Source organism: Mesoplodon bidens (genome assembly GCF_964165515.1).
Source record: "Mesoplodon bidens genome assembly, chromosome: 11".
Taxonomy (NCBI): Eukaryota; Metazoa; Chordata; class Mammalia; order Artiodactyla; family Ziphiidae; genus Mesoplodon; species Mesoplodon bidens.
The window spans coordinates 66945896-67016225 of NC_138167.1; the positions used below are offsets into that span (position 1 = coordinate 66945896).

At 51.9% G+C, this 70330-nt stretch overlaps 2 protein-coding genes across 2 annotated transcripts in view; both read left to right on the forward strand.

Moving 5' to 3' along the window:
* Window positions 1-23184: 23184 nt before the first annotated feature.
* Window positions 23185-33294, forward strand: CBX6 (chromobox 6). Its single transcript, XM_081248908.1, has 5 exons — window positions 23185-23334; window positions 23515-23558; window positions 23714-23779; window positions 23922-23988; window positions 28458-33294. The coding sequence occupies exons 1-5, from the start codon at window positions 23266-23268 to the stop codon at window positions 29457-29459; spliced, it is 1248 nt and encodes a 415-aa protein (XP_081105034.1). The 5' UTR covers window positions 23185-23265; the 3' UTR covers window positions 29460-33294.
* Window positions 33295-49284: 15990 nt separating this feature from the next.
* Window positions 49285-70330, forward strand: part of NPTXR (neuronal pentraxin receptor) — a 22165-nt gene continuing 1119 nt past the window's right edge. The window contains exons 1-5 of the mRNA XM_081248913.1: window positions 49285-50201; window positions 62871-63096; window positions 63895-64142; window positions 66740-66919; window positions 67231-70330. The exon at window positions 67231-70330 is cut by the window's right edge and continues 1119 nt beyond it. Coding sequence (XP_081105039.1) covers window positions 49629-50201; window positions 62871-63096; window positions 63895-64142; window positions 66740-66919; window positions 67231-67455 — 1452 coding nt within the window. The 5' untranslated portion in view covers window positions 49285-49628 and the 3' untranslated portion in view covers window positions 67456-70330. The remainder of the gene's footprint in view (window positions 50202-62870; window positions 63097-63894; window positions 64143-66739; window positions 66920-67230) is intronic.

Sequence of the window (70330 nt, forward strand, 5' to 3'; positions counted from 1 at the left end):
AATCCTTGAAATCTCAGTGGCTTAAATCAGTGAAGTATTATACAGATGGCCAAGAGGCACATGAAAAGATGTTCAACATCACTAATTATTAGAGAAATGCAAATCAAAACTACAATGAGGTATCACCTCACACCAGGCAGAATGGCCATCATCAAAAAATCTAGAAACAATAAATGCTGGAGAGGGTGTGGAGAAAAGGGAACCCTTTTGCTCTGTTGGTGGGAATGTAAATTGATACAGCCACTGCGGAGAACAGTATGGAGGTTCCTTAAAAAACTAAAAATAGAACTACCATATGACCCAGCAATCCCACTACTGGGCATATACCCTGAGAAAACCATAATTCAAAAGGACACATGTACCCCAATGTTCTTTGCAGCACTACTTACAATAGCCAGGACATGGAAACAACTTAAATGTCCAATGATAGATGAATGGATAAAGAAGATGTGGCACATATATACAATGGAATATTACTCAGCCACAAAAAGGAACGAAATTGGGTCATTTGTAGAGATGTGGGTGGACCTAGAGTCTGTCATACAGGGTGAAGTAAGTCAGAAGGAGAAAAACAAATATCATATATTAACGCATACATGTGGAATCTAGAAAAATGGTACAGATGAACCTATTTGTAGAGCAGGAATAGAGAGGTAGACGTAGAGAACGGACATGTGGACGTGGGGGGAAGGGGAGGGTGGGACGAACTGGGAGATTAGGTTTGACATAAATACTCTACCATGTGTAAAACCGATAGCTAGTGGGAACCTGCTGTATAGCACAGGGAGATCAGCTCGGTGCTCTGTGATGACCTAGATGGGGGGAGGAGGGAGGTCCAAGAGGGAGGGGATATAGGCATACATATAGCTGATTCACTTCACTGAACAGCAGAAACTAACACAACATTGTAAACCCATTTTACTTCAATTAAAAAAAAAAGATTAGGGCTTCCCTGGTGGCGTAGCGGTTGAGAGTCCGCCTGCCGGTGCAGGGGACACGGGTTCGTGCCCCGGTCCGGGAGGATCCCACATGCCGTGGAGCGGTTGGGCCCGTGAGCCATGGCCGTTGAGCCTGCGCGTCCAGAGCCTGTGCTCCGCAACGGGAGAGGCCACAACAGTGAGAGGCCCGCATACAGCAAAAAAAAAAAAAAAAAAAAAAAAAAAAAAAGATTAAAAAAATCAGTGTAGGCTTTTTCTTTCTTCTGTTCACCATGCATGGTAGGGGGTAGGGAACACTCTATCCCACCATCCTTGCCAGCCTCCTGGATGCAGGCAGATGCCACCGCGCCTCCACCTGATCACTTAGGAACCTGGCAGGGACACTGCACATTACTCTCCCGAACTTAAAGCTTCTGCCAGGAAATTATGTGTCACTTTTGCTAACATCTCACTGGCCAAAGCAAATTACATGCTCACACCTAATCTCAAAGGTGTCGGAAAGTGAAACTTCACCAAGGGCTGGAAGAAGGATAATGGGAATGTTCTAAAGTAGCCCTGATGGCCATCACATTATCGTATCACTGTGCTTAGCCAATATTTTTAAAAATTTTATTTTATTGAAGTATAGTTGATTTACAATGTTGTATTAATTTCTGCTGTACAGCAAAGTGATTCAGTTATACATTCTTTTGCATATTCTTTTCTGTTATGGTTTACCACAGGATATTGAATATAGTTCCCTGTGCTATACAGTAGGACCTTGTGTTTTATCCATTCTATATATAATAGTTTGCTTCTGCTAATCCCAAACTCCTAATCCATCCCTCCCCCAGCCCCCTTACCCCTTGGCAACCACAAGTCTGTTCCCTATGTCTGTGAGTCTGTTTGTGTTTTGTAGATAAGTTCATTTGTGCCATATTTTAGATTGCACATATAAGTGACATCATATGGTATTTGTCTTTCTCTTTCTGACTTACTTCACTTAGTATGATAATCTCTAGGTCCATCCATGTAGCTGCAAATGGCATTATTTCATTCTTTTTTATGGCTGAGTAGTATTCCATTGTATATATGTACCACATCTTTAACCATTCATCTGTCGATGGACATTTAGGTTGTTTCCATGTCTTGGCTATTGTGAACAGTGCTGCTATGAACATAGGGGTGCACGTATCTTTTTGACTTATAGTTTTGTCTGGATATATGCCCTGGAGTGGGATTTCTGGATCATATGGCAACTCTATTTTTAGCTTTTTGAGGAATCTTCATACTGTTTTCCAGAGTGGCTGCACCAATTTACATTCCCACCAACACTGCAGGAGGGCTCCCTTTTCTCCACACACCCTTCAGCATTTGTTATTTGTAGACTTTTCAATGATGGCCATTCTGACCAGTGTGAGCTGGTACCTCTTTGTAGTTTTGATTTGCATTTCTCTAATAGCTTAGCTAACTTCTTTGTGAAAGTCTGAGCCAATAAATAAGCCCAGGAAAGGGAAAGAGGTATGATAATTCGAAAGAGGCTACATTTGTCAACACTATTTCTAGATTATTTTTCTATCGTAGCTCCCCTTAAAAGGACAGAGGCCACAGCCTGGCAGAAGTTGGCATCAGTGTCCCAGCTCAGCCCAGCATAGGCACAGAGCATGCACCTGCCTGGAGTGTTCCTTACACACCTTACCTACCAGCCACCTCCCGGCCAATGAAAAAGCAAAATGTTTCTAGAGAAAGGTGAGAACTGAGGGAAAGAGACTTCAGACAAAGTATTAATGGTCTCTCGATCCTGATATATTTGTTCAAAGGCTTGCCTGCTCTCACTCATCTGCTTCCACCCCCACCCATCTCTCTCACTCTCTCACACACACCAAAAAAATGCCATTGTGAAGCTTCAGAACATCAGGAACAAAAATAAAATCTTAAAAGCTACCAGTTAGAAGAGATATATTGCCTAGAAAGGAAAGAGAATCAGACTGGCAGAGGGCTTCTCACTTGCAAGTTGTTTATATTTGCTATTTTTGAATTTCTATGGTTACTGTTATGTTGCATTTTATCTCCATTTCCCAAAAATGGATCAATGCCTTGAAAGAGGTTCTTCAAAATGTAAAGTAATGATGAAATGGCAGCATAAATCATCAGAAGAACACAGTAAGCATAATGAATAAATAGTTCTCCAGTGTATCTATGAAATATTAAACTGCGTATTCTAAGACAAACAAATTCTGGGGCAATGATTTTTACACATGTAGCCATAAATGAAAATTGTGAGTATAAGTTCAATGAAAAAATATATATATATATATATATATATATATATATATATATATTTTTTTTTTTTTTTGCGGTACGCGGGCCTCTCACTGTTGTGGCCTCTCGCGTTGCGGAGCACAGGCTCCGGACGCGCAGGCTCAGCGGCCATGGCTCACGGGCCCAGCCGCTCCGCAGCATGTGGGATCCTCCTGGACCCGGGGCACGAAACCGTGTCCCCTGCATCGGCAGGCGGACTCTCAACCACTGTGCCACCAGGGAAGCCCCAATGAAAACTATTTGAAAATTTCATTTACTGGACAAGCAGTCCATTGCTCCTAGTCCTCAACGTTACCATTAACATTAAAACTTTGGTAAACAATAGTCTGAAGCCATAAAAAGGGCTCCATTATCTTCCCCCAAAGCAACCAATCCAGTTTTTCCAGAACAAACACAAAATAATGCTTTCTAATGTAAGATTAATTATCCTTGTTACTAAAAGTGCAGAGGAGACCAAAGCCACCGAGGGATCGCTCTAAGCTGCTGCCCTCCTTTAAAAATGCACATAAAATGCACATAAAAATCAGTCACAAAATTACCAAGAAGGCTATAAACCAGCTGCAAAAACAATGATAAAGACTATTCTTGGAGAGAGAGCCAAAGGGACTATTGACAAAATTCTTTTATCAGATTACATTGTTAGACATTGCGTAACATTAAGAATACACAACGTAGAAGAGGAATTAGTGCGTACACATGCCAGTGGATACTTTGCTTTTCAGCAGGCCAAAACTGCTCACGTGTGGGGTATGAAGCAAGCCCTTGGCATATATGGGGTTCAAACATGAAGGAAAAAATGCTGCCTGGCTTGTCATTTTGTTTGTCGTGCCAAAGTATGATAAGAGGTTTCTCAGTTATAGATTATTTACTTTGTGAGTCATGTGCTAGAAATGGCACTTTGGGATCGGTGCCAGAGTTGAAGCAGCCATGGCTGCCATAAGCAAGGACACTGCTCTGTGAATAAAAGAGGTTGCTCTTTTACACGCTGCTTTATTCACAGAAAAGCATTTATGGTCAACAAAATGCAGCTGGACCTTGATTCAGGGTTACAGGAAGTAAAAAACAAAACAAAAACAGATATCATCTAACCCCAGTGAAGTTAAATGCACATCTATTCTGCATACTGTGAGAGAAAAAAACAGTATACAGGTCAGTATGCTTTTAGTCAGGGCCGACAGAAACCCAATTCCAAGTGGATTAAACAGTAAGTGGAACTAATTAGATCGTTTGTGATGTCAGGGCTCTGGCTCCATTTCACTGCAGGTGCCTTGGCTCTGTCCTCCTCCTTGTATTGGCTTCTTTTCAGGCTAGCTTCCCTTGTGGTAGAAAATGGTTACAACAGAACCAGTCCCCACACGTTCAACCCACAGAGTCCAGACGAACAGAGTAGCTGTGTCCCCGAATTCCCAGAAAAAGTCCTGAGATTCACAGTGATTGGACGGGCTCAGGTCACATGTCCACTTCTAAACCAATCACAGTGTGGCTGGGGGGTGGAAACCACTGATTGATCCACCCCTGGCCTAAAGACAAAAAGCCCGCAAAGCACAGCGGGAAGGGCAGGAAGGCGATCTTACCGATATGCAATTATTCTTAACGTTTAAAATACTGTTTTATCTTGTAATTTAAAATCATTGATGAAACTCTGCTTTTATTATTATTTTTTAATACTACAAATTGGTGATGTGTGGTGTGAAACCTTTGAGGAACTGTGCTTTAAAAAGATGCTTCGCGATTCCCTGGTGGCGCAGTGGTTGAGAGTCCGCCTGCCGATGCAGGGGACGCGGGTTCGTGCCCCGGTCCGGGAGGATCCCACATGCCGCCGACCGGCTGGGCCCGTAAGCTATGGCCGCTGAGCCTGCGCGTCCGGAGCCTGTGCTCCGCAACGGGAGAGGCCGCAGCAGTGAGAGGCCCGCGTACCGCAAAAAAAAAAAGGATGCTTCAAGGATCTAATACCTAACAATATCCCTTGCAAATCCATGTTCTCCTAAGTGGCAAATGCTTAAACAATTATTACAAATTCATACCCCCTAATAAAACTCTCCTTCACCCGTTCCCCTCATTGGGAATGGAGTCAGCAAGTGGCAGGGAGAGAGCTGGAAGCGGCAGGCCTGACTTTCCACTATGCTGTTATTCCGCATTCTGGGCTGACCTGGCACCAGCCCTACAGTGTCAGTGTTCCCTGCAGGCTGTCCTCCCCAAGTCAGCGCCTCTGTCCGCCTCGTCCTTTTCTGTTTCTGCTTCTCCTTGTGCAGTTCCTTCATTCCATCCCTCATCAGTCTGGTGTCTCTCTCTGCACAAGGACTGCCATGCCTGTCCCAAAATGGCCCACACAGCCCCAGGGCTCTCTGACCTTCCAGGTCCAGCAGCCAAAGCTCACCTAGGAGAACCACTGCCTCTTAAGTCTAAGTCTCCAGAAGGGAAAATCTGATTGGTTCTGCTTACATCAGGTGTCCACACCTGGTCCTATTGGCCATGCAAGCCTGCGGTTCTCACCAATGTGGGGGAGGAGGGAAGATCACAGCAAAGGGGACACTGGCTCCATAAGTACTTGAAAGCTTGTCTATAGATCCTTTGGAAGACAACCTCACATCCTCCTCTAAGGGTACTTTTCGCAGACAGTTCATAGGGCAGCACAGTCCATGCTTAGTGGAATAGCAGCGCTGGTGGAGGGCAGCACTCAAGTGGACCAAGTGTAATCAAGGTAAGCTCCCTGTAGGCTAGAAAAAAACTCCATTCTCTGGTGACATGAGGAGAGAGCTGGCCTGACACGGATCCAGAGTCGGCTGCACCTTTGGATCTGATTGAAGTCTGGGTGACTGCCAAGATGATTCATCCAGGAGCTGGAGAAAACCACCTGGCTGTAGCTTAGACCAAGCCTCATACCACATCACCTAATCCATATCTTGTTCCCCTGCCAGATCTGTTGTGTCTTTATTGGCTCTCCTAATGACTTCTGTCATTGGAAGTTACTCATTACTTTTGCTGTCCAAAGCTGGAACATGCATGAGGCATTGAGATAGGGGAAAACCCTGGGCCCTGCTGAGGGTTGAGCCCATACTCTCCCCCAGCCCTAGACCTAAGCTCCTGACCCCAAACCCCGATCGGCAATAGTCGCCATCACAAAACCAGCTCTCTAACCTTTCAACATGATCTCCAGACATCAAACAAGATGCCTGTACAGACTGCAAGCCCATTTTTCCCTTGTGGAATTTATGTCTCTCTCCTTGCAAAAGAAGAAAGTAGCCAGTGATGATGGGAAACACATGGCCTTTGGAGTCAGCAACACCTAGGTTTGAGCCCTAGACTCACCCACATAGGAGCAATGGGATCTCATTCAGGAGGCTTGCCTCTATGAGTCTGATTCTTGACTGGGAAATTCGTGATAAATCTCTCATGAGGATTAAACTAAAGAACCTAATATCAAATGGCTGAAATAGTTGAATCTCAAATGTTAGCCCCTTTGCCCTCCTTCAGGGCAGGGATGAAAGCAAAACTTATTCTAAGTATCTAGTTCACATTCTTTCTCTTACACCCATCTTATCAATTCCACCAACACCTGCCATATACACTGGCAAGGCAATAAGGGAATCCAGCATGAAACCTGAACTCCAGGAATTCACAGTCCCATGTCTCTATCCTCATCTATAAATTTACCATCAGTGGGAAATGGTGGGGTCATGTGCTTCCCAACTTCCCAGATGTCTTGGTAACTGTAAAACTTGTGAATGACAGTCACAATAGTCCCAGTCTCTTCTCTCTGGAAATGTCTCAGCAGCAGCATTCTCCAAAGGGCTCAGTGTGTTTTTTTCCCTTCTCTCTATCTCTTACATCCTTGCTCACTTGATTCCTAGTCCCTGGGAGGGGTTGAACAGGAGTCACCACTGCCCCAGTGGAAGTGGAATAACAGCGCAATAAAGACCAGCAGCTGTGGTTCAGGACCACGAACAGCGCCAGATGGGTGCCTCCTGGTCCAGACAGGTGAGTCCTGTGAGCCCAGGGCCTCACTGTATACAACAGCCATTCTGACGGCAGAGCCTCCCTGCCTCTCATAGGTGTGGCTCCAGCTGCTGGAGTAACTGGATGGACACCAGCACTCGTGCTGTGACTTATGACAACCCTCCTCTCAGGGCTGAAAGATGGCTCTGAAAACCAAAACTACCCGGGAACGCTTTCCATTTGGACCCATGTATGAGAAAGGGGAGCTCCAATTGTCAGCTTCTAGGGTAAGCAGATATAAAAGGATGGGACACCTGTGGATTTTCCTGAGAGCAATTCCTAAGCCAAGTCACATTGCTTTTCTGCTTTAAGCCTCCTATTCAAGTTAGTCAATGACTTTCAGGTACAGGAGTTCATGGAGGAGTGCCCCAGCAAGGGACACCCAGAGCCAAACACAAAGCGGGGCTGAGCCTTTTCTGCTGGCCTGTCTGTTGCACCTGGAAGGTGAGATTTCCCTCCCCGAGAGTTCGCTTTTAGAGCAATGCCCCTCATAGCAAAACTCCTGGACTGACATTCCTTCCTCCTCCTCCTACCCCCTCACTGAAGGCCTTGACAAACACGAAGTCTTGGCCACTCTGTTGACTCTCTCCCTGTCCTCCTTTCCTTCTGTCTCCAGCCTCAGGTCTCACCTCCCTGTCTTCGCCTCCAAAATCTGCTTCACCATCCTGGTTTCTTAAACTCTGGTCCCTGAGGCTATAGCCATATGGAATCATCTTTGGATCTTCCTCTCCTCTGTTATATATGCTAGTGACGACATTTATCCTTTCTTCAGAAAAGTCTCTAAATCAACCATTCATCCAAAATCTGTGTAGGCTGAAGAATAGGGTTTTTAATTGTTTTACAGACTGCTCATTGAAGTCGATGAGGTGATCACACACATTCAGCCAATTCCCCCCTGGAGACCCCTCTAAGATGACAGTAAAGAATAAGAAGGGAATAAACCCATACTTAAGAAGAGAATGAAAGAGAGATCCTAGGGAAGAAAATAATCTGAAAGACTGAAAATAGATGGAAAAGAAAAAACTGATGATGCTTAGAGTATGCACAGAGGGAAATGCAACCAAGAAATGAGCTGATGTGCCCCCAAGGACTGCTCACAAAATGGAGGGGAGGGCCCAGCCTCACTGTTTGAAATCTTGGATCTTGGGTGGATTGTCCCCTGCTTGTGAAAAGAAGGTCTGGAAGCTGGTGGGGGGGTACAGGTAGGGAGATAGAAACCTTGTGACCAGGGGCTGTGCTAACTTCCCACTACTCTGTCATTGGATCAGTCATTGCCCAAAGTAATACCAGAACAGTAACCACCCCTGAGCTACTGGTGTGAAATGGGATCAAGGTTGGGGCCTCAAAGACCCAGCAATTGAAAGATGCTCACAGGGAGGACTATCTAGAGGGAGAGAGGGGAAAAAAGAGAAACAGAGGGGCTTTCCTGGTGGCGCAGTGGTTGAGAGTCCGCCTGCCAATGCAGGGGACACGGGTTCGTGCCCTGGTCTGGGAAGATCCCACATGCCGCGGAGCGGCTGGGCCCATGAGCCACGGCCGCTGATCCTGCGTGTCCGGACCTGTGCTCCACAATGAGAGAGGCCACAACAGTGAGAGGCCCGCGTACCGCAAAAAAAAAAAAAAAAAAAAAAAAAAAAGGAAGCCAACAAAATCAACACATGAAGTCACTACAGATTAAGTAATCACAGAACAATATGACAATGGCTTTAAAGAAGTAAATATATGGAGAAGAGTCAAACACCTGGATTCCTGCACGGACTCAAGACTGGGAGACACTGCAGAGAAGTTTCCTCTGGGATTTTCGGGAGGTGAGATTACTGACAGACACTACCCTTGAACTGGCACTCATGGTGTACAACTTCTCTGCCTTTCACCACTTGCCAAACACCTAGCTTTGAGAATATTCCAACAGGCTTCCCAAGGAGGGTAACTGAGGCACCCCTGCCACCAGAGGAAGGAAGATCAAGTTGGACAATTAGAACACAAGCCTAGTGTGGTAGGCTGAATAATGCAGCCCCAAAAGATGTCCATGTCCTAATCTCAGAACCTATGAACATGGTACCTTACATAGCAAAAGGGACTTTGCAGATATTATTAAGCTAAGGATTTTAAGATAGGAGAGTAGCCTGGATTATCCAGGTGGGCCCAATAAAATCACGAGTCCTTATAAGAGGGAGGCAAAAGGTCAGAGTCAGAAAAAGGAGATGTGGCAACAGCACCAGAGGTTAGAATGATGTGCTTTGAAGATGGAGGAAGTGGCTGTGAGCCAAGGAATGCAGGTGGCCTTGAGAAGCTGGAAAAAGCAAAGAAGCAGATTCTCCCCTCAGAGCCTCCAGAAGGAACCAGCCTGGCTCACACCTTGATTTTGGCCCAGTGAAACTGATTTTGGACTTCTGATCTCCAGAACTGGTAAGATAACAAACTCATGTTGTTTTAATACACTGAATTTTTGGTAATTAGTTACCGTAACAATAGGGAACTAATATACCTAATGAAATAGAATCCAAGTGGATCTCATTTTTTAAATTACACACACACAGGATTTCTTGGAGCATAAAACATGGTTTTCAACTAAAAAAAGTTCAACAGGTAAATTGAAGATTACTGATACCCAGTTAGCAACCCTGAAGGTGACATACAGGAAATATCTCAAAAACACGGAGAAGATCATCCCCACCCCACCCCCAAATGTAATTTATGAGGGAAAGCAGAACAAAACCAGTAGATCTAATGGACAAATAATAGCTGTTCCAGATGGAGACGAATGCAAACAGATGGTGAAGAAGTCATAATTAAATACTAGAAGAAATTTTTCCTGAGCTGGGGAAAATACGCCTACCAACTGATTTAAAGGCTCACTGAATTCTGTCTGGATTGATGAGAAAGTCACACATGAGGACACATCCTGGTAAAATGCACGCTCTTAGAAGACAAAGAGAAAATCTTCCAGGCTACCAAGCAGAAAGAACAACTTGAAAGGATGGAGTTCTAACTTACAGGATGCAGTTTATTCTTTGGGTTAGAAACTGATATATGCTGCTTTCTCTCTCATTGCCAGAATATATGAGTCTAAGAATTAAGGGATAGAAATAGGAGTGGGTCCTCTCACTATTACACCTAATAACCTGCTTGCAGAACTTTTGCTTCCTTACCCCACAACTCTGAGCTCTGTGGGTTTGAAGGTTGCGGTTCCCAAGAGCTGTAGCCGCTACCAGCCATTTTGGGTCTCCCTGCCACTAAACCGAGACAGGAATTACTGCCCGGGGTGATTGATCTTGGCTACGAGGGGAAACTGGTTTGCTACTCTACTGTGGAGGCAGGGAGAGTGATATCTGAAACCTAGAGGATGTTCTGGGATGCCCCTTAGTACTTCATGTCCAATCATAAAAATTAATGGAAAACTACAGCAGTCAAAATGTCACGGGCTTCCCCGGTGGCGCAGTGGTTGAGAGTCCGCCTACCGATGCAGGGGACACGGGTTCGTGCCTTAGTCCGAGAAGATCCCACATGCCGCGGAGCGGCTGGGCCCGTGAGCCATGGCCGCTGAGCCTGCGCGTCCGGAGCCTGTGCTCCGCAACGGGAGAGGCCACAACAGTGAGAGGCCCGCGTACAGCAAAAAAAAAATAAATAAATAATAATAATAATAATAATAATAATAATAATAATAATGGGCAGAGGACCTGAATAGACACTTTTCCAAGATAACTTTTTTTTTTTTTTTTTTTTTTTTTTTTGCTGTACGCGGGCCTCTCACTGCTGTGGCCTCTCCCGTTGCGGAGCACAGGCTCCGGACACGCAGGCTCCGCGGCCATGGCTCGCGGGCCCAGCCGCTCCGCGGCATGTGGGATCTTCCGGGATAGGGGCACGAACCCGTGTCCCCTGCATCGGCAGGCGGACTGTCAACCACTGCGCCACCAGGGAAGCCCCCAAGATAACTTTTTACTCATACACTGCTGTACTATCAATTATATCTCAATAAAACGGGACAAAAAAATAATGCAAGTGAGAAAAAATAAATAAATGGTGACTTTTATGTTATGTGAATTTTATAGCAATTTATAAAAGGCAAGGATTTGGCAGATTTGATATAAAAACAAAATCTAAGTTGCAAAGTAAACAGATAAAAAATATATACTGGGAAAATACCCAAAGAAAGCAGGTGTACATATTTTAATATTCAGAGGGGGAAAAAAAGGGATTTCAGGGCAAAAATAAATAAAATAACTAATGACACAGTGAGTCACTTTATCTTTGATGCAAGTGATGCAAGTTTCATCAGGAAGATAGAAAAATTCTAACCTTCATTGCCAACGTAGCTTCAAAATATATAAAGAAAAAATTAACAAAACTACAAACAGAAATTGACAAATCACTGTCAGAGTGAATCATTTTTACACACTTTTCTCCATCCAATCACGCACTCATTCATTCAACAAATATTTTTTGAGTGCCTACCGTATGCCAGGCACAATTCTCAGCAAGTCCTATATACAGAGAGTGATCAGATCATCTGTAAATAATGGCAGCTTTGTTTCTCCTGTTCCAATTTTATGTTCTTTATTCATTTTTCCTGGCTCTACCATACTTCAATGTTGAATAAAAATGGTGAAAGTAGGCATCTTTGCCTTGTTCCTGATCTTGACATTTTATCACTTACTAACATGTTCAATTAATGTTTTTTTTAAAAAACATCTTTTATTAAGAGAATTTCTATTCCTAGTTTGCTTGGAATTTTTAAAGATCATAAATGGAGGTTGAATTTTATCAAACATGTTTTCTGCATTTATTGAGATGATCATATGGTTTTTATCCTGTTATCTGTTAATGTGATGAATCACATTGCTTGATTTTCTAATGCATTGCTGGGACAAATCCAACTTGGCCCTGATGCATTATCTTTCATATGTATTGTTGGATTCGATTTGCTGACATTTTGTTTAGGAATAAGATTGGCCTATATTTCCTTTCTCCAACAGTCTTTGGTTTGGATACCAAGATTAAGCCAATTTCATAAAAAAATAAGTTAGGGAGTATTGGTATTTTTTCTGTTCTCTGGAAGAGTTTGTATTAGATTGAAATGACTAAGTCTTTAAATGTTTGGTGAAACTCCTGATTTCTTTGAAAAGTTCAGTTCTGATATTCTTTAATATAAAGATTTTTGGTAACTAATTCAATTTTTTCTTTATTTTTTTAAAGCTTTTTTTGATGTGGACCATTTTTTTAAAGTCTTTATTGAATTTCTTACAGTATTGCTTCTATTTTATGTTTTGGCTTTTTGGCCACGAGGCATGTGGGATCTTAACTCCCCAACCAGTAACTGAACCCGCACCCCCTGCATTGGAAGGCGAAGTCTTAATCACTGGACCACCAGGGAAGTCCCTCAATTTTTTAAGAGGTTACAACATTGTTCACATTTTAAATTCCTTCTGGAGCCAAATTTTATTACTTGTAAGTGTAGAAAATTGTGCACACTCGATTTAAATTTTCAAAATTTGATTTGATTTAAATTTTCAAGATTACTGGCCAAAAAGTGCTCCTAATATTCTTTTAACATATTTAAAATTTATTCTTCGTCTGAAGTCATGTTTCCTTTCAGTTCCTCTCAATAGTTTATGGGTGCCACCTCTCTTTCCTGTTTAGACTGGCCAGAGGTTTGCCCGTTTTCTTAGTCTGTTCAAAGAACCAGAATTTGGCGTCATTAGTCACATCTACCTTATGGATGTTCTTTGTTTCATTTATTTCTATTCTTACCTTTTACATTTCCTTCTTCCTACTTTCTTTGAGTTTATTCAGCTGTTCCCTTGCTAACTTCTTGTGTTGAATGTTTGGCTTGTTGATTTTCAGCCTTTTTATCTCATAGAAGCCCCCCATACGTTCTGATGTGTGGAGTTTTCATTATCATCCATTTCTAAGCATACTCAAAAATTTATTATGCTTTCTTTTTAGTCATGAATTATTTAAAGAGGGTTTTTTTATTTCTATACGTTTTTGTTACTAACTACTTCTTGAATTACATGGTGGTCAGAAAATGTTATTTGTTCAAGCCAACTTTTTGACATTAACCAAACATTGCTTTCTGATGAGCTAAATGGTCAATTCGCATAAATATTCCAGGTGTGCTTGAAAAGAATGTCACGTCTCCAGTTACTTGGTGAAATGTTCTAGAAATTCCCATGAAGTGACACTTGTAATTCCATAATTCTCATCTTCTTATCCTCATAGATTTTGGGGAGTGGAGGGCTGCTTGCTCCATCTGAGTTACTGAGTGAGGTAGATTAGACACGGGGGAAGAAGAAGACAAAAGGACCATCTGAATTCACGTCATGACAAGGAACCAAACAGACAAATCCAGAAGGTAGAACATTCTACAGGACAATAGCTTAGTTCCTTCAATTCACATTAGAAAAATAGGAACTGTTGTAAATTTTAAAAGGTTTACAATGTAAACAGGTTGGGCCCTGGATCTTAATTTAGAAAAATAGCTATAAAGGATAATTGCTTTGGGGCTGTCTGAAGCCTGGGGCCCCCCTTGCCCAGGTCCAAGGGCATCCAAGTGTCCTGCCTTTCCAGATGGCTGGTGCTTTGGTTGTGCAAGAGGAAGGCCGACATTATCATCAACCTATTCCAACGATGATAAAAGGTCCAGTTCCTATGATAACAAAATATGGTCCCTAGCACCCGGAACAGTGCCTGGAAAATGATAAGAACTTGAAAATACTGTTTTGAGTGATTTACCAGTGGATTTTAGAAACCGACTGTGTGACTGGTCTTGCTGGGAAGGCTCCCTCGAAAGTGTCTTGACTGCAGTGATGGCTTCACAGGTTTATGCATATGTCAAAACTCACTGATTGTACACTTTAAATATATATGTTTATTATAGGTAAATTATATCTCAATATAGCTGTTTTTAAAAAAGAATAAATGAGTATTGTTTTAAACCACTGAGTTTTGGGGTGTTTTGTTCGATTGCAAAAGCTTACTGATACATCCCCATTGTTTATGTTTTGCTAAAACATTTCCGCACTATCTCTTCAGACTGAGAAGCAAGGGCCATTTCCCAAAATGTAAAGATCAGTTTATCAGGGCTAACTCAGAATGGATACGTCTGAATAGCAGACATCAGACCCATGGGACGTGTGTGTCTAAGTGTGGAGTCCTGACTCAGTAGTCAAAGTCCTGAGAGAGAGCAGAATTCTTTTAATTGTTATGAGAGTTAAGTGGTCCTGCCAGGATTTTTTTAAAACAGCAAGGTCCCAGGTAAGCATGGGCTCTGAATCCTGAATCATCTTTTAACTGCCCATGTGACCCTGGACAAATGACCTAATCTCTTTGTGCTTCAGTTTCTTTATCTGTAAAATGGGAAAATTAATAGCACCTACCTCAAGAATTGATAGAATTAGTATGTGAAAAGCACATAGAACTATTCCTGGCACAGAGTAGGCCTCTAGTAAATGTTAGCTACTAATATCATCAGCTACTAATATCATCAAATGCAAAGGACTTTAGGTATTTTTATATATTTTAAGAGGCAAAATGATACAAAATCCAATCAATGATGTAGAAACGAAGGTCAGAGTTACAGATTTCCATGAGCACAGGGAAGAATTAGGTAATGATATGATTCAAACCCAAGGATATGGACCAAGGGCTCTGAGATGACCCCACATGGGAGATCTTGAGATAAGCATCTATATATAGATCTCTGAATGGCCCATGAGGATCACAGGCAAGAATCCTGGCCTATAGGTCTTGGATCATTATGTGACTTCAAACCGCTGAGTAGGTAGCCTCAAAAATTGCTTCAAATGACTAAATGGCTTCCCTAGTGAGTAAGTACTTTTTACCCCCAGGAAGATTTAAATTAGGTACAGAAATGTAAAAAGAACAAAAACTGGAGTGTTCATATTTTTATGTGAAGGCGGTTTTGCTATTTTCTATCCTTACAATGTTAAAGAGAACTTGGCTTATTAGATTGCCTTGTGATTCTAATTTAAAATATGTAATCGAGTAATTGATCAGCACTTAGGATTTTACTTTTTCATACACAGAACTGGGACAGCTCATCGAACTACAAAGTCACCATAGTTTTAAGCTAAATGTGTTAGGCTTATAAGAATGTGTTAGGCTTAATTACTTGAGAAGGTTTGTCAGTCTATTATACTTAGGAAGTTAAGCAAATATATGTGCTGGAAAATGCAGTATGAAATGTTTAAAGGAGTTGAAGTTTGGAAATGAGACCAAAATTAATCAAAGCCTTCTTAAAAGGGATTGCTAAACTTTGCTAGATCTATAATTAAAATAATAAGTAATGTAAGCTGAAATTAAGAGCTTAAGGATGAACTAGGGTTTTTCCTTTTATGCATAACTTTAATAAATTGAATATTAATTTTTAAAAACCGAAACAACCCCCTGAATAATCTTTTCTGCACACAAAAACCGCTTTTAAGGATATCCAAAGAATTCACAGTAATGTGTGAGTTACCTGAGACAGTCTCATCACCTCTTCTTTCTGTTCGTGCGGGGTCTAGAATAGGACAAATCCCAGCAGGCCCCTGAGCTGATCACCGGGCCCTCTTAAAGTCACTCAGGAACTGGGCATGGGTCACAACTCTGCCTGCTATAAACAGCCATCACCAGTTACGGGTCCCACAGGACTTGGAGGACAGAAGCGTCCCCAGCCCTCCTGCAACTAAGGTTGTGGCCCACGGTGTCCCCCAGAGAGATGTCCCATTTCTCTTTGAGAGACGGTGGTCTGAAGACCTAACCCAGAGTCTGAGGCCGAGGTGCCCCAGGCCTCCTGCTCCTTCCAGGGCTCAGAACAGGAAGATCAGGATGCAAATTCTCTTTGGCAAAGTCCTCATGGGCACCCCCTCCAGGTGAAGGCCTGTGCCCGACAGCAGGACTGCCCAGGTGGAAGAGTCCACCTTACAAATCGGGGTCATATAAACAATACTGGCATACTCTCTGACAGCCTTGGAGGAACGGTGATGAACTTGGCTGGTGACAAAGGTCGGGGGCAGCCTCCCGCAGCCGGGGGCCTCTACCAGAGTGACTGCTTATAAACTTCATAATCAGGGCGACACATTCTTTTGTCCTCTGGCTGCAGCCTACCTGCTCACCTGAGAACTCACACCCCTGGGAAACCCCTCCCAGTAAAGGCTGAGACCCACTCCCCTCCCACTGGATCTGGGCTGCGAAGCTGGACACAGCAGCTTTCTCTGCGGGGTGTGCAATTCCCAGGCAGAACTCAATAAATCCATCAGAGGGATTCTTTCTAACTGAACCCCTAGAAGTTTATCTTTTTTTTGTTTTTTTTTCCTGCCATACGCGGGCCTCTCACTGTTGCGGCCTCTCCCGCTGCGGAGCACAGGCTCCGGACGCGCAGGCTCAGCGGCCATGGCTCACGGGCCCAGCCGCTCCGCGGCATGTGGGATCTTCCCGGACCGGGGCACGAACCCGTGTCCCCTGCATCGGCAGGCGGACTCTCAACCACTGCGCCACCAGGGAAGCCCTAGAAGTTTATATTTAAACAGGCCCAGAACCGCTGTGTCACAGTAAGATTTTCGTCTTTACTATCACTTCCCCTCGAGCCCCCAGGGAAGGAGACAAAGAGAAAAAGGCAAAGGTGATGGGACACAGTGAGAGGTTCTCCTTCTCCAGCCAGGTCTGCCAGCTCTGGGGTGACACTGGTCCCCTCTGTGAGCAGGAGAGGGGATGAAGCCAGGATGGTGAGGAGGGCAGGCAGCCAGCAGCCTACGGCAGCAGCCAGCCTTCTCTGGCCCTCATGCTGGCCCACTGCCCCAGGGCGGGGGCCACGCGGCTTGGCAGAACTGGCTGGATGAAACCAAAAGGAACACCGGCCTCTTGCTTCTCTTTCTCCCAGATGCAGCTTCCCGGCACCACCTGTCAGGTTGCACTAACCTTTCCTCCCAGTGAAAAAGGACCTGGAGAAATTAACATCCCCTCCCAAACAACCAAAAAGTATTCGAGGCGGGGGGCACTTTCTCAGCAAAACAGGAAGAGCAGGAAGAGGGCAAGTTTGCACAGAGCTGGCTTCACTCTGCTGGGAGAGGAAAGAGAACAGCCGTGAACTTTGTATTTCTTCTCATCTGTTTTGCATTCACTAGAAGAGGGAGGGTTCGCCACGGCCAGGGGGCCCACAGGAGATGGAATCGGCCCTAGATTCTATCTGTAATTGTCAGGAGTCAGCTTCTCCCAATCATGGCCTTGACCACCTCCCCCCAGTTCAGTCCTGCTGACCTCGCTGGGGGCCGCCAGCCTCAACAGCCAGAGGGTTGTTGAAGAGAGAAACAAATCGTTCTACTTTGGGGTGTCTTTGTAGAGAAGCTTAACGAACCAGCAGACCAGGGGAACGGCTTCCTCCCCCTGGCTCGCCTCTGTTAGAGGGTGCCCAAGCTTGGAGATTCCTGATGCAGCTCTTTCCCTTTTTATCTACAGCCCTCTGCCTCTGCCCTGGACTTACATGCAGGAGGCTGGGCCGTGGCTGAGTTGAGAAGCAGCCACAACTTGGCTCTCAGGACCACTCCAACCGCCCAAGGCTTTGCCTCTGTGTTAACCTCGCTGTGTCAGGACCCTTCTCCTCTCGCCGTGAGTTCTCTCCTGGAGCTTCCTTACTGCACTCAGAACAATGCCCAAGCTCTCCTTCGTGGCCTCTGCACATGGGCGCCCTGCCTTCCTGGAAGACCTCAGTCTCCACTTCAGCCCCCCAGGCTTCCTTCTGTCCCTCAGATATGCTGAGCATGTCCCTGCCTCAGGGCCTTTGCACCTGCTGCTCCTTCTGCTTGGAAAACTCCCAGGTCTATGTAGCTGCCTCCTTTTCCTCATGCAGGGCTCATCTCAGATATGGCCCCGCAAAAGACCTGCTCTGACCACCCACCTGAGCACCCCATCCACCTACCCTGTTCCTCCCTACCATGCGATCTTTGTCTTTTTATAATACATATCTGGCCTGAAAATCATCTCCTTGTCTTGTGTGTTCGATGTCTGTCTGCTGCCCTCATAAGAATCTAAGCTTCTTGAGGGCAGGGATCTGTCTTTTCTCTGCCAGATCTCCAGCACCTAGAATAGTGCTGGGTACATGGGTGGCACTCAATAAATATTAGTTGGTTGGCTACCCAATGTCAGGGAAGTGAGGGGTACAGGGGACCCTGCCCTCAGGGAGATCATGGTTTGTAGGAGGAGATGACAAGTGACCCAACAGAACTCTTCAGTGCTCCTGGAACTCTGCAAATACTCAAATGGGGCCAAGGAAGCCTGGCCAGTTCTATCTGGGGGACCAGATATGGCTTCATACACAAGGACACCCCAGGACTGTGTTTTGAAAGATACGTGATGCTTCCCAGATGAACCAAAGATGCAAAAGTGTGAAAAAGCAGAGACCATTCAGGAAACAGCAGGTGATCTGATGAGACCAAAGGAAGGGGTTGTCTGGGATGGGGGCAGGGAGTGGAAACCATCATGAAGGGCCCCTTCGCCATGAGAAAGAGCTCAGGTTGCTTTCTAGAGACAGCGATGAGCCACTGAGAGGCTTTCCCCCCGACCACGTTGATATTTTAGCTCCTTCCAGTGTTGAAAAGTCTTACATGGAGGAATGACTTGGTCAGAACTGCGTTTCCAAAAGATCCCTCTGCCAAAATTGGCATTCCCTGTATCCTTTGCCCAATTATGACCGTATTCAGGCATATTTCCAAAAGTCTCTACTGCTCTCTTTCTAAAAATAGTTAGCCTTTCTTTGGGGGCACATAATTTCACAGCACAATACTTCAGAAGGAACTATACATGGTTCCACTCTTTGGGACTCGTATTGTCACCTGACTGCACATCTTCAGCTTTTTGTGTCCATAGTTTTGTAAGTCAAATTACATCACATGGTAGATCTCAGCTGGTACCAGGAGGAGATGAAGGGCATCTAATGGATGTAGAACTTAAGTTTTGTTCATCTCAGCATCTTCCACGTTTGGGTAGGAACCCAGTATCCTCAACAGTGAAGTGGAATAATAATAGTATCTACCTCATACGATTATTCTGAGAATTCAATTAGTTAATATCATATGTAAAGCACTTGGAGGAGTCCTTGAAACACGATGGATGCCGTGTAAAGTGTTTGGTGTTATTTTTGACCAATACAGTTTCAATTTCTAGAACTGATCCAATAAACTGAGTTTCAGTGGAAGAAAAACTTGTATATACATTGTGTGTGTGTGTGTATTTCTCTAGCTATGAGCTGGTCTAGGGCATATACATACACTCCCACTATCACATACCTACTATGTGCCGGACAGAGCTCCAGGTGCCATACTTATGTTATCTCATTATCCTCACAATAAACTTACAAGATAGGCATGGTTACCCCCATTTTACCCTCTCTGAGGCTGACAACTAAAAGTTGCACAGCTCACATCACATCTGTTTGCACCTTCATCCCTCTGTGCACCTGAGTTCCTAGAGCCCAACCCAGGGATGGAAGGGGACACTCAGTGGTGTTTGCTGGATCTGAATCCACACATATGTTATAGGGTCAAACTTACTCTTAAATAATCCCTTCAAGGTGGGGAGGGATAAACGGGAGGGGGAGATCAACATATGCACACTATTATATATGAAATAGATAACTAATAAGGAACTACTGTATAGCACAGGGAACTCTACTCAGTACTCTGTAATGACGTATATGGGAAAAGGATCTAAGAAAGAGTGGGTATATGTATATGTGTAACTGATTCACTTTGCTGTACAGCAGAAAGTAACACAACATTGTAAATCAACTGTACTCCAATAAAAACTAAAAAAGAAAGAAAAAGAAAAATCCCTTCAATGGCCCATTCATGTATCCAACAAATATTTATTGAACACCTTGTGGTGTTGGACCAAATCTCCGACTGTGGAAGAGGTGGAAGGGACTTTCTCTCATGGAAGCTCTTGCTCTACTGACCCCTCTACCTGGGATGTCTTTCTTATTCTTCACTAGCAGGCAAACTCCTCTTCATCTTTCAAGTTCCAAATTAAATGTCCCCACCTCTGAGAAGCCTTCCCAGCCTCCCTTCCTCCAGGCAGTGGGCTGTTCCCTTATCTAGTACAATGGTTCATTTTATGTGTCAGCTTGCCTGGGCTACGGGATGCCCAGATAGCTAGTAAACATTATTGCTCACAGGTCTGCATTAGATTCAGTGCACCAAATAAAGAGGTCCACTCTCACCAACATGGACAGGCACCATGGTATCCACTGAGGGCCTGAATAGAACCAAAAGACAGAGGAACGGCAAATTCCCTCTCTTTTTGAGCCCGGACATTCATCTTCTCCTGCCCTCACATATTGGAGTTCCTCACACCCTTAGACTTGGGGACTTATACCAGCAGCCCCCTGGTTCTCAGGCCTTCTGCTACCAGCTTCCCTGGTTCTTCAGTTTGCAGACAGTGGACTTCTTAGGCCTCTATAACTATGTGAACCAATTCCTATAATAAATCTCCTCTTATATATCTCTACATATATCCTATTGGTTCTGTTTCTGGAGAACTTTGACTAATACATCTAGACTCCCAGGGCATCCTATACCTACTGTTTGTGGCAGGTTGAATAATGCTCCACCCACCCGAAGACGTCCACATTCTAATTCCCAGAACCTATGAACATGATACCTTATATACCCTATGTAATATGTTACCCTATGGTGAAAAGGACTTTGCAGATAAGGTAAGGGTGTCGAGATGGGAAGATTATCCTCGATTATCTGGATGGGCCCAATGTAATCACAAAGGTCCTTATGAGAAAGAGGCAGTTGCTCAGTCAAGGGAAGGCAAAAGTAAATACTAGAGTGATGCAGCCATGAGCCAATGAATGCCAGCAGCTGCTAGAAGCTGGAAGAGGCAAGGAATGGATTCTCTCCCTAGAGCCCAATGACACCAATGTGGGACTTCTGACCTCCAGAACTGTAAGATAATACATTTGTGTTGTTTCAAGCCACTGAGTTTGTGGTACCATTACAGCAGCCATAAGAAATGAATACATTTTTATTCCAGCACTAATCACACTGCATAGCAGTCACCTGAGAGCTCCTCAAGCCTGGGGCACCTTTGTTTCTGACAGTTTAACACAAAGCCTCAAAAAGGGCTCACAAAAGCTGCTGAATGAACGAACAAATGGACTGATGCTTACCCGCTTCATCCGGCTGCCTGTGTCCCTCAGCCTGAGAACACACACACACACACACACTCATATCCACATAGCTTACCTGTCCATCCACCCACACCACCCCCAGGAGGGCAGCTCTATCCTTACACAGGAGCCCACTTTGGGCTGGCCAGCAAATAGCTCTCTCTCAAGAGCATGTCGATTTTCAGGGGGGAGGGGGATTTCTCCCAAGGTAATAACTGGACAAATCAGCAGACATGCAGGAGTGAGAAGCAGAAATTTTGACGCGGTTGACTTGAAACCACAAGAATTGGTATTGTACCACAGACATGTAAAAATTCTCCTTTCCAATAAATAAATAAATCATGAGCGCAAGAGACACCCCTGAGCCTTACCACATTCCCGTTTCTCTCCACCTCCGTCGCAACCCCACCACAGCCACTAAAATGATGGGGAAATCTGTACTTAGTGACACCAAAAGAGGTCCACTTTATCTCATTAAGAGAGACAAATGGATTCCAGCTAGTGTGATATGACCCCATTTTGCTAAAAAGAAAGAATTTAAATATATCTATATCATCTATATACAGTGTATATATGTGCATATATATGTGTGTTTATATAGGCATAGGACAGAGGCTGGAAGAAGATCGGTGAAGAGGTTAATGGTTTGATGGAGATTATAGACGGTTGCTTTTTTTCTTACTTTTAAAAAATTTACAAAGTACAGGACTGTTGGTGTGATTTAAAAAAAAATAAAGTTGAAATAATACAAAATAAAAGAAATGGAGCGTTTTGTGTGGCAGGGCTACTTTGCGTCCCTTCCAAGACAGCCTAGGTCTCCCAGCCCCTCCCCAAATAGGAAGCTGGGCTCTGGTCTCCCCGTGAGCAATGGCGGAACCATTAGAGGAACTGTAGGGGGCAGGAGGGTGACGCGGCACGGGGCCTGGGAATTAGAAAACATACAGACGTGACCGCAAGGGCGGCTTCTGCCGAATGACCCAATGATGACCCGCTTCGGGCCCAATCTGGTATGTGGGGAGTTCGTTGTCACCCCGCGGCCTCTCTCTTCCGAACCGCTCCACATCTTCCTCGCTGCGTCTTCACCCGACCCCCGGGAGAGGGCAGGTGCCGCCCAAGACCCCGGCAGAAAAACAGATGCAAAGGATCACCCCGGCCTTCCTCGGCCCCATTCACTGCCTCCCCCACCCTTTCCTGCGGTGGCGTTTTTGTTTTAATTCATCTGAACTGGTTACAAAACCACACTCCCACGAATACATAAATAATGGATAAGGGGTGGGGTGGGGGGCAATGTTTTAAAGAAATTCCCGCAGGGCCTGGCCAGGCAACAGCAAATGCATTTCTGCTGTATCATATTTAACTGTTTGCAAACTTCTGCTGGGAGGATGAGCAGCGGCTGCAGAGACTCCACTGCCCTTCCCCGCCCGGGTCCGGGAGAGACTTGTAAGGGAGGATTCAGACGGAGAAGTTGTCAGCTCGCGGGGGCCGAGAAGATGCAGAGGGGAATGAGAAAGTGTTTGTAAGACTGCACCGCCCCCAGCCCGGCTTCGCGCAGGCCAAGCATCTCCCTCCCGGCCTCCGGCGCTGGTTCCCCCAACCAGGCTAGGCCCCTTTAAGAACCAGCGCGCGCCCCCGCCCCGCGTGCGCTCACTTTCCCTAGCAACCGCCCCGGGGGAGGAGAAGGTCCTGGCAACGGCGCGCCAGCCCAGAGGGTCACGTGATGGCCCGCAGCTGGAACGCGAGCGCGCGCCCCGCCGCGCGCCCGCCCGCCGAGCCTGGGCGCTGTGGCGCGTGCGCGAGCGGTGCAGCACCGGCCGCGGGAGCAGGGAGTATTATGGGCTGTGGGTGCCGCTGAGCAAGATGGAGCTGTCTGCAGTGGGCGAGCGGGTCTTCGCGGCCGAATCCATCATCAAACGGCGGATCCGAAAGGTTAGCCGCCTCCCAGGGCGGGACGCCTAGCCCCGCAGCCGGTCCTCAGATCCGCGGGCCATCGGGGCGAAGCGGTCCCGCTAACCCGGGCTTTCTCGCCCACCCCCGCGCAGCCGCCTCCTCGCGTCCCCGCATCTTCCCCACCCCCACTCCCCCCTTTTTTCCTTCTCTGTTTTTCAGGGACGCATCGAGTACCTGGTGAAATGGAAGGGGTGGGCCATCAAGTGAGTGTCACGGGATCCAGGGGTGAGGGGGGAAGGGAGGCAGCGCACACCGGGGCCTTTTTTTTTTCCGTTGGAGGGTGCGCACATTTGCTCTCTCGCATGTGCCTCTGGCTCCCTGGTTTTCTTTTTTATTTTGTGCATGCGTAACTCGGCAGGTACAGCACTTGGGAGCCGGAGGAGAACATCCTGGACTCGCGGCTCATTGCAGCCTTCGAGCAGAAGTGAGTTTGGGAAGCTGGCAGGGGCGGCGGGGCTGAGGCTCGGCTGGGGCGCCGCGCGGGGAAGCGGGAGAGCCGGGGAGGGCAGCGCGGAGTGGGGCCCAGGAAGGGGCTCTTTTTAACCTCTGGCGTTTCTCGGCCGCAGGGAGAGGGAGCGTGAGCTGTATGGGCCCAAGAAGAGGGGACCCAAACCCAAAACTTTCCTCCTGAAGGTAACCTGGCCCAGCCCCAGCAGGCCCCTCTCGGGCCCCCAGCCCGGGCGCAACACGGGGCCTGCAGGGGAGGGACAGATCCGCGGCCGCCCAGGCGGGCGGGTCTTTCCAGAGGGGCCCCAGCTGGGCAAGGGGTGGTTGTGAGCCCCCGAAGAGCCCCTGGCAGCAGGCCCTGGCCAGCTCCAGCTTCAGCAAGAGGGGCCTGGGAATGGGGACAAGGGGGAAGGATAATCCTCGCTGACAAAACCAGGGTCTGGGGAGGCCAACAGGAAGCGGGTGGGTGAGGCAGGTGGGGTGCCCACCTGAGGGGGTGGCAGGGAGGGGTGGCTTCTGCACGTGAGAACCCTCATCTCCCCCAGCCTTGAGCTGGTAGGGCTTTGCCTGGAAGTAGAACCCAGGGGGAGAGTGAATTTGGTCTCCCTCATCGTGGGGAACAGGGAGAGGCTTTGGTGGGGGGGGGGCACCTGCCTCCCTGCCCGCAGCTTCCCTCTCTCAGGATTTGTTCTGTATGCCTCCCCTCCTGACAGAGGGATCCAACTTGAATTTGACCTTAAATCACTTCACTTTGAGTTTTATCACCCAGCCTGGGCCACTGGTTCTCAGTTTTGCCCACTTCTGGCTGTCTCTGGGGGCTCTAATGAGGATGGAGAGTGGGAGAGTAAAAGCAGAGCACATTAGCCTCGGCAAGGGAGGGCGACCTAGCTCCAGAGGAAGCCATCTTAGAGTTTTTTTGGTGTTTATTTTATTTTTTTTAGTGAGAAAGAACAGAGCCTGGGAAGGGAAGGTGAGATGACCCAAGGTGGCAGGCAAGGCTGCAGGCGGGCCTCCGTGGGCAACCACAGTCCCCCCACAACTAGTGCTAAGGTTGTCTCAGGGCCCCTTCCCACCCCTACAGCCTGTGACTTTGTGGCAGTTGGCACGGGAAGGGCAGGCAGGACTCTGCAGAAAAGAGGCTGTGCACAATGCAGAACTCAGAATCTCCAATTTGTCCTAAAGGCTCAAAGCCCAATTTGGGGGGCTCTCCAGCCCCCCACCCCCCAAAAGAACTGTGCAGAAGTGAAAGAAATAATGGTTTCCAGAATTACATATTTCTGTGACCCTTGTCGCCAAATTACACACATCTTAGGGGATCTGTGGAGTAACCTTAACTCTTGATGCTTCTTCGGAGGGATGGGGCAGAGCAGCTGGAGGGCCAGTGGGCCGTGTGACAGCCTCTCAGTGCAGCTGGAGTGCCCTCTAGCGGGGAAGTGAGTAATGACCATGAGCATCGATTCACAAAATGCTTTTCTTTTTTAATAGCTGTATCTCCTGAGCTGGCTATGGGCCTAACACAGTGCTGACCCCCACATGGATTATCTCCTTTAAATCTCTCAACAACCCTATGAAGTAGGGAATACTATCCCTATTTTGCAGATGAGAAGATCAAGGTCCAGGGAGGGGAGGTGATTTACCTGAGCTCCCACCACCCAGCTTCCTGGCTTCATCATGTCTCCTTTTCTTAACCCTGTCCCTCAGAGAGTACACGTCAGGTTAAGGGAGCAAGATGGACACACACACATACACACACAAAAAGGAAACAAGGCTGTAGAGTTGGTGGGGCAGGGGATGCAGAGGCAGATGAGAGAACCTTGATCTGGACCTTAAAAACAGGTAGCATGGGAGAGAGATATTTGCAAGGGGTGATGGAGATCAGCTTGGTCTGAACCCATTGCTCTGTGGGTCACCAAGAGGACAAGTGTGTATAGTAAACAAATTACACTCAGATAGCACTCACTTTCTGCAGGGAACTATTCTGAAGAGAACAGGAGCCCCTGAGGTAGGTTGCATTATCCCCATTTTGTAGATAGAAAAACTGAGGCCAGAGAGGTTAAATAACTTGCCCGTGGTCACAGAGAGTGAGTGGTAGAGTCCAGGTCTTTAACCTTCCACGTTATCTATGTATAGTACATGCCAACCCCTCAGAGCCATGCCTGTCACACAGTCAGAGTGCAATAAATGCCTTGGGCTGTGGTTACCAGTTTTAATCCACAGGCAGACCCAGGTCCCACCTTCAAAGAATTCTCAACCTGGGGAGAAGAGAGGAGAGGAGGAGGAAGGGTGAACCAGCCCCTTTTAAAAAATAATGTGTAGACATTATAAAGTAAATATTTTTGTAGAAAGGTTGGAAACCATACATTAGAAAAAGATTACTGCTCATAAGCACCCACCCCGCCCCTTGGATAGTCTAGTATTCTTCGAGTGCTTGCTGTGTGCCAGGCACTGTGTTAACCAGGTAACATATACTGTGGTCAGAGGAGGCCCACTAAGCTGGGGTTTCATCCTGGATCTGGTGTTTGCCTTGCCTGCGCTCTTTGCCAGTCCCCAGGGACCATGCATCACTGCTGGACTCCAGCAGAACCATACTTACAGAGGTCCCGCTCAGACAGCATGCAGAGAGAATAACCACCAACCCCTGGGGATCAGAGTGGGGAATCCCCTAAACTCCATGGGGGATGAACCTGCAAAAAGCCCTTGTTGCTATGCCAAGGGAAGGCTGGCTTTCCCCTGCCTTTGTCTGGGAAGGGGTGTGAGGGAACCAGTCCCTGGCTCCACTGGCTCAGGGCAGGAGGAGCTGGCAGCCCTGGCACAGGGCAGGTCGGGCCCACGTGTGCTGCCACCTAGTGGCTGGAGGGATGGTTAACTAAGCCACCCCAGGAAACCCCCAGCAGGGCTGGGAGGACCATGTGGCAGTAAAGTGTGCCTCTCCTACCTTCTAAGTGACATCCTCGCTGATTCAGCATGTAAGTCCACAAACACCTCTTCTGGGGGTTGTGGTCAAATACAGTCTAGTCTTATCTGAGAGGTGTACAGGCTACCTCCCAGGTACTAGTCAAGCATCCGGCACTGTGGGGGTGGGAGGTGGAGAGACCCTAAACCACAGACCCCCCTCCTGGGGAGCTCACAGACTGATCATGGGAATGTGTCCTTCCTCTCAGCCACCCCTAGCTCACCTGGCTGGAGGCAGTCACCACCTAATGGTCCCTCTTCCCACCAGGAACCAGGGTATCTGTATAGAACACAGACTGGTCATCCATCTCTACACTCTGTCCAGCCATTGCTTTCGGTCCCTTGGCCACTCCATCCTCTCATCGCTGGGCTCTCTCTGCCTCCACCATTTGTCTTAGCAGGGCCCCTTCAGCAGGCCACCTGGGGCACAGTCAGCTCAGGAAGGACCAGGGTTTTTTCCTACTTAGGCTTCATCCTCCACAACTGGGAACTGATCTGTGCTCCTCTGGACCCTGTACTTCCTCTGCTGTATTGAATCACCCTGCACCCTAATGGCCTGTTACTTGTCTTCTCCGTGGAGCACAGCCCCCTAGGGGTAGAAGCTGTGTGTGGTCATAGTTGTAGCCCTAAGCAGCTGGCACGTGACTCATGAGTACTTTCTTAGTGAAGGAAGGACTGGTCGTGGAGGATGGCTTACATAACCTTGTGAGTCTCTTGCCCTAGACCTGGAGTCGAGGGCCCTGCCCCCGCCCCCCCACACACACACCTCGCATTCCATGAGACAGAAGGTGAGCTGCTGCAGAGCCCTGTCAGGGCTTTATAGATTTCACCTCTGGGAGTATGTGCAGCTGGGCCCAGGAGCCTGGGACAGTATCCCTTGCTCCCCGCAGACTTCTGCTCAGCCATCCTGTCCCCAGGCCATCTTGGCAGAGAGAATATGAAGTGGCTGATCCCAGGTCTTAGTCCATCCCCACCAAACCCATGTCTACCTGGGGTGGATGCCAACCAGGCTTTAGGTGCTGGCTTTGGAGTCTGTTGGTACCAATTTGCCCAGACCCAGGCCCTGAGCCAGACCCTGGGCAGTCAGATGAATCAGACCCAGGAGGGGAAGTGGGGGCGGGGGGGAGTGGGGTGCTGGGAGTGAGGAGGAGGGGCCAAGGTCTGTCCCAGAGCTGATGATGAGCTGGAGGTGCCTCCTGTTCAGAGGCAGAAAAGGAGCTCAGGGCATCTGCTAATAGGTCCGGAGGGCTGGGGTATGGGGTGAAGGTGGGAGGGGTCGCCCTCGCCTTTCTGTCACCAAAAATTAGTCCATGGAGGAGCACTGGGTTGGGATCCTCCCAGGGCGGGGTTGATCAGGGGCTTCTTTCCGTGCAGTGTCCTGGCTATTGACACTCCTCTGTGTCAGCAAGGGCAGCCACCGACCCGTCTGTCTGTCCCTCAGACCCACGGCCTAACTTGGAAAGTTAGTCTTGCAGTTGGGCCTGGATGAGGGTCTGACTTGCCCTCCAACCTTCCACACTTTGTGTCACCCGTCTGAACCTGTTTTCCTTTTATCGCTAAGGCAAGGTCAAGAGCACCACTGATTTCTTAAGTGCTCTCAGGATGGCTTCTTGAGACCATACTTGTGGGTGGCTGGTGCAGGGGTGTCCAGAGGAGGTCAGCGGGCGGCGAGCCCTCAGCCACTGCCTCCCTCTGTCCCACAGGCGCGGGCCCAGGCGGAGGCCCTCCGCATCAGTGATGTGCATTTCTCGGTCAAGCCGACCGCCAGCGCCTCTTCGCCCAAGCTGCATTCCAGCGCGGCCGTGCACCGGCTCAAGAAGGACATCCGCCGCTGCCACCGCATGTCCCGCCGCCCCCTGCCCCGCCCAGACCCCCAGGGGGGCAGCCCCGGCCTGCGCCCGCCCATCTCACCCTTCTCCGAAACCGTGCGCATCATCAACCGCAAGGTCAAGCCTCGGGAGCCCAAGCGGAACCGCATCATCCTGAACCTGAAGGTGATCGACAAGGGCACGGGCGGAGGCGGCGCCGGGCAGGGGGCCGGGGCCCTTGCCCGCCCCAAAGTCCCCTCACGGAACCGCGTCATCGGCAAGAGCAAGAAGTTCAGCGAGAGCGTCCTGCGCACGCAGATCCGCCACATGAAGTTCGGCGCCTTCGCGATGTACAACAAGCCCCCGCCCGGCCCTCTGCCGCCCCCGCCAGCCACCAAGGCCGACATCGCCGCCTCCCCTGGCCAGGGGCTGCTCCTGGCAGCCCCCAGTGCCCCGTACGACGCCCGCAGCTCCAGCTCCTCCGGCTGCCCTTCGCCGACCCCGCAGTCCTCCTCCGACCCGGATGACGCGCCCCCCAAGCTGCTCCCCGAGACCACGAGTCCATCTGCCCCCGACTGGCGGGAGCCCGAGGTGCTTGACCTGTCCATCCCTCCCGAGGCGGCGGCCACCAGCAAGCGGGCGCCTCCCGACGTCACTGCGGCTGCCAGCCAGGCCCTTCCCGCGGCCCCTCAGCCTGCCGGCGCCGCCTCAGAGCCCGAGGCTGGAGACTGGCGCCCTGAGATGTCACCCTGCTCCAACGTGGTCGTCACCGATGTCACCAGCAATCTCCTGACGGTCACTATCAAGGAATTCTGCAACCCTGAGGATTTCGAGAAGGTGGCTGCTGGGGTAGCAGGCGCCGCAGCGGGGGGTGGCAGCAGTGGGCAGAGCAAGTGAGGGGCTCCACCAAGGAGGGGGGTTGGGGGGGCCCTCCTGCCCAAAGTCATACTCTTGCTCCCGCCCCCGCCCCCGCCCCCGCCCTCAGACAACCCTGCCTGTGCTTTGCTTGTTTCAAATGGCTCGGTGTTGACCCCGGGATGGGGCTGGGCAGTTGGAGCCCCCTGAAGCCCAGTGGGAGGGGCGGTCCTGGAACGGGGTGGGGCTAGGGTGGGGCCAGGACACTGGGAAGTCCTCTCTCTTGCCTCTTGGCCCCCTCCCTGCCCACGCACAGTGGGGCCTGCTGGGTGGCTCCTGGGGAGCCCCAGAACTTGGGGTTCAGCTGCCCCCTCCACATCCCATCTCTCCCCAGCTTGCTTCCAGCTCTCGCGCACAGCATCTGATTTCTCGGTGCTAACCCGGCAGCTGCTGGGGCCCTTTAGGGGACCCCATCCCAGCATGGGCACCATCCCTTTCCTTCCTCCAGATGCCTGGGAAGGAGGGGCAGGGATGGGAAAGCCCAGACAGAAGTTGAGGTGAAGGCGGCCTTGGCCCCTCTGCCCCCACCCACGAGGGCGGCAAGAGCAGGGCCCCCCGTGGGCCTCACCCACCCATCTCTTTCCTCATCCCGCTCTCAGAGGCGGGAGGGACTGGCATGGACCTCACCTGCCACGGCCTCCCAGCATCTAAAGGCCCCTCAGTTCTCGACCAAAGGTGCTACAAGAGCCTGCTGCGCGGACTTTCCGATTGCGCATGCGCCTGCCGTCCTGGGCGGGTCTGCGTGGATCCGTGTGTGCGTTGGCCCTAGGGCCCGGCTCTCGAGGCTGCGCCCTTTAGGGTTCCTCACAGTAAGGTCGTCAGATCGAAGGCCTGGAACCCTCCCTTGCCATCAGCCGGGCCTGGGACCTGGCCCAGGTCTGAGGAGTTTGCTGTGGAGGCCGATCCTCCCAGCCCGCGTGTGCGGGGGGCACGCATCCCACGCCCTTCTCCTTTGGGGTGGTCAGACGTGGCATGGTGGGGACCGAGGCAGAGGGGAGACCCCCGTCCCAAGCCTCCTCTTGCTCCTGGGTGTTCGGAGGGGAGTAGGAAGCCTGGACACCGTTCCGAGGGTCTCCGGCCCCCTCTCTCTTGCTTCCGACCGCCCAGGCTTTCTCACAGCCCAGCCTGCCTGAAGCAGCGGGAGGCCTCTGGTGCCCTGGGCAGCTTCTCTTTCCTCTGCTGCCGGGGACCTGAGGTGTCCATGCCAGTGGCAGAGACCAAAACCCCAGTTTTAGGCTGGGCACTGGGAGGGCAGGGTGGCCGAAGCGGGGGGGACGGAAGAGGGGGCCTGTGTCCTTAAGGAGAGCGGGCACGTGTGGGACCAGGGGTCTGGTGGGCAGGGGAGACAGCCCTGCTGGCCAGCAGTGAGGCGCTGCCCAGACTCAGTTTGCCATGAGTGGCGGGTCCTTGCGCGTGGCTCAAGGTGGCTTCCTGGTATGTGGCCTGAGAGCCATGATGGCAGAAAGGGAATTCCAGTTCGGAAACAAACGCCTTGGTCCTAAGCACGGGAGGACTGTTTCTTCCGAATCTCCCCACCAGGGATTGTGGCAGGGCCCCTAACCCTCCCCGTCCCGGGATGTAGAACGGGGGCCACCACAGGGTTTGGGGGACTGGTGCTCCTGGACCCCTCCCCACCCTGCCCTTTGTGTTGGCTCTGTGGCCGTCCAAGTGCCAATTGGCTTCCCCCCAAATAAGGGCTGGTATTTCTCCTCTGTCCTTAGAGGGGATTTCCCCCCCGACCCCCACCCCAGGTGAGTGTCCACCTGGGTGCCAGTTACAGGTGTTTCCAGAGACCATAGAAATGTGTTTTCCTGAGAGTCTGTGTCATTCGTGACTTTTTTTGTAAAGAAGTTGTGTTTTCAGAGGTGATTTTATGACAGGAAAGTGAAAGAATTAGTTTTGCAAAAAACAAAAAAAAAAACAAAAAAAGGGGAAAAAAGAAATAGAAAAAATATTGTGGGATTCCTATGGGGTTTGGGGGTGGGGTGGGGAGAAAGAGATATTTAAAGAAAAACTAGTAACGCAGTGATTGCACAGGTGAGGCGGCAATGTTAGGAACGTGGATAGAGGCCCAGGCCCAGCTGGGAGGCTCCCAGGCACAGCAACTGCCCTCCTTCCTTGGCCCGAGGCAAGGTAAGCCCTCCCTCCTGCGCTGGGCCCAGACTCCACACCTGTCCCCGCTTGAGGGGAAGCCTGACCCCTGATCCCAAGGGAATTTGCCAGAAGCTGCAGGGGCCAGGCAGATAGAGCTGAGATGTGGGGAGGTAGGAGTCAACAGGGGTCCCACCATCACCGGGACCCATCGTTGGTGACTTTCTCCAGGAAGGCTGGTGAGTAGGTACAGTTGGGTTCCTTGCCTTCCTCCATTCCTTTGCCAGCCTGTTGGGCCGTACTGTCCCTCCACCGCCACCCCGTGGGGGAATCTCCCTCCCCATCACCCCAATGACCAAGACACCCCCGAGCTTCCCTGGCCAGGTAGGGGATGCAAGCTTCAGGAAGAAGACAGGAGCTATGGACTCTGGGAGAGTATTAGGTGGTGATCAGAGGGGGTTGGGGGTAGCCGTAGGGAGAGGGAGTGCCTGCCCCTTCTCTTTTCACAGGGAGGGTGCTGCCCTTGACCCCCAGCTGTGCAGCCCTGCCCCAGCCCATGCAGAGGCATGCATGCACACTGCTCCCAGATGGGCAGCTCCCCTGAGGGCCTGAGTGGGCACCTGGTCAAGAGCAAGCAGAGCCCTCCTTACCTCTCTCCCAGGGTGGCTCTGAGCGGGGTCCCACGGCCCCCCAGCACACGCTTGCACGGATCAGCCTCCCATGGGCCCTTCCTCCCCCATTGCTGCTTTTCCGTTTGCCTATTACCAAGCAGAAGTTGCAGTCTGGTTTGCTTTATTTTTATATGTGAAATACCCCTCAAAGCCGGATCTTCTCCCATGTTCAGTAGTGGCTGGGGTCATCTCCCCCTGATGCCACCCTCTCCCCACCCCCATGTCATAGGAAACAGATGAGGTCTGGTGTCTCTGGTTTGAGGCGGGAAGTTGGGACCCATTCCTGTCTCATTCCCCTCCCAGATCCTCAGTTTGCCCTTCTGTGAAATGGGTGTATTGGGCGACACAGCTTTTTCATAAAGCACTGCTGGTGTCCAGGCAGCTGCTGAAGATTAGGTGGTGGTCGAGGTTGCTGGCACTGGGGCCTCCAGCCTCCCACAGTCCCGTTTCATTCTCACCCTGCAAAGCGGTCAGGGTCAAAATGGGCTTCAGCCTTCCTCTGCTCTGGAAAGAGGTGATGATCAAGTCCCCAACCTCAGTGTGAGGCAGGCAGGGTGGGAGGGGTCACCCCACTTAAAAGACCAGGAAACTGGGGCTCTGAGAGGCAAAGCTGCTTCACTGGAGCGAAGAGTCCAGCTGCTCTGGCCTTTTGGGGGAAGCCTCTTTAAAAGGTGGGGACCTGGGCCTTGGAGCCACTGCAAAGTCAGGGGGTACCCCTGAGCCAGGCGGTCCCAGGTGAGGAGTCAGCCCAGAGGAGGAAACCGTTAGCTCGGGGAGCTGGGCTGCCACCAGCCTTTCTAGCCTCTGGGTTGACCCAAGTGGACGCACCGCCTTTTCTGCCTTTGGGGGTTTTGTTGGTTGTTTTTGGTTTGGTTTTTTTGTTTTTGGTTTTTTTTTTTGTTTTTTTTGCACTTGGCCCACGCTGGACAGTGGAACCTGCCTGGTCAATCCCACTTCCAGGCTCCCATGCACTAGCCCAAGGCAGCCTCTTGAGGGCTTGTATGGTTTAAGGAATCACTTTTGAAAAAAGAAAGAAAGAAAAGTGTTTAAAGGTTTTCGTTTTGTCTCTGTCTGCATCTCCTCTCAGATTCAGAAAGCCCAGAATTAGGGGCTAAAACTCTAGGAGAGGGGGTGTCCCCAGCCTGACCCTGTCTTGCTGATAGTCACCAAGACTCCAAAATAGGGGGGACAGGCTGGGTGGAGACTGAGGCACCCACTTTCCAGGCCTGTGGGGTCCCCCCCATCCCGCCCTGAAGGAGTCAGCACCCCACTCCAACAGTGACTGAGCGCCTACTGTATGCAGAGCTCTGGCTAGGCAGAGGGGGGCTGGTGGTCTAACGAGGGACCCCCTTGCAAGAGGCCACAGTAGAAGGAACCAAGGGTTCTGGGTCTTCCCCCTGCTGTAGGGTGGAGTAGAGATGGAGACTTCGTGTTGTTGGTTTTAATTTAAAAACACAAAGGCCTAAAGAAATGTATCTTATAATTTTTTTTAATTTTTGAAAAGCTCATTTAATGAATTGTGCACGAATGAATTCTATATATATAAAATATACATATATAGCTCTATATTTGGGGAGGGGCACTGTCTCTTTTTTCTCTCTCTCATTTTAAAAATGAAGTGTCGTTGCCTTCGTCTGTGGTTCAACCATCCAGCTCCCAGCTGGCTAAACTTTGCCTCCAGTGGTTCAAGACAGGAAACTAGTAGGGTGAGCAGGAGACCGGAGATGGGGACGCCGCCTCAGCGTGGGGCTGGGTCCCCAGGCCACAGGCCCCTCTCCCAAAGGTTGCAGGTGGAGAAGACGCCTTGTGTTGGGTGTGGCTTTTGGTTCTGTTGTTCCGGGTTCGGTTGTTTCTGGGCCGGGGGAGGGGCGTCTGTGCTAATGACTCTGTCTTGTATGTTTTGTTCTGCTGCTCTTCAGTATCGTATCAATGCCAGGAAGGGGACGCGAAAAGCCTCTTTTGCCCCCCCCCAAATAAATTGTCACATTCCGAAGCTAAGGTCTAGCCCCAGGTCTGTCTCATTTCTTCCACCTGGGACTGCGGTCTTTAGAAAGCTCAGGCCATGCCTCTCCTGGTGTGGGTGCGGCGAGGAGAGGGGGCCCTGGCCCTCAGGGGTGGCAGGCCAGTGCTCCGGCCCGATTCCAAGCTCCCCGCCTCCCACCCCACGTCCACCTCGTGAGGGAGATGAGCTTGAGGGGAGTCCCCCTACACAGGTAAGCTGCGGTGCGTGCCACTTCTTGGAACCCAGAGACTACCTGGTCAGCGGGCACGTGGGAGGGGTGGGGCTCCCGCCACTGTCCGCCCCTCAGTTGGAGTCACAGCACCCGCAGAGAGGGGGCCCCGGGGACTGGATCCCTAGCCAGCCAGTCACCACAGGGCCTGGGAAGGAGCAGGCCAGGGTTGGGGGCATGGGCTACCCTTGTCAGTAGTAGCCCTTGCTAACAAGCTGCTTCAGCTCAGAGAAACATCTGTTTTCTGGGCGCTCGTGTGCCTTCTCTGATGAGACGAGCAGCCTTGGGGAGCCCGTTGGACGCCCACAGGGATCCAAGAGCAGCAGACCCCGCAAATTCCCTTGCCTTCCTCAAGGGCTTGCCACTCCGCCCATGTCCGTGAGCGGCAGGCACCTCCATCCCTCCACGGCCACCTGTTTGCCAGGCCTGGAACAGGTGTCGCCAGTTGTCGCCTTCCAAGCCTCCCCTTCCCCACCACCCTCACCCCCTTGTTGTGAAACCACCAAGGCTCGCCTCTCAAAGGTCTCCCCACCCTGCACCCCCATCTCACCTGTCCTGACCCCGGCTCCTTTGGCAAAACCTCCCTGACCTGTCGCACTCTCCCTGCACCTCCCTCCCGCTCTTCCACATGATGCGGATGCCGAAGGGGCCTGGCAGCCCTGCCGAGAGCCTTCAGGAAGCCCACTGCCCTCAGGATCGGGTCTGAAGTCCTCCCCACCACTCTATCCGGGGAGAGCTCCCTGCCTGAGCCCCCTCTCCATCCCCCGTCTCGCTACGCAAAAGTCGCAGCTCAGTGCCTGGCACATGGACCCTTGATTCATCTTTTTCTAACTGTCACCAAGCTCGGTCAGTGAGGCTTGGGAGCAGCCGGGCGGTAGACGTGGGGCACCAATGTGACTCATCCGGCTGGCCCTGGTCAAAGAAGAGCATGTCTCTGTCTGAGACTGGTCTCTGTACAGAAGCCGGGCAGGGAGATGGGAAGATGGGTGAGGGGGGTGGGACCCAGTGTGGAGTCAGGGCTGACCTCCTCCGTGACACCTACTCCACGTGCACCCCTACCTTGATTCCACCTTGTCGTCTTGCCTGGCTCAGTGCTTTGTTCTCCAGAAATGCTCATTCGGTAGGTACTTAGTTAAACAACAACAGCAACTCTGGTGAGCGCTCTCCCATCTCCCCCTCCCACCCCTCCCACCCTCCCCGGTGACCAGTGGCATGGAGAAGGGCCAGGGGGTTGAAGAAATTCCTTTGCCCCAAGTGGCACAGTGGAGGGGGACTTACCTCCAGCACATGTCTTTGCCCCCCGCCCCTGCCCATCTCTCTGGGATTGAAAACACGGGGGCTGCCCTTGGGAGGCGGGTGCGTTCAGGGATTAGTGTCACGACCCTCCCTTATCACGAGTCCTGCTGCCATCTCTTAGCAGCTATGTCTGCCTATTAGTTGCAGATGAATGAGTGTGACCATGGCAGCTCCTTAAGGTGGATGGGAGGGTTTGTGACGAGGACCGGGCAAGACCATGCAACTCGGCTCAGGGAGCCCGACGTGCCCCGTCTGAGGTCAGTGAGGGCGCTGTACATGCGGAGCTGGCGTCATGGGGCTTGTCTGCCAGGCAGTGCCTGACCAGTCCCCCCACCCACTTCCCTCGCCCTATTCCTGGGCCTCACCAGGAGTGCGGGTCAGCCATGGGGTGAAGCTCAGGATCTGGGGCAAGGTGTAGAGAGTAGGGGTTGAGACGGTATGAGAATGACAATTTTGCAAAATGATTCAGCCGTTTCATAGAAGCTGAAAGTGTAATGGTTTTTCTGCCCTTGTTAAGCTGTACCTGAAGTGAAGGGGGTGGGTCAGGGTGGCAGCATCTAAGTGCCGAGCCCCCCTCAACCAGACCCCAAGCCTGTGTGCCCATCGGCACCCTCCTTGTTCAGGCTGCTGGCTTCTGAGGGTTCACACTTCACAAAGCCCTCTGGCTGGGAGAGGCCACACAAGGATAGCTCACCCACAGGGTGGGGCCTGGAAGGTAGCAGTGGGTGAGCGGGCGTCCTGGCCTCCAGACATCTGAGCCTCTGAGCGTCAGAGGAGGGACAAAGGCCGGGACTTGAAATCACCTCGTGAGCTATGATGAGGCCTGGACGTGGCCGAGGCCGTGGGGTTGACAGGAAGTGGCCAGAGAGATTTAGAGTATTGAGTATTTGGTGATTGGCTTTGAGTGCTGTGAAAGGGACCCTCTGAAAACCTCCTGGGTATCTGTTGTAGGCATATGAGCGGGTGTTGGCCTCACAGGCTGGGGGACTGGCAGAGGAGTCAGCCTGGGTGAAGCTGAGTGCAGTTTGGGACACCTTGGGTGCGAATCCAACAGAGGGGCCAGGAGGAATTTTCATCCAGAGATTTGAGACTCCTGCCCTCCCAGGTGCTGCTGGAGAAATCTGTCCCTTTGCTGAAGAGTCTTTGCCCCCAGGTGCACCTCAGCTCTGAGATGACTGGTCACCAGACATCCTGGAAGGACCAGGATGAGGACTTAGGTGCTTAGCTGCCAAGACCACTGGGATATCCAGCCCCTGCCTGCCACCTCTACCCTCCCAATTTCATGCCTTTCATGTGGGTGAGGTTGTGAGGCAGGTGGCTGGGGGGATGATGAACCCCATCAGACAGGTGAGGAGGAGGGGCAGGGGGGCTTCCCAGGGTCACTCAGAAGCAGAAGAGTGGAACCCAGGTCTCGGGCGTGATGGATAGAAGCTTCTGAAGAGCCAGCTGCTCAGCACAATACTTAGAGATACTAAAGAAAATAGTATTCTTTTAAATACCCAACTGAGCTTCCAAGAGAGTAAAGAAATCCCCGGGGACCAAAAACAAACAAAGAGGAAGCCAAAATCAGGGTGACAAGCAGATGCTGATCCTTAGGCTGCCCCGCAGGGTGGGTGGCACAGGGACAGGGGTGGGGGGGTGTTGGCCTTTGCCGATCTTGGTAACCAAGAAGCTTGGATTTTATATCTATGTAGGGATGGGAGACAAGGCCTTGGGCCCCTTCCAAGAGAAATTTGGAACTAAGACACCTGAGTAAAGCTGGACCCGTATCCTCAGTGAAAGAGCAAATGGGGAAAAAACAAAAACGAAAAAAAAAATCCTTTTGCAAAAAGCAGAAGGAGTTGTCAAAGAAGTTGGCTCATTTTTGGCTCTGTGGGAAAAATAAAAATGAAGTCTCTCTTGAGAAATTATAACTCTAGACCTTCCCTCAGACGAAATCTGAGGTTTGGATTTGCATTGCCCACACAGTCCCAGAACTCCTAAGTCTGGAAATTAATATAAAAAGCAAATGTGGGGTGAGTTACACCCACAGAGCATGTCCCTCTCTGGAGGGACATTCCCATAGTAAAGGCCACGTGGGATACTCACAGATAAAAGCGTTGTTAACATGAGCTCTCAATCCCAAATTACAAAACATACAAAGAAGCAAGCCACAGACAGCAGAACAACAAACAGCATATATAGAATCCCGCATCTGACGTGTTATTTTCAAACACACATTGAAGATTTCCAGAAATGATCACGAATATCATGTAGTAGGACATAAAGCAAGTCCCAATAAATTTCAAGAAGTTGGTATCACAGATCATGTAGAAGTTAAAAATCAATAGCAAAATTATAACTAAAAGACAAAACTTCGTGTACTTGGACAGTAACCCAGATCTCTCATTCACCTACATCTTGCTCCTTCCCCAAACGTCTGAAATCTCTTTAGAACAATGAGATTCCAGGATTGATATAAAACTGCTAGTAGATGGCAGTCACACAGGAGGAGCACAGCCATTGTGAGTTGAAACTGGGTGGGAACAGATCCCTCCCTGGTCTCTAGACAGGATGTGATCATTAGAGCAAAAGACCAAATTCTTCTCTGTCTTTTCCAAAAATGAGCTCAGTGTGTGACAAAGACATGAGCCTGCATTTAAATGACAGCCATCAGCAATCAGCCTTTATGAGCCAGAGGGTCTGGGAAACATTTATGCAGAGCCAAGGTGGGCTGATGGAAATGGGACAGAGCAGGTGGCAGGGGTTCTCAGTGCTGTGTCATAAGGCCGAAGCCCCCTGCCAACGAGCAACGTGCTCTTTTGGGGTGGACTTGGAGGTCCCTAGGGGTTCTCTGTTAAGGCTCCGATACTCCCATCTGCGAGCCAGGAAATAGGACACACTTTGGAAGAGGCACACGTGGACTCTGTCCCCACAGGGACTCATTAAAGTGATTGTCATCTCACTGGCTCCCTAGGCAATCTTTGCAGGCACTCACAGCTCGGTTTCCAGGCAGTAACGTCCTGATGGAGGCTGGCTGCCCTCCCCATCCCTGGCCCCCTCCCTTGCTCATCGCCTGCCTGCCTTTCACAACTCAGGCACTGTGAAGAGGACCCTTGTCCAGGTTCAGGTGGCCAGGACACTCCCCTCTCAAGGCCTCGGTGTTCCTCAGCATTAAAAGAGGCCAGGACTCCCTGCTTGGCACGGTTACTTGGGAGGACTGAACGTGATGGGTCAGAAAGGGTTTTGTTCAAGCACCACATGGGTAAGAAGGGCCATCTTCCGTTCCCCATGTAGCCAGAGTCAACAACTCCTCTGACTTCCCGTCCCGGAGTTCTAGCCTTCTGCTCACCAATTCTGGATGCCCTCCTCCCGTGGAACAGCTCAACGATGGTAGAAAAACAGTGGACAAGTCTGAGCTCTGCCAGCTGTGTGATCTCAGGCTGGTCAGTCACCCTCTCTGGGCCTCTCTTCTGTAAAATGGAGGAGAGGGCTTCCCCTAATTGTCTTTTCCAACTCAGAATGACTCTAAGGATAACTAATACATACAGAGTGGACTTCGCAAGGACTGACTCATTAAATCCTCACAATCCAGACAGCACAGTACCCACAACATATAGATGAGGGAACTGAACTCAGAAAGGCAAAGTAACTTGCTCAAAAATCCCTACGTGGTAGAGGTGGGGTTTGAACCCATGCAGTCATCCTTACCCACCATGCCAGCATCCTCCCTGTGTAGCCTAGTAGGTGAGGGCCCAATCACTGGAGCTGGACTGCCTGCCTGAGTGGGACCCTGGCCATATTGCTCATCTCTTCTGTGCCTCCGTTTCCCCATCTATAAAATGGGGGAGGAGAGTAATAACTCCCTTCCTCGTGGGATTGCAGGGAACTCTGCTGAGGGCTCCACGGGCCAGGCTCTGAGCTGCCCACCCGTGGTACAGCCAAGGAAACTGGAGAGACAGGTTGGGTCACTTGCTCCAGGTGGTGCTAACTTGTGGAGTTGGGACTGAAATCCAAAAGCCCCGACTTCAACGTCCGTGCTTTCAGTCACTCTGCTGCATCTCCATGTGATGCCCTCAAACTCTACGCTCAAAACCAAACTCTGGACTGCAAATTGGCACTCCTCACAGCTGCCTGACTCACCACCCTCCCTGACCGGGGCCTGAAACCTGCACCTTGTCTTTGACTCAGCCCTTCCCAGCAAGTCCCCAGCATTGTGACTCACTGACCCCCGAATGGAAAAGCCACTCAGATCCCTCCCTTCCTCCTCAGCCCTGCTGCCCGCTCCAGTCCAGACCCCAAAGCTAGGGATAATGTATACCAAGTACCCCCCTTCCAAAGGGTAGACTTGCAGAGGAGCTGGACAAAAATGCTCCTGGCCCCTCAGCCCTCCCAGGCCGTGGGGCTAAGAAGCCATGTGGGAGGTGGGGTTGGAGAGGGAACTGTCTTTAGATACAGTTGGCCTCACCCCCCAGACTCAAGCCAAGTGAGGGAGCTTCAGAGAGCACGGGAGCCTGGCATGTGTCCACTGGGATTTGGGAGGTGAGGCGACTAGGGACAAAGGTGAGAGGCTGGCTTGAGTCCCCTGTTTCCACAAGGCAGGCAGGGACTGAGCTGCTTTGGGGACAGTCTGCACTCCCAGCATTTGGGGGCCAGGATGCAAGAATGTTTCCTGGGGTCCCGGGGGAACCTTGGAGGTGGCGGCTAGTTTGAGGTCATTTTGAATTAGGATCCAGCCCCAAGAGGGTTGTGGTGGGGAGGAATAATAAGGAAGGTGCACGTGATCCTATCAGAAGACTTCATGTTGGGTGGACCCCCAGTGACAGGTGCTGAAGGGGTGTTGTGAGTGCCAGCCAGGGGATGCTTTGCCCAGGTAGGAACTGCAGGTGGGACATCCCTAGTGATGCAGGCTCTTTGAGGAACCCACAAAAATGCCCCTAAGGAGAAAGAGCCAGCCCCCAGGCACTCACCTAACCCACCTGAGAACATAGACTCTCCTGAGGACACCTGAACCAGCCAAGCCAGACTTACCTTGTTACCTCTCCCTCCTCCCTGCTTCAAGCTCCAGCCCTAGAGAAACCAGAGGCAACTAGTGGGGGAAAGGGCAAAGGGGGAGCAGACCAAGCTGGGGTCTTAGAGGAAAAGCCCACCGTGCCTCCCTCCTGCTGTATAGGTCTTTGAATTTAAGGCAGACTTGAGCTGGGGGAGAGAAGAAGCTTTGACTAGAGCTTAGAGCTTTGCTATTAGACCCGACTATTTTAATACCTAAAACATAAGATAAAGCCCAAAAGTGACTGAACAAGCTCTGAGATATGCCTAGGATCTCATCCAGAGGTAGGGAAGTTTGGGTCAACAGAACAGGTTAACAAGGCAGCCACTGAGAAAGGGTAAAATTCTTTCTGCCTGCTGCCCGCCAAGCACAGCTCATCCTGTGTCTCCCTTCACTGCCTCAGCCTCCTAACAGGCCCTTTTACTTTCTTCTCCTGTTCCTACCGACCCTTGAATCCCATCCTAGTCTACCGGGCTGAGGCCTGCCAGAACAGCCTTCCCTGCACTGTGCTTTCATCCAGAGAGACAGTCTATCCTAGTGGTCATGAGCTTGGATGTCTCTGTTTGGATCCCAGCTCCTTGACTTGGCAGCTGAGTGACCTGAAACAAGTTGCTTAACCTCTCTGTGCTTCAGCATCACTATCTGCAACATGTGGATCGTGATAGCAGCATGCCTATTCCACTACGGTTTTGTGAGTCTTTAAATGATTACATATAGGGCTTCCCTGGTGGCGCAGTGGTTGAGAGTCCGCCTGCCGATGCAGGGGACACGGGTTCGTGCTCCGGTCTGGGAAGATCCCACATGCCGTGGAGCGGCTGGGCCCATGAGCCATGGCCGCTGAGCCTGCACGTCCGGAGCCTGTGCTCTGCAACGGGAGAGGCCACAACAGTGAGAGGCCCACATACCGCAAAAAAACAAAACAAAACAAAACAAAAAAACAATAAATGATTACATATAAAGCCCTTATGAACATAGTAAGAAGCATTTCAGTGTTGGTGATCATCATTATTCTCAAATGCTTCCTTCTTGCTGTATAATCTTGGGAAAGTCCCTTTCCTTCCCTGCTTCTCAGCTTCTGTATCTGAAAAATAAATTGCGTGTGGGTACAATTTGCTTGTGGCTACAGCTAATGCTGGTGGCAGACAAACTTCAGTGAGGAGAGAGACCCAAGCCTGGACCCCACCCCACGGTGGACCGAGAAGAGAGCTGGCAGGCTTGGCAGGCAGGAATAGGGAGGGGTCCAGCCAGAAGGACTGCCCACTCTACCCTGGTCTCGTGCCTTCTGCCTTCTTCTAGCCTCTAGGAGGGTCTCCCCAACCTGCCCCCACCTTCCCCTAGGGAGCACCTTGGGTACACAGTGCTAGATCAGGAAACAGATGGTATTTGAGGAGTAGCTGCCAGGCACCCTTGGTTCCTCACTGGACACACGTGAACAGCCATCCAGGTGAGGTCCCAGGTACCCGCCACCTTAGCCTCTAGCCCCATCACACACCTCTGCCTGACCCTGCAGTGTCCATGTGCCCCCGATCCTCCTTCATCAGGAAGCCTTTCATCTTTCGTCATATCTGTAGGCAGCACAGGACTGCCCATACCCATTTTACAGACTAAGAAAGGAAGGTTCCCTAAAACTCAGCTTTCCTGCCTCCAAGTGCAGTGTCTGCAAAATCCTGGGAGTCATCAAAAAACTGCCTTTTCTAGAGGAGCTAGAGTAAAGGCCACTGGCCCTGAGGTTCCATCGTTCATGAAGCAAATACATCCTGAACACAGGCTGGGTGCCAGTGACCCAGATATGAAGCCGCCTTGGTACCAGACCTCAAGAAGTTCTTGAACTTGTGGGGAACGCAAATTACAGATCAGTACAACGGAAACTGGCACTGGGACCACTGGTGAGGGCAGGAGGGGTGCTGCAGTGGCTGATGGGTTTAGGCGGGCTCCTGGGGTCAGGGAAACGCCAGGAAAAGGGGGTGGCACTAAGCTAAGGGCAGAAGGAAGCTCCCAGGACGTACTGCTTCCTCACGGGGCAAGGGCTGATTGACTCTTAGAGTGAGAACATGCCACAGGGGGTCTGAGAACTTCTGGGTTCAAATTCCAGGTGTACACCCAGTGACCAGGGGACCTTGGTCAAATTGCTGAACCCTTCTGATTTCAACTTTCTTATGTGTGAACTAGGGATGATTAGAATACGGGGCTCCAGGGTTGCCACAGGTGGGGATCTGGCAGGGTAAAAAGTACGGCGAGGAGGAACCAGGAGCATCTGGGATGCTGGTGAGACGGTGAGAGCCCCGGCCCCAGCCCTTACAGCCTCAGAGAGAGGATGCAGCCTTATTAGGCAGCCGCTCCTCTGGTCCTTCTTAGCTGGGCCTGGACTCAGGCACACACGCTCCAGCCAACTCCCAGGTCCCCCGCAGGGAGGACACCCGTTTCCTCCTTGTTTCTCTGCCCCTCCTGAGCTGGGAACAGATGTCCTCGCTTCCTGCCCGAGCCTGAGAGGTGGGTTGGCTCCTTTCGCTGCTTCCAGGGAAGTAAAAACCCTGGATGGAACTCTCTGGGCTTCCCCAGAGAGGAAAGCTCTCTCTTCCGAGGCTTCTGCCCCTCCTCTCTGGTTGGGCTCCTAATCCCAGCATCTGCTGCTAAAACACAAACATTTCTGGGCCTTACCGGAGCCCTGCTTCCCCCTGGAAGGCCCCAGTCTGGGATGTGTTGATTGAACACATATATGAGCCTTAGTCTGAATGATTCCCCAACTCTGCTCAGAAAGGGGGTGGGACGGGAACGAAGAAAAAGCAGAGCAACTATGGAGGGAGGCACTGTACGTACCTGGGGAATCAAGGCAAAGAAGTATAAAAGGAAATTAACATTTACTGAGCACCCAATACAGGCTAGGAATAAATAAGGAAGGGGGTAGCATGTACTGGGTATCTACTGAGTGCCAGGCATACTGAGTGCCCTGGGAATACAAAGCAGCATGGTAAGAACTGGTCCCTGCCCCTGAGTCCCTGGGAGGTTTCCTGTATGACATCTCATGTGGTCTTCTAATTCTCATTACAATCCTATGAGGTAGGTACCATGGCCCCACTTTTTAGATGAGGAAACTGAGGTGGCTCTAGTCCAGGGACAACCCATCCCTGGGTGGAGACTGGACCCTTGAGATGGGGATGTCCAGGATGGGCACAGGGAGCTCTCTTTGTCCTCAGCCCCCACCTCCCCACCCCCTGGGGAAAGGAAGTTCTTTGGCCCAGGAGGCGTTGTCTTCATTCTCTGGGAGTTTGAGTGTCCACAAGGGCCAGACCTGGAGGCCCAGAGATGAGGATGACAGCTGGTCCTTGCCTTTGAGGAGCTCACACTCTTTCAGGAGACAGGTAAAAGGGGAGATCCTGTAGTAGTGGGAAGCCCGGGGGCTGAGGAAGGCAGGAAGAGAGAGAGTCATGTGTAGCTCAGTGTCCATTATGTACCAGCACTGAGGGAGTGCAATTTGGGGATAGTTAGGATGGCTAACTGGCCAGATCTGCCCAGGACTGAGAGATTTCCTGGGACACAGGACCTGCAGTGCTGAAACTGGGTGAGTCGGTCACCCTAAGCCCTGAGATCAAAGTCTGGCTTTGCCTTGTGCCTGTGACAGAAACTAGTTACCTAACTAGCACCCAATCCCCCATTCTTTTAGCAATGACTTTTTTATAGTCTGAAATTGCCCCCATACGATTCTACTTCCTCCCTCCCCTGCTTGCAGATATGTTGTGCATGGACTTTACTAGGCTAGGGAAGGAAAGCATATTCTTCCCCCCTTTACCCAGCAGAGCTAATAACAGAAGGCAGGGGGAATTTAGACTCGGTGGTGGAGGAGGGAGACGGTGAATTCCTTTTGGGGTCCCGAGACCAACTGTGATGGGGGCTGTGGTTCATCCTACCAGCCCCCACTTCTAAATGTCCCCTAAGGAAGAGAGGCCCAGGGTGCCTCAGAGGGGCTGCTCCCTGGTTGTGTGTGGAGGAGCAGATCTTCACGGGGCAAGGGGTGAGCTGTGGCAGCCTTGGAGGGCACCTTCAGGATGCATCACAGCTTTGGTTGGTTGGTTGGTTGGTTGGTTGGTTTGTTAGAGCAGTTTTAGGTTCACAGCATATTGAGCAGAAGGTATAGAGGTTTCCCATACAACCCCTGCCCTTATATATACACAGCCTCCCCCATTAGCGACATCCTGCACCAGAGTGGTACATTTGTTACAATCAATGAACCTACACTGCCACATCATTATCACCCCATGTCCACAGTCTACATTAGGGTTCCCTCTTGGTGGTGTACTTTCTATGGGTTTGGATAAATGTATATTGACATGTATCCACCATCATGGTATCATGGAGAGTTTCTCTGCCCTAAAAATCCTCTGTGCTCTGCCGATTCATCCTTCCCTCCCCCATAATCCCTGGCAACCACTGATCTTTTCACCATCTCCATTGTTTTCCCTTTTCCAGAATGTCATACCGTTGGAATCATACAGTATGTAGCCTTTTCAGACTGGCTTCTTTCACTTAGTAATATGCATTTAGGGTACCTCCTTGTTTTTTCATGGCTTTTCATTGCTGGATAATATTCCATTGTCTGGATATATCAAAGGGCATCCTGGTTGCTTCCAAGTCTTGGCAATTATGAACAAAGCTTCTGTAAACAACCACATGCAGGTTTTTGTGTGGACATCACCCCAGCTTTTGAGCTGAAGCCACCCTCTTCTGGGGCAGTGCCCAATTAATGGCTGGGCATGAAAAGGGTACTAGGGACTGGGCATTTCTGCCCAGTGCAAAATTTCCCTGATGGGCATTGTTGGCCCTGGAGCACCCAGTCAAGTTGACCAAGGCTTTGTCGCATCTTCATGGAGGTCTGAGGTTCAACCTTCCCAATTCGTCTTTCTCCTCTTTATTTTTCCCAGGCTTTAGCCCCCAGTCAACCATTTGCATGTCTAATGCCATCTCAAGTGTGCTTCCTGAAGGATCCAACTAACAAACTCTTCCTCTGAAATCAATCCACAATCCACCCAATTCTCTCCATCATCATGACCTCCAAACCCCTCATTCCTCTCATCTGGATGGTTGCATGGTCCCTACTTGGTCTCCGTGTTTCCTCTATCCCTTTATGACCCAGCCCTCACACAACTACCATTGACCTTTTACGAACACAAACCACATGGTGTTACTTCCCTGCTTAAAGCCCTCCAGTTGGGCTTAGAATCAAACCCATTCCCTTCCCCTGACCTGTAAAGGCCCACTTGACCTCACCCTGCCTTCCTCTCCAGCTTCCTTTCTCCCTGGGGGTTCACTCTGCTCCAGCTCCATTGGCCTTCTTTCTGTTCCTGGTATATACATCAAACTCATTTCTGCCTCAGGGCCTTTGCACTAGCTGTTCCCTTTGTCTAGAACACTCAGTCCTTCCCCAAGTTTTACATGGCTGGTTTCTCAGGTCATTTAGGTCTCAGCTCAAATGCACGCCTTTTCTGACAACCTTATAAGTAATGCCCATCTCCTAACTCCCCACCCCACACACACTTCCTATAACTTTCTATCATGTCACTTTTAAAATTTCCCTATGGTTCTCACTGCTATTATAAATTAACTTGTTTATTTAATTATTCATTTATTTACTGCTCGCCTCCCCACTATAATATAAAACTTGTGAGCTTGTCTTGTTTCCAGCTCTCCCCAGTGCCTGGCGCTATGCCTGGTCCAAAGTTGGTCTCCAAACATATATTTTGAATGAATGACTCTATTTGTTCATTTAGGGCAGAATGCCCTTTCCCTAAGGATGGAATGAAAGTAAAGAAATAAAAACCTCAGAGACGTGAGCTTTAGAGGGAAAATGTGAGGACTATTGCAGTCTTATGGAAGTTCCCCTGAGAATCCTGTTCTGACCACCTCTTGAGGAATTCTGTGTTAGGATCAAGGGGGGTCTCTTCCAGAGCCCCAGAGAGATGGGTTTCAAGTCCTCCCTGTCCTAATCTCCCCCCTCCACCTCCAGCAGAAGCCAGGGTTGCCCGTGGAGGAAACAGTTCTACAAACATTCACCAAGCAGCTGCCCTGGGCGTGGCCCCATGCTGGATGCTGGGGATAGAGATGAATCACGGAAGAAGGAGGGGGTGACCTTCCAGGCAGGGGACAGCGTGAACAAAGGCAGAGATAGGAGACATTCTGGTGTTTGGGGGGAATTATGCACAGTTTGGTACTGCTCCAGCCAGTGAGGGTAGGAGATGAGGCTGGAAGAGTGAGCCACGTCCAGATTACCAACAGTCTCATAAACCAAGAGAAGCTAACATAATAAGGCCCAACGTTTATTAAGGCTTTGCACGTACTCTTATTCCCCCATTTTACAGATTGCAGAAACTGAGGCACAGAGAGGGTGTCAGGAACTGTCAAAGACCTGAGACTTTACCCTCTTTGGAAACTAGGTCATGCAACTGGTAACAGCTAGAGGCAGGGTTTGAACTAGGCCTTCTGGCTCCAGAATCCATGCCCTTGACCACTAGGTAATACTGCCTCTTAAGGAATTTGGACTTTATTTCACAAAGGGATGGGGATGGGGAGCCACTAATAGGTTTGTAAGCAGGAGCGTGACGTGTTCATATCATAGATTTAAAAAGTCATTCTAGGGACTTCCCTGGTGGTCCAGTGGGTAAGACTCCACGCTCCCAATGCAGGGGGCCCGGGTTCGATCCCTGGTCGGGGAACTAGGTCCTGCATGTATGCCACAACTAAAGATCCCACATGCCGCAATTAAAGATCCTGCATGCCTCAACTAAGACCCAGCGCAGCCAAAAAAAAAGTCATTCTAGGGGATAAACAAATCACTTTAAACAAAATTCAACTCCAGCTTCTGGACCCACTTATCCAACTGCTGTCCATCTCTCATGGAGCAGCTCACATAAAGGTGGTACCATTTAGTACCCAAGCCACAGGGGCTTTGCTGCTCTTGGCAGCAGCCCCCTCTCCTGGCCTCCTCTGTCCTTCCCAGATGTAATGTGTGTGCTTCTGTCTTCACAGAACACACGTAGATGCACCAGGAGTCCTGATGCCTCACGCACCTGAATGACTTCACAGCGCCCCTACTGCCTGCCTTCACCTTCAGAGATCCTGGCCCACCTCTCCATCGGGAAGGCGCTTCCTCCGAGCTGTGCTGCTTGGCAGGTTTCCAGGTCACTGCTCCAATGAGTATTAACTCACATGCACGCACATACGGCTCTGGGGGGGTTCATCGTGTACAGAGCTGGCATTTGATTTGCTCCTACTTTACAACTCAGGTAACCTTTGACTCCCAGAGATCGGGTAAGCAGGGCAGGCATTATCCTGAGGCTGGGGGTGGGGTGGGGTGTGTGGAACATGTGCCCAGGGACCACTGGGCAGGATCCGCATAGCCAAACAGGGTATCTCAGGGCTGTTGCCTCCTGAGGAATGTTCTGGTCTCTCCCCACCACTCTGCAGAGACCACACAGCAGCCATGGTGGTCCAGAGCCCCAGGGTGAGCCTTCCCTTCAAGTCAAGAATGCAGGCTTGGAAGGTTGACAGGCCTGGGTGTGGCCTTGGCCAGTGCTCGCACGAGCCATAGCCCCTCTCCTCTAACCCAGCCTTCCGAACACCCTTCCAGCTCTGGGAACCCATGCTGGTCAGGAGATGCCTTGTGGAAAACTAGAGATGGAGCTGGATTGTGAAGGATGGTAGAATTTTTTTAAACATTTTTAATTTTTAATTTGCAACAAAATATATATAGATTTTTTTGGACAGGAGAAAGTAAAAGCCTCCTGCATCACCCCCGCACCAGAGCCCTCGCCCACGCCTGCTTGTTCCAGCCAGTGCCTGATCCACATGCCCACCAGGGTCTTGCCATGCTAATGCAGTCTGCAGTGGGGAGAGAGGTCTTCTCTGGGACCCTCGATGTTCTGTGCTCCCAAAGATTCAGAGGAGGGAACTTCTGCCGCCCTCTGAAATCACAGGAAGATTCTTCTTTTTTTTGAAGGGGAGTGACCTCTGCTCCTTCAGGGAGTTGGGGGTGGGAAGTGACAGGCAGGTGGCCATAGTATAACGAGAGGTTGGATCAAAATCTCCAGTCCCCTGCCCCCAGCACTGGCCTCTTTCCTTGTTCTCCCCACTCCCACCCCAGCTCCATTCCATAGTCCGGGTCCAGTCAGATGCTCCTGAGCTCAAATGCTGCTCCAGCACATACTAGCCGCGTGATCTTGGACAGCGACCTGACCCCTGTGGGCCTCAGTTTCCTCATTTGTACCGTGAGTGTGTCCACGGTGAAGCTTAATTGTAAGCAAGCTCCTGGCTCCCTCAGCACAGAGCCCGACGCGGAGAAAAGCTCCCCGCAAGGTAGCAGGCGGCATCATGGGCTCCAGGAGGGGGCCAGAGCACAGGTGGGGTGGGGTGGGGGTCGCCCGGGAGTCCCGCCGCCCGGCCACCGGGTCGCCGCCCTCTGCGCAGTGACGGCAGCGGATAAGGCTCTCGCCGCATCCCGGGCAGCGCCCCCACTCGGCGCCCGGCACGGAACTGGTGCGGGGCTGGGCCGGCCCGGAGGAGCCGGAGGGGCGGGGCCGCCGCGCCAGCTCCCCCTCCCCGCCGCCCGTCGCCTTCTTCTCCTCGCGCTTCCCGGGCTCAGAGCAGCGGCAGCAGCGGCCGCGGCAACACCTTTGGCTCCGGCTCCTCCCGCTCCCGCTCCCGCTCCCGCTCCCGCTCCGGCCCCGCTCGGCCCCACGAGCCCGGGCCCCGCGCCCCGACCCCGCCGCCGCGCCTGCCGGGGGCCTCGGGTGCCCCCGCCGCCCGCCTCACGCTGAAGTTCCTGGCCGTGCTGCTGGCCGCGGGCATGCTGGCGTTCCTCGGTGCCGTCATCTGCATCATCGCCAGCGTGCCCCTGGCGGCCAGCCCGGCGCGGGCGCTGCCCGGTGGCGCCGACAACGCCTCGGGCGCCGCCGCGTCCCCGGGCCCGCAGCGCAGCCTGAGCGCGCTGCACCGCGCGGGCGGCTCGGCCGGGCCCCCAGCGCTGCCCGGGGCTCCGGCGGCCAGCGCGCACCCGCTGCCGCCCGTGCCCCTCTTCAGCCGCTTCCTGTGCACGCCGCTGGCGGCTGCCTGCCCGTCGGGGGCCGAGCAGGGGGACGCGGCGCCGAGCGAGCGCGAGGAGCTGCTGCTGCTGCAGAGCACGGCCGAGCAGCTACGCCAGACGGCGCTGCAGCAGGAAGCGCGCATCCGCGCCGACCAGGACACCATCCGCGAGCTCACCGGCAAGCTGGGCCGCTGCGAGAGCGGCCTGCCGCGCGGCCTCCAGGACGCCGGGCCCCGCCGCGACGCCATGGCCGACGGGCCCTGGGACTCGCCCGCGCTCATCCTCGAGCTGGAGGACGCCGTGCGCGCCCTCCGGGACCGCATCGACCGCATCGAGGTGAGCGCCGCGCCGCGGGCCGTCGGGACCTGGCCGGGGGGTGGGAGGGGCCGCTCGAGGGAGTCGAGAGCGTCCCGGGGTCCCGCCGCCACCGCCGGCTGAGGGACCCTGGGGAGCCCCCGCGAGTCTCGGAGCCTCGGGTTTCCGTCTGTGCAAAGTGGATGGTTGGTCCTGCCTCCCAGGGGGAGAAGGGAGGAGCCCGGTAGCGCACACAGGCCGCAGACAGACACTGTGGCTGAGGCACAGGAGGCGCACGGGAAAGGCTCGCTCCAGATCCTTTTTCCTCTGTAAGCCTCAGTTTCCGAGTCTGTAAAATGGGTATAACGGTGTCCACCTGTAGTGTGGATTGATGAAAATGTAGGTACGTGAAAATGCTAGGCACGTACTAGGACCTCGTTAAATGTCCGTTTTATTTCCTTCTTTCAGACACCCCCAAAGCAGCACCAGCCACACACTCAGTCCCTATGGTCAGAAGATAGGAGCGCTGTCCAAGGGACTCGGGGTCCTCCTCTCCTGCGGAAGAGCAGGGAACAGTGTCTCATAAGCCAAACGTGGGTGCCCCTCACCGCCTCCACCCCTAAGCCCCCCACCTGGGCTCGGACCACGGGCTTGATAGCAGGAGCTCAGATGGTGGTAGCCCAGACAAGATGCCTGGAAGCCGGCAGCTGTGGGGTGGGGGCTGAGTGGAGAATAGGGTCCCACCTGGGTCTCTCCCCCTACACTCACCTTTTTCAGATGTTCCTGGCCCAGGCTGAGGATCAGACACAAGGGGTCCAACAGGGGGAATCCCCTCTTGGCTGTCCTGTGATCCTGGGCCAGCCATTTCTCCTTTGAAGCTGCCAGACCCCTACATCCCTGTGAGAACTTATTTGGGGCCACCTGGAGGGGAAGCTGGACACACTAGGCAGGACAGACATCTGGAGACACTGACCACCCCCAGCCATCCACGACTTCCAGACTGCAGGGAAGGGGGTTAGCAACAAAACTGGATCCATGGAAGGAGGGGAGAGAAAGAGGCCACAGCACCAGCTGCCCCCTTTATTACCTCCTTTGAAACTGAGTGCAGCTGTCAAAGGGAAGAGAATGGCTGGAAGGAAGGAAAGACAGGGACTCCTCCTCTCCATGGCTTTCTCAGTTACATCCCTGGCCGAGCAGCACGGGAGATGCTGCTGGTATGGAAGGTTGGCCATGCCCATGGCCCAGTGGCCCTCCAGAAAGTCCGTGTTGGTGTCAGCACCCACCGTGCAGGGTGTCACAGCACAGCCAGGCAGCTATCACAGCCAACCCCAAACCTGGGGCTCAGAGACCTCCTACGGTGAGTGACAGAGACAGGAGGAAAGCCCAGAGTCTTACCTGCTGGCAGCACCCCTTTTCCCACTCCAGCTCTGGGGAGTTCTAGGATGAGAGCTGAGAGCAGGAAAATAATCAGGGAAACACAGAAAGTCAGCAGTGAAGGGAAGTCTCAGTTTCCTCACCTGTAAAATGGGGACAGTATTAGCACCTACCTCATTGGAGTGTTAGGAGGATTAAGTGAGTTAATCTTTTGGAAGGGCCCAGAACAGTGTCTGGCAGAGGTATGCTCAGTCAATTTGATTGCTATTTTTAACATTAAGCTCTAATATTACCAATTTTTTAAATAGCCAAAATTTAAAATGGGAACAAATCCTCCTTTTAGAAATAGATTTATTAATGTAAAAAAAAAAAAGATCTGGTCTTCAATAAACTTCCCCTTGCCTGCCCTAGTCCCTGCCCGCACACCCAGATGGCACCCGTGGTTCCTCCCACGTCTGGGGCTGGCAGGGCTGGGCTTGCCCTGGACCTGCACCTGTGCATCTGGCAGGGTGGGCTCCCTTCCGGTTAGCCCACTGAGGTTGGGGGTATCCTGGTGGCTGGGATTTGGCACCAGGTCAGCCTCCTAGGTGGGGGAGTCCTGCTTCCCTATACACACTCCTTCTGCTTTCTGAGTGCAGTGGACGTGGAGGGGCTGCCTGTCCTTCTGAGCCTGGCAGGCACCAGAGCCAGTCTCTTTGGGGTGTTTGGCAGGGGTCAGGGTCTGGAGCCCAACAGACTCGGGGCCAGACTACTGGTCTCAGCTGGACCCCATGCACCTTTTAGCCACTGACTAGTTTTTCCCTTCCGTTCTCATCCAAAAGCCTCAGAAGGATGCCCCCAGGTTTTCAGGGTGTACTTTCTCACCACTAGTCTCTCTCCCACTTTGGTACACTGAAAGTGCTCGTGGTGACGTCACCACAGTTGATAAATTGAACGGGAATGTTTCAGTCCTTACCTTTCTGGACCCCTCTGCAACATCTGACCCCGTTGATCATCCCCTCCTACAAATCTCCATGTGGTTGGCTTCTAGGTACCTCTCACCTGCCCCTCCACCCTCTCTGCTTCTCTGTCCCCTCTTGGGTCCTCCTCCTGTAACATGTGCGCCCCTCCTGGCCTTCCTCTCACTTTCCCTGGGTGAACTCAGCCACACCCTGAGGCTTTCCAACACCATTCCACCGTGATGCCCCAAACCAACTTTGTCTCCAGCCCAGGTTTCTCTCCAAGCTTCAGACCAATAGATCCAACTGCTTCCTGAGCACTTCCCTCTGGATGTCCCACCAACCCCCTACCTTCATCATGTCCCCCTGAACTCAGGTGCGCTCTGAGAAGCCATACTTGGCTCCTCCCCTCCCCTCCCCCTTTCAGTCGGTCTCATCTCCCCGAGGCTCCTTGCAGCAGCCTCCTTGCTGGTCTCCCACCTGCCCAGGCACACCCCTCCATCCATCCTCCTCCAGGCAGCCCCAGGGATCTTCCTTAAGCCCACCCCATGGGGCTCCCCTGTGGTGCAAACTCAGCCTGCCCCCAGGCTGCCATTTTGTATCTGGCCCATCTCCCAGTTTCTTCTTCTGCCTAGATTACCCCCAGCATATCCATACTCATCATTTAAGTCTGCTCTGAGTACACCTCCTCCTAGAGGCCTTCCCTGATCACCTGTCTCCTTCCTATGCCCACGTCTCTGCATCACTCCCTTCCCCACCCCACTGGGCTGACTACCAAAGGGGAGGAAAGGTCCCCCTCGCCCACCCTCTCTCCACAGGCCTCGAGTTGGAGTCACATTTGAGGGCTTAGGAGAAATTGTTTGTCTTCTATGTTTTTATCTTTGTTGTTATTTTTGTTGTTAATTGAAAAAATGTCAAAAGATTTCGGGGGGAATTATATTTAATTCCACCATTTTATTTGTTTTTGCACCCCCCTTTTGGTCCTTTATCCAAGTGTAGACACTGTTCCTGAGTTGCTGGGTTGCTGGTAATTACCATTGTAATAATGGCCATAATATCCTGGGATCCATCTCAGGCTCCACCATCCATCAATCCTTTGACTGTCTCCTGTTGCTGGAGATGTAGGTTGTTTCTGATTATTTTTGCTTCTAGATGCTCATTGCAGGATCGATTTCATGCAGATAGTTGTTTGTTTTTTTCTTTTTAAGTCTGTTGAAGTATTTCTTTAGGCTGAATTCCCAGGAGTGGTATTACTGGGTCAGATGCTATTGACTTTTATGGCTGTGGCCAAAAACCACTTTTCAAAAGGACCATTTATGGGGCAGCCAGCCATGTATGCGTGTTACAGTGTTCTGTTTTTGCACTAATTGATGTGTAAAATGAAATTTCAAGATAGATTTAAGCAGCAATTTTTTGACATAAATCACATTCTTAATCCTGCCTGGCAAGCTAGCTGCCTCCCCTCATCTTGGGGTGGAAGCCATGAAAAGGAACACCCTGATGATGGTCGCAGAAGCTCCTGGACCTAATAACAATTATAGCTCATGCTTCCTGAGCACTTACCATGTATCAGGTGCTGTTCTTTATCTCATTTAATCCTGATAAAATCTGCATGAGGAAGGCACTATTCTATCCCCCTTTTACAGATGAAGAAACCAAGGTTCAGAGAGGTTAGGAAACTGGCCCAAGTTCACACAGCATTGGAACCTGGATCTGACCCTGTCAGTGTTTGGCTCCAGAGCCCTTGTTCTTCATCATTAACTCTAGATCCATCTGGAGGGGTCAGACCTCACCTATCTTCAGGAGAGTGAGAAAGACAGGTGAGGGAAGGGCCTCTTGTTGGATAGTGCCCTGGACCATTTCTGCCTCAGAGCATATAGGACGAGAGTGATGAGGGCCAGTCCTCAAAGGCTTGTCGTGCTGGCTGGCAAGATAATCAGGAGGCTGAAAACAATAAGTAATAAGTAACATTGATTAGGCACTTACTATGTACATGTTAGCTTATTCAGTCTTCAGACCTATGAAGCAGGCTGTATGCATTCCCATTTTATGGATAAAGAAATGGAGGCTCATAGAGTCTGGAGGAACCAGAGCCAGACAAATCATCTCCTGCCCTCCCCACCCCCGGCTTCTGTTTCCCCTTTATAAAATGATACAGTGGGCAGATGCTCCCTAAACACCTTGCAGCTTGGGCTTCCCTGGTGGCACAGTGCTTGAGAGTCCTCCTGCCGATGCAGGGGACATGGGTTTGTGCCCCGGTTTGGGAAGATCCCACATGCCGCGGAGCGGCTGGGCCCATGAGCCATGGCCGCTGAGCCTGCACGTCCGGAGCACAGAAAAAAAAAAAAAAAAAAAACACCTTGCAGCTCTAAATATTCACTGAAATAGGAAGGCTGGGTGGCATAAAGTTGAGTTCTTCTTGCTTGTGACCTTAGGCTAATCACTTTCTCTCTCTGGGGCTCATTTTTTTAATCTGTAAAATGGTTAGGAGGGGTTGGGTTTGGTCTGGACCCTTTGGGCTCTAAATTCTGAGTTCTTGAGCAGATGTTTCCTGATTAGGAATTGTGGTGGGGAGTGTGGAGGTTCCATGTTTATGTGGCCCCCGACTCCCCAGCCACACACTCTCAGACCGCCAGTTCCTCAGGGGAGTCTGCAGATAAACAAAGTGGCTTATAGAATCTTCTGGTGCCTTTTTAAAAGTCTATGGGTTGCTTTTGCTCCTCTTACATTCCTGCCCATCCTGGAAGCTTCTGCTCCGCAGGGGCTGGTTCCCTTGACCCTGCCTCTTTGGCCACAAAAGGGGCCAGCAGAGTGCAGTGAGAGAGCTTCTGCCCATCGGCCTTTTGTTGGAGGACGTGGAACCTAGTGCCCTCTAGGCCACCTGCAGACCCCGATGGCCCCTCTCCCTGTGGCTGGCCTCCCCCCATCTCCAGGTGGGGCACCCATACTGAGAAGCCCTTACCCCCTACTCCTGCCAGCGTGGAACCTGCATTCTAGCAAGAAACCTTGGTTTTAAAAAACCCCAACTCTGCCACCTGCTCACTGTGACCTCAGAAAATTCCTTCTTCTCTCTGATCCTGTTTCCCCATCTGTCAGATGGAAGCGTGGGCAGGACACCCAGAGAACCCCTCTTTCTCTGTCATCCTGTGCCCTGGAGGCCTCTCATCCCCGCAGGCCTTCGCCTGGGAAAGGAGACCCTTCCTGCCGTTCCAAGCCTGGCAAGAGCCGCTTGGGCGGAAGACAGGGACTTACCTGTGGGCCTTTTGTTTTTTTTTAAGGTATATCTTACCTTCAATATATGTAAGAGCTCACATATCTTACTTTAAAAAGACACAAATCCTAAGTGTACAGCTCAGTGAAAATGTATGTATGGCTGCATCCATGAAAGCACCACCCAGATAAGAGTCAGGACATTTCTGGCGCCCCAGAAGGCTCCTTTGTGACCCCAAAGTCCATACTTCCCCAGAGGTACCACTGTTCCAGTTTCTGTCACTGTAGGTCAGTTTTCTCTGTGTTTGAATGTCACTCAGATCGACTCAGAGAAGCTGCACCCCTTTGTGTCTGGTGTTCTCTTTCAACATTGTCTGACCTTCTGTCGTGGTATGTGTGACTGTGGTTTGTTATTTTTCAGTGCTGTGTAGTGTTTCAATGTGTGGAGATACCTTAATTTATGTACCTATTCTTCTGTGGATGGGCATTTGGGTTGTTTCTGGTTTGGGGTTATTACGGATAAAGCTGCCGTGAATGTACTTGTGATATCTCTGGTTGGCTAAAAGTCCTCATTTCTCCTGGATGTATCCCCAGGAGTGGGATGCTTGGGTCCCAGGAGAGGCATATATTTAGCATTAGGAGTTTCTGCCAAACACTTTTCCAAAGTGGCAGTGAGTGTTTGCACACCCACCTGCTGTGAAGCTTGTCAACCTTGCTATGGTCATTTTAAAGACACTCCCCGTTCTGGTGGGTGTGTAGTGAACTCACTGTGGTTTTAATTTGTATTTCTCTGATGACTTATGATGTTGAGCACCTTTTCTCATGTTTGTTGGGCATTTTGTGAAGTGCTTGCCTGTGGGAGGTGGACCGAGATCAGGGGCTGGCGCTCCCCCACCCCCTCGAGTGACAATGCCGTTGGATTTCCCCAGGACAGTTGGGCACGTGATCCCCACTGAACTCGGGACAGAGATCGAGGCAGCCAACCCGAAGCGGAAGCTCTTAGGTGCCCCCCCACCCCTCGTTTGACTCCAGGGGAAGCTGAGGCTCAGAGAGGCTGAGTGACTTGCCCAAGGCCACACAGCACGGCAGAACTGAGCCAAGATGACAGCCAGGATTTTCTATGAAAATGGGCTGAGGGTGGGGTGCTCAGTCTCTGCTGCAGATTCTTGGCCAGGGCCCAGAAGGTGTGTGGGCAGGCAGGGCCTAAGAGAGAATTTTGTGGCAGCTTGACGGGGAGTACTTGAAGGGAGAGGAGAAGGGGCCTGGGGTTGGGGTGCCTAGTCACTTGCTCTGGGGCCTCGGAGCCCAGGAGGGTGTATGGGCACACCCTCTGGGAGCCATCTCCCCTGCTCCTGGCCTCCTCCCCGCCCACACACCGACTGCCCTGCCCTGGCACCCTTGGTGCACAGAGGTCCATTTGTCTTCTTTCCATTCCAGCTGCAAATTGGCAGTGGGGACCAGGACAAAGATCAGTCCGGCCTCTGCCACCTGCTCTCCTGCCCCTTCCCTGCCAGGGTTAGACGGAGACGGAGCAGCCCGCTGGGCCGGCTCCTGGGGAGGAAGGCGGGAGCAGGACAGCCCCTCTGAGAGGCCTTCTCTGACTCACCATGCCCCCGCCACCCCACCCCACAGAGAGCTTCTTGCGGGTGCTGTCCCTGTCACAGCTCCCAGACAGCCTCCCCCCCAGCTGAGAGCACTGCTGTGGCAGGCGCTGGCCTTATTTGCCTAGGGAGCCACAGCACCTGGCAGTTAGTAAGAGGCATCAGGGCTGAGCACGCCCTCTGTGCCAGCCTGTTCTAAGGGCCTTACAACTTAGCCCCATGAGAACCATGGGACCGTTACTCTCCCCATTTCACAGATGAGGAAACCGAGGCTCAGAGAGGTAAGAACCTTGGCCGGAGAGGTTAAGCACCTTGGTTAAGAACCGAGGCTCGGAGAGGTTAAGAACCTTGAAATCCCACTCAGCTGGGATTTCAGTCCTTGGCAGTCTGGCTCCAGGGCCCACATCCACACAGTTACTACTCACCATGCTCTCCTGTTCTCTCAATAAAAGCAGGAAATAATAATGGTTATGACTCTTTATCAGCCATTTTTATATGCCAGGCTTTACATATTTTTTCATTTTGTCATTATGTATATCCTAAGATGTAGATACTATTATTATCCCCATTTTACAGTTGAGGAAACCGAGGGTCAAAGGAGTTGAGCAGCTTGCCCAGGGCCACAGATCCAGTTAGTGGGGAGCCTGGGAATGACCCGGGCCTGTCTGACCTGAGAGTCATGCTGGTACCCATGGCATCGTGTTGCCACAGCACATGTTGACAGATGGATGAATAAATGAATGAATGAGTGAGTGAGGACTCGTAGTTCCTCCAGAGACACCCTCTTTCCCTTTCCCTTTGGCGCATCTTAGCTGAGTTGTCAGGGAAGCTGCCATCTGGAGGGTGAGGAGGCATTGGCCAGAGGAGGTGGGATGGGGGTGGGAAGAGTGTTCTTGGCAGAAGGAACAGCGTGTGCGGAGGCCCTAAGGTGAGAGGGAGCTGGGGACTTTCAGTCGGAATGAAGTGTAGCCTCTGGGGGTGCATCAGGGCTGAGATTAGAGGGGCAGGGTATGTATTGGTGGGAGAAGGGGGCTCTTGAAGGATTTCAAGCAACCTGCTTGGATTTGCAGTTAGGTGCCTGCCTCTGGCTGCTGTGTGGAGAAGGGCCAGAGTCGGAACCTCATGATGGTGGCCTGGGCTGGGGTGGGGGACGCAGGAGCCAAGTGAGGCTATGGCTAAGATTCACGGTTAGATTCCACCCTCAGAGACTCTGCTTTTGGATTTTTCCCCCGTTTTTTAAAAGAAATTTATTGTGAAGTACCTCAGAGATATACAAAGGTTTATACCATCCAGGACTACCAAAGGACTACCATCCAGGTCCCCACCCAGGCTCAAGACCCAGAAGAGTTGCAAACAGCTGATGCCCCTCAGCGTCTCCCTCAGGTGACAGAGGGTCACCACTGTCCCGAATTTGTATTGATCTCTCCGTGCATTCCTTCATGCTTTTATATATACATGATCTAGTTTTGAATTTTTGCAACTTTGTGTGAATGGCATCTAACTGTTCTTCTGTAACTTGCTTTTTTTCTCAATATAATGATTTTTAAAAAAAATTTAGAGGTGGAGGGGAGGCTCCTTCAAGAGATGTTTCAGTAGTATTAAACATACATGTTTAAGTAGTAATAGCCATAATAATAACTGATGCATAGCACTTCATGTGCCAACTCTAAGGGCATTATATCTATTAACTTATTTAATTCTCACTACAATGCTATGAGACAATATTATTTTTGTACCTTTTTTTGCTGATGGGGAAACCGAGGCATGGAAGCTTTACATAACAAGGTCACTGGGCTGGCGGAGCCTGGGTGTGAGCCCGGGCAGACTCACACAGGACTGGGGGCTGAGCAGATGTGGGAGATGGGAGGCCCGACCCACACCACTGCTGCCGGGCCTGCTCTCTTGCCACCCTGCCCTGCTGCCCCTGGAGCTGGGCCTTGTGCTGTCTGGGGGTGAGCTGTGCAGAGGGTGGGACCTTGACCCCGAAATCCAGCACCTTCCCTCTGCTCCCCCAAGGAAAGGAGCTGTCCCCACTGGGGACAAGGTGGTAAGGTCTTCCCCACGGCCCCCAGCCTCAGAGCCACCCTGCATAGGCAGGTCCCTCGCATCCAGGCCCCTCTGTGAAGCTGCCCCAAGGCACAGTCTGACACCACCTGCCAGATCCTCCCAGCCTTCTCATAGCACTAAAACCTCTTCTGCTGGCCCTTGAGGTAGGCAGGGCAGCCGACACCGTGCCCATTTGGCAGACCAACGAACTGTCAGGGTAGGCGTGAGGAATGGGAACAGGTTCTGGAATCAGAAGGGGCTGGACTGGGGTCCTGGGTCTGCGACGTCGCAGCGGTGTGACCTCAGGCAGATGACTTCACCTCTCTGAGCCTCTGCTCTCTCATCTGTAAAGTGGGCCTCCTTACTTCCCCAGGTTGTCGAGAGGGGTTGTGGAATGTTTGCACAGTGCTTCTGGAGTGCAGGGCCTGGCACGTGGTGCGTGGCAAGGAGAACAGCTGCTTCTGTCGGCCTCTTTTTACTGAGTGCTAATGAGCCCGGCACGATACCTGAGCTGGACCCGAATGCTGGGCTCTGGCTCCAGGCCCCATATACTTACACCAAACCCCACCCTGGACTCCCAGCATGACAGGAGTGGGTTCTGAGCCCCCATCAGGACCCTTGTGGGGTGATGGCATCATCGTCTCCCTATCTTCTTGTGCTGGGGGCCCACTTGGCATCAGGCCGAGTCCACGCGGCACAGCCCGCGCCCGCAGCAGATGGGAAAGTGGGGGGAGTCATGTTCTTCTGATTCAGACGTTGGGGTGGGGAGGGGGCCACCCAGGATCCGGTGAGCCCACCTCCTCCCTGGCCTTCCTGCAGAGCTGGCGGCTCTGACAAAAGAACAGCTTGTGTGCCCACCTCCCTCGGCCTGCGCTGTGTCTCCTCGCAACAGCATCTGTGTAAATAGCACTTGACGTCCTGTTCCTTCCTGGCAGGTCTTTCTCACTCCAAGGGAGGAGGACGCTTTGCTAGAGAGAGAAGGCTTTGGCTCCAGAAGGGTCAGCTTTGCCCAGCCCCATCACTGTAGAAAATTCAAAAGGACTTCTGCCTCGGTTTCCCCATCTGTGAAATGGGGACACTAAGAGTACCAACCAAAACAAGTGGCTGTGAGGATTCACGAGTAAACACATGGAAAGTGCTGAGGGTGGGCCTGGTACACTCTTCTTCAGGGGTATGCCCCTCATGCCCAGCTAGGCCCAGTGGAAGGAGGGAAAGTGAGGCTGGAATGGTGCTGGGCCCGAGGAGACCCAGTCCCGGCCCTCCCAGTGCTGACGTGGAAGGCAATCCATGAGCTAATTGCCTCAGTCCAAGGTTTCCCGAAAGTCCAGTCACCTCAGATGCAGTGGGTGGCTGGCCCTATCGCTCCATAAGCTGTCTGTGGTCAAGGGAAGATTCTGGAGGTAGCAAGCTCCCCATCAGCTGATGTATACAAGCCTCACAGTGTGCATTCTGCTTTTACAGTCCACGAGGACCTGTTACTTCCACTCTTCCATCCTTACATCTGTCCTGTGGATGGACAGAGTAGGGCCCGTTGTCCCTGTTTTACGGAAGGGGAGACTGAGGCTTTGTGTTCAGTCAGCACCAGAGTCAGGATTCATACAAGGAGCCCCCCGATAGTGGAAAGTGAAGATTAGTGTAACATGGGTGGGGCCGGGTGTACCGAGCAGCTCATCCATCCGTGCCCCGCCCCCCTCACCTGGCCTCCCCACCTGGTGGGCCAGAGCAGGTGTCTGCATGGGTGGGGGGTGGCTGTGCCCTCTCCCATGGGACACTGTGAGGGATAAAGTGGCCCACGCTGGGCCAGGCTTCGGCTCCCCTGATCACAGCCCCGCGAGCCAAACACTCCAAGTCCCCACTTTATAGGGAAGGACAAATGACACCAGAGAGGTTAGCCCACCTGCTGCCACTCTTGGGGTGGAATGGAGGAGCCAAGTGTCAGTCCCTCCAGCTCCTCAGCGCAAGGTCACGTCACTGTCTGTGGTGGCCGCTCCCTTCTCTCAGGCGCTGAGTGTGGCAGTGCCACTCTACCTGCACTGCCCTCCCCACCCCCAGCACTTTGAAGCAGGGGACACATATATCCCCTCATCACATGGAGCTCAGAGACATGTGCCCAGTGTCACACAGCAAATGACCAACAAGGCCAGGATTGGGTCAGTGAAGCTGGGAGGGGTCTTCTGTACTTGCCCTGAGCTGTGGGGCCATCCCTGCAGGCACGTGGCACTCAGGGAATGCTAGGCTGTGCTCTTGGTTTTCTGTTTGGCCCTCGGCCGTCTCTTCAGCACCTGGTGCAGTGCCCAGCCCATAGTAGGTGCTCACTGAATACTTGCTCGGTGAAGGAGTCATGAGAATTCAGTGAGCTCAGGTCTGGGGCTAAGCCTGTGGTCAGGGCCCAGGGCAGGTGGAGTGGGAACCACCAGGGCCCCTGGGCAGTGAGGAAGCATTGGGCTGTCAGTAGGCAGCGTGGAGGAGGGGAAAAGGGAGATAGGGGACAGGGATGGTCTAATTTGGCTGCTAGAAGCTCACTGAATTATTAATTTCCTACCCACGTTCCTGTGATGTGTCTGCCAGAGGCTGCGCCCTCCCAGAGTCAAGACTTGTGGCCTCGCCTGCCTTCCTCCACCCCAGAAGGGGCTTCCTCCAGCGGCGGGGGGGAGGAAAGGAGAGGTGCCCTGGCTTGTGCCCCAGTTCTTCCCGCTGGGGTCTTAAGACAGGAAAAAGGGGGGCCTCTAAACACTTTGTCCTCATCCTGGGAAGGATGGGGGTGTCAGAGACCACCCTGGAACACGCTGCCCTAGACAGTAAGTGCAGTAAATAGGCTCTGTTCATGGGCATTTACCACATGTAATCATCCCCACAACCCTTCTAAATAGGTACCGTTGTCCCGTGTTGCATGAGAGGAACCAGGGGTTCAGAGAGATGGAGGCATTTGCCCCAGGCCACACAGCAGGTTGGTTCTCGAGCTGGATTTGAACCCTGGGCTGTATGCCTCCAGAGTCTGTGATCTTAACCACATGATAGCCTGGAGTGGCCGCAACACTGGAGCAGTATTCCGGAAGCCCCTGATTTGTGCCCCCCGGGTCTGCCCAGTATTCACACAGAGCCTTGCACCCCCTTAGAGAAGGCTGACACGTGACTAAGTGAAGACTAAGACAGTCCACCCCTTCAGGGACCCATCGGGATATAGCCTGCCCATGATGAAGGACTCAGTAGTGGCTCTCAACCCCAACTGCACGTTAGACCACCCAGGGGACTGTTACAGTCTCTACTGCCAGCTCCCCACCCCACCATATGCTGAGCTGTCCTGAGGGCAGAAGCCAGCCTGCTTTCAGCACCCCGTCACGCATCAGCACTGGAAACAGCCTGCTAGACACCCAGTACACGTTTGTTGCCTGAAGCTGGTATTGCCATCCCATTTTACATACGGGGAAGCTGAGGCTCACCTGGGGTCACTCAGCAGGGGTGGTGGGCATCTCTGGGCCCTTTGTCTCTTTCCTTCCTCCCTCCAAGTGACCTTGTGGTCCCTTTCTGTGCCCCGTAAGCAGCAGGAGCTTCCAGCCCGGGTGAACTTCTCAGCGGCCCCAGCCCCTGCGCCCGTGGTGCCCACCACCCTGCACTCCGAGATGGACGAGCTGGAGGGGCAGCTGCTGGCCAAGGTGCTGGCGCTGGAGAAGGAGCGCGTGGCCCTCGGTCACAGCAGCCAGCAGCAGCGGCAGGAGGTGGAGAAGGAGCTGGGTGCCCTGCAGGACCGTGTAGCGGAACTGGAGCGCGGTGGGTCCTGAGCCCCACAGAGGGCATGGCAGGCGAGGCCTTGGTCCTCAGATGGGTCCTCAGGGTGGCAGATTCACTCGGAAAGCATTTTCATGCTCTCCAGAGGCTAAAGCTAGATGGGATGGTGGGGAAGAGGCTGTGAAACCCAAGAGAGAATAATTGGGAGAGAGCGTTATCATTATTGTAAACAGGTAGCATTTTCTGGCCCTTATTGTATTCTGGGAGTGGGCTAAGTACTTGATACATCAGCTGGTTTAATCTTCACAGACCATACAGGGGTGGTAGTGTTATTATCCCCATTTCACAGCTGAGGAATATAAGGCTCAGAGAGGTCAAGTGACTTGCCCAAGGTCACACATCCAGTAAGTAGCGGATCTAGACCTTAAACAAGGTCTGACTCCAAAGTCCATGCATTTAACCCACCACAGTAGCACCTTCAATGTCAGAATTTTGTCATTTGTTTAACACCTGGGGCTGGCACTGCCGGGGGGTCAGAAAAACATGACATGTTGGACAGTGTACAGGTGTGAGCATCAGGGGACCTGGCTCCTCTGTCACCTTGGAAGCTCACCTCCTCTCCCCAGGCCTCATTTTCCTCATCTGAAAGATGTGGATTTAGGACTCATGAGCTCTCAGGGACCTTTCATCTTTTAAACTTTGTGAGGAGCACCCTTAAGAGGCTTATAGATGAGTTGGGGCTACCAGGGGACTAGTAACCCTCATTCTGGAGTATGCCCTGCCCACCCCCCATCAGTGTCCACTGACCCCCACCGTGTCCCCCTTGCTCACCCCCCTCAGGGTCCTCAGCCTACAGTCCCCCAGATGCCTTCAAGATCAGCATCCCCATCCGCAACAACTACATGTACGCCCGCGTGCGGAAGGCACTGCCCGAGCTCTATGCCTTCAGCGTCTGCATGTGGCTGCGGTCCAGGTCGGGCGGCACTGGCCAGGGCACCCCCTTCTCCTACTCGGTGCCCGGGCAGGCCAACGAGATTGTGCTGCTGGAGGCGGGCCATGACCCCATGGAGCTGCTGATCAATGACAAGGTGAGTGGGGGACCGAGTGGGAGGGATGGGGGGGCGGAGCAGGGGGGCCCTTTCAGGAGCACCTGTACTGTGCTGGGCCCCAAACAGATGGGCCCTTTCAGTTCTCCTGCTCAGCAGAATCAGCCCACATGAAATGCCTGGTGTGTGCCAGGCTGGGTTTTGGGAATTCAAGACAAGCCAGACCCGGGGCTGCGAAGAGGAGCTCATGTCCAAGAGAGGCTGTCAGCGGTGGTTTGCCATTTACAGAGGAGCATGTGAGGCTCACAGAGATTCAGAGACTTCCCCAGTGATGCAGCTATAGGAGCAGGGCTGCAAGTGTCTGCCCCCAGGGCCCTGCTCATTCTTCTGGACAAAGAGAGAAGCAAGTGATGTCCAAGGACCTCTCTGGGGAGGGAGGGAGGAAGGGCGGGAGGGAGTGCTAGTGGATTCCTTGCCCCCCTCCCCCCTGCAACCAGCCCCATGCTCCTCCCCTACATGGTGAGTAGGATACTGCCATGGTCAGGCTCTGGGCTGCATGCTGGATGTGAGGCCTAGTTCTGCCACTCACCCACTGTGTGACCTTAGACTAGTCACTTACCCTCTCCATGCCTCACTTTCCTCATCTGTAAAGCAAGAATAACACTGTCTACCTCATAGGGCTGTGGTGAGAAATAAATGGCTTAAATACATGTAAAGGGCTTTGAGCAGAGCCTAGCATTTAACAAACTTCGATAAATGTGCCCTGTGCTAGTAAATACTTTACCCATATTATCACCCTTGACCCAACTGCACCAGGAGGTAGACACCCTATTATCCCCATTTTGTAGATGGAAAAGCTGAGGCTCAGTGAGGGCAAATAATGCACGCTGGCCACATAGCTGGTGAAGGGGTGATGATGTGAATTGGGGTCTTGGGCTCCAGAAACCAACTCTTAACCCCTCCACTGTCCTGCCCTTGGGTCACCCATCTGCCCCATGCCCAGGACTCCCACCCCCTCACCCCTCCCCCAGCCTGGCTTCAGGGCAGGACAAGGTAGGGGGACTGGGGGCAGTGATGTGGCAGGAGCATGGTGATCAAGGGGGAAGGAAGGGGAGCATCTTATCACCCCATTCCCCCAAAATATCTTCCCTGGCCTGCCACACTGATTTGGGTCTTGCAGGCATGGTGGTCTTTTGAGACTCCCTGAAAATGCAGGCAACATATATTGCACCCACTTGTGACCAGGCCACAGCCACAGAGAGCTGCTAGGAGTGGCTGACACCCAGCAGAAGCTTGCTTAGCAGGAGGTGCCTTTCATGGGTGTCCTGGAGGAGGCGGAGGGAGATGGGCCCAGGGGACAGTGAATTTCCCTTGTAGCCCAGTAGGTCCTAAGACCACCAGGGTAGCTGGATGACATCTAGATCCTGCCTCCTGGTTCCCTTCATACACCCCCTGGCTGCCATTTTTGGCTCTGCCCACGGTTAGCACTCAGTTCTAGTAAAAGGAATTCAGCACCCTGGACAGGGCCCAGTTCCCTGAACTTCTGGGGCCTTTTGAGCACCAACCTCACAAGCTACTCACAGTACTCATTTTATTCCAACCTCTAAGCCTTTGCTTCTGCTGTGCCCCCCGCCACTTGGTTTGCCTTGCAGCGGAGTTGCCAGAGTCCATTGTACTTCTAGATGTGTTTAGATTTCACATCTTCTGTTCCCACACCCCTCTCTCCCTCTGGGCCTTCACAGCCTCTGTACCTCCCAGATGGCCCCTATGTTACTCTGTCTTGTAATATTGTCCCTGAAGTCCTTCCCTCCTGTGCAGACTCAGCTTATTTTATGACCAGGACCAGATCCATACCCCCAGTGTCCAGAACAAGGCCTGGCACCAAGTAGGCCTCAGAGAATGCTGCAATAAATTGTGATGTCAGAGAACTTAGGAGATGAAAGAGCCCTTTGGGAGCCCCAAATCCAGAGGCAGCAAGTACCTTTCATATCACAGGCCAACTCTAATCAATCATCAGTGGCTTCTGAGAGCACTGTGATGAGGAAGATTCCTAGGGTGGGTCTAGGCTCATGATTGATTAGCCATGTCTGCCTTGGGTGGAGGAGGAGGCAGAGGTGGCTGCATATTTGCTATCCTTTGCCCAAACCCCTAACTTTATGGATGAGGAGACTAAAGCCCAGGGAGGAAAGGGCAGCCTCCCCAGGGTCCCACAGGCGGTTGGTTGGCAGTGCCCGGCCTCTGAGTCTAAGGCTTGTTCTACCACTGCCAGTACTTCTTGAGCCCAGCTGTGTGCCAGGCACTTTGTGTGGTATTCAGGGGAAGGTAGGCTTGTGAGATTCAGCTCCCACCCTGCATGACCTTGCAGGCCTGTTAGAGAGTGAATAAACCACCTAGAAACAACTGAAAACCAACACTGAATAGTCCCTTGTGATCTGAGTGAAGCTGCCTGATTATACTGATATATTGTGGGGAAAGAGGAAAGAGTGGTCGGGAAGACACTGAGCTGAGAGGAAGGGGAGGGTCAAGCCTTGGGTCAGTCCCTGGAAGGAGGGACACCGGTCTCCCCATTCCCCATCCCACTGCTCCAGCCTTGGGCCTTGTGGCACCTCTGACCTGGGGCTGGGGGAACCTCTTTTCAGGTGGCCCAGCTGCCCCTGAGCCTGAAGGACAATGGCTGGCACCACATCTGCCTCTCCTGGACCACAAGAGACGGCCTGTGGTCTGCCTATCAGGATGGAGAGCTGCAGGGCTCTGGTGAGAACCTAGCCGCCTGGCACCCCATCAAGCCTCATGGGATCCTTATCCTGGGCCAAGAGCAGGTAAGGCTCAGGGTGGGATGCAGCTAGATATCCCACCCACTCAGGGCCCCTGAGGAGGAGGGGTAGGTGGAGGGTCCCTGAAAGCACAGCAGTGAGCACTCAGTCCGACCCAACCATTCTGCAGATGGCCAGACTGAGTGAGACCCAGAGAGAGCAGAGACTTGCCCAAAGGGCTAGAACCTTGGGGCGGGGCTAGAACCTGGAGGGGGTAGGACTTCAGCAGGGACAGGGGGTTGACTCTGAGTGCCTGCCTGTCTCTTCTGCTCCCTCACTCCATGTCTCTCTTCTTTCTCTCTGCTCTTTTGGTCCAGGATACCCTAGGTGGCCGGTTTGATGCCACCCAGGCCTTCGTGGGTGACATTGCCCAGTTTAACCTCTGGGACCACACCCTGACACCTGCCCAGGTCCTGGGCATTGCCAACTGTACGGGGCCGCTGCTAGGCAACATCATCCCCTGGGAAGACAAGCTGGTGGAGACCTTTGGGGGTGCAACGAAGGCCGCCTTTGATGTCTGCAAGGGACGGGCCAAGGCATGAGGGGCCACCTCGTCCAGGCCCCTTGCCTGCCAATTCGGGGGCCTTCCGGGGTGGGGTCACATTGCTTCCTCAGCCTACCCACACACTGGCCTCCTTTCTTGCCCCACTCCTGGCCACGCCTCCCGTTTCTGCCACCTCTACCCACACCTCCAGGACGCCCTGCCCTTGATGGCTTTCCCCTAATCCCACTCGGATGAGGACAAGCAACTCAAGTCAACAGGTCAAGCCTGGGGGGAGTCCAGGGCCTGGCAGTGGGTGCGTGTCAGTGCCCACGGCTCTTCTCACCGCCCCCCCCCCACCACTGGCATTAGAGTGGAGCCATCTCTCACCTCCCACTCCACCCTGTCCATCAACCACAACTGATTCCACTGATCTCACAGCTCCGCCCATGAGGTCGTGTATGGGGGACGGGCCCACTGTCTCAGTGGCAGGGCTGGTTATCTGCCCTCTTGTCCCCCATGCAACAGGCCTGTCCCCTTCCTCTTCAGGGCCATAACAGGCTGTAGAGCTGTCCCCCAGCTGAGAGGGAATGACAGAACCGTGGGAGACTCAGATTCAGCCCTCCTTTATCTTTCTACCAGCTGCCGGTCAAGGGCGGTGGGATCTTGATGGAGCCTCTCGCCCCACCCCACCCCCACCTGCACCCATCTCTTCCTCCTCTTTCCTTGTTTCTTCGTGTGCAGTGGTTTGAATGTTGGTTCCATGCCTGGCCCAGCCCCACCTCAATTTCCAGGACACTCCCTTCCCAGCTTCAGCCTGGAGGGTTAGGGACCAAGACTCCGGGAAGCCAAAGGGCCATAGTCACCCCTTGCGCCCATCCACAGCTGTGCCCACTGGCATGGTCACCTCTCCCCTTCTACATCCAGGACAGGGCCTGGGCCACTTCAGCCTGGGCTGGGGACAGCATGGAACAGAGGCACGTACCCCAGGGGACCCACAATACCTACCCGCTCTGCGTGGCCCTGCAGCCTTTGGGGGATGGAAAGAAGGAGCCGAGAGGGTAGGGAGAAGCATGGAGTAGTGTGCAGGGCACTGGATGGGGAGGAGGAGCCCTTGGTTCCTGGTCAGCCCTGCTGCTCACCTGCTGTGTAGCCTTCTGTAAGCCCCCGCCCTCTCCGGGCTGACCTTCCTCATTTATGAACTGAGGCCCTTGCTTCAGTCATTTCTGAGAGCTCTCCAGATCAAAAGTGAGATGGTCTGTGATTTCAGGTGGATAGGGTGGGACAAGCCTGAGAACCTGCCTAAGGACTGAGGGGCACAGCAGGGGTAGGTCCTGGGACTGGGCAGCAGATGGGATCTGGCTAGGCTGGGTCAGGGTCAGAAGCTGGCTCCGAAGAGTCAGGGGCAAGGGCAAGGGTCAAAGCAGACCAACCTCATACACGGATTGTAAAGATCAGCTCTTCTGGATTCCCCCAGCCTGGCACCCTTGCCTATCTGAGTGTCTCAAAGGGCTGGTGGCTTCCTGGTTCCTACCCTTGAGTCCCCACCAGCTTGCCCAAGAGAGTAGGAGAATATCAGAGCTGAGAAAAGCCACCCAGTCTGACCTCTTGCTTGTACAGATGGAGAAGAGCTCAGAGAGGGCAAGTGACTTGCACAGGATCACGCAGCACGATGGAGCACAGCCAGGACTAGAACCCAGTGCTCTTTCCCCCACACCCTATTTCCTGCCCATGAGAGTCTTTGAGTCCAGCCTATACCTGAGAGAATGGATATTTGAGAGGTCAGAATGCTTTCTAGCATGCCCACTGGCCCACCTTCCTTTATGAAACATACAAACATCTTGGCATTCCCACCCCCCATCCCCAGAAGGTAGGGGAGGAGAGGTGTGATCCCCGGGCACTCTGGCAGGAATGGAGACCTGAGAACACAGGTGTCCCTCCCCTTGCCAGTCACCTACCAGGTGTCTGGGCAGCTGTTGGCTACCTGAGTCAGATGGGTACTGGTGGCTTTTTGCCCCCCTTTTGGGTCCCTGTCTCCGCTCCCCACGTGCACTTAGCCTGAGGCACTAGGCAAGAACTGCAGACTGTGGGTCCCAGGGCCATGGAGGCTTTTCCAAAACTTGTCGCTTCCAACCCCCAAATCCTCGTTTCCTTTTCAAGAGCACCGAAAGACCTTTCAGCCCCTCCAGCCCAACTCCGCCTAGAAGGAGTGATGGTGCACTTCAGCCAGAACCTGCCGAGATCTGGGTTGCCCCGGTAACAGCCAATGACGTCAGCCCCAGTGGGGGTCAAGCGTCTCATAATGACATATGCTGTTGCTGGGGTGACGGCGGAATTCAGAACTTAGATTTCGGGGACACTGGGTTTTATTGGGTTTCTGTTATTGTTTTTAAGGGAACAGCTTTTGTGGAGGCCTTGGGGGAAAGAAAGGGTCTTGAAAAGGAGGTGAAAGAACTTGTTTGATCACTTGAGCCCACCCAGAGGCATCATCCCAAGTCCTTTATGCTTTCTCGTGATCATGAGACACCTGACCTGTGCTGAGTCACCCTGGTCATCCCTCCAGAGGGAACAGGAACAAACTGGAGACACTTGTAGGCTCTAAGTCTGGGCCATTGGTGAGTGGCCTGGATCCCCATTTCCATTCCAGAAAGATGAACGCCCCAAAGTCCCCACCCCTCCTTTCATCTACTGATCATCCTTCTTACCTTTGCTGAATGCCTGCTGTTTGGACTCCAGTTTTGACCTTCAGCTGCTCCCAGGCACAGCCAAAAAGACGGGGAAGAAAAATGGTGCTCAGTTGCATCCTCAAGCTACTCCTGGCTGAAAATGAGGCTGGAGTCTGTTATGCCTTTTTTAAGTGTCAGGCGTCATGCTGAGCACCTCACGGGGATCAACTCATTTATTCTCACAACAGTTCTAAGCTAGGACTGTTCTTA

Bases quoted from the DNA above. Each gene is read 5' to 3' on its own strand.
- CBX6 (XM_081248908.1), top strand. From the start codon at position 23,266: ATGGAGCTGTCTGCAGTGGGCGAGCGGGTCTTCGCGGCCGAATCCATC. The intron at 23,780-23,921 runs GTGAGTTTGGGA...TCTCGGCCGCAG, and splicing joins ATTGCAGCCTTCGAGCAGAA to GGAGAGGGAGCGTGAGCTGT. The intron at 23,989-28,457 runs GTAACCTGGCCC...TCTGTCCCACAG, and splicing joins CCAAAACTTTCCTCCTGAAG to GCGCGGGCCCAGGCGGAGGC.